The following is a 72,089-nucleotide window of genomic DNA, read 5'->3' as shown; positions in this document are numbered from 1 at the left end:
ATAATGCATGTATAAATTCACTATTCCATTCACACCAAACAAAAACTACCTAAATGGAGGAAAACGGGTTGAATGGAAGCCAGTGAAGAAGGGGAAACAACATGAATCTTCCTTCCTTGAGGAACAAATCATGAGACTCCAATGCATCGTAAGAGACCATGTTGAGAGCAACATTCAAACCGAGGCTCGAGTAGTCGAGTTGATTAACAAAGTCGACCTGCTTAGGTTCGAGAACTTCCATGTTGTGGATGGCCACCACAAAGATGTGACTTTCAAACTTAACTTTCTCAACCGAGAACTCGTCACGCTCAACAAAAAGCTTGAAGAACTTTTGGAAGCCAAACGAGCACCACCACACATCCAGGACTTGTTCGGGGGTTGTAGCCGTTGAAGTTCTGACTTTGTTTCGTGTTGAAGTTGTTTCCGCTAGTACTATGTGTTAGGATCTGAGAGTTGTTGTTGTACTTTTCATTTTATCTATCTTTAATTATGTCTTTAGTTTCATGTTTTTAATGAAATCTAGGATGTTTAATTACCATGTTAAAATAACCAGAAAAAACCAGTTAAAAGCAAACCAGCTCAACAAAATAAACGAAACAGTACTGTCTGCATTAAGCAGCACGGTACCGTGCTCCAAAAGCACGGGGCCGTGTTTTTGGTGTCAGGGCAGTTATGAGTTTTAACTTTGATAAAATAACTTTCTAACACATCCAACCCTAATTTCACTGCATTCTAAACCGAGAACCACCGACCTTCAACCATTTTGCAAATTTCTTCATCTAATCTTCAATCCTAAACCTAAGGTATGCTAATTTAACAATTGCATTACTCAGATTCGTCATTCTAGGTTTAGATTAACCCTAAAATTGTTCAAATCGACCAAATCGGGTCAAACCCCGAAAAGGGTATGGGTTATTATGCTTGATTATGATGAATAGATTGTTGAATGTTTGATGGTTAGGGATTAACTGAAAGAAACAATTCGGGTTTTGGGTGTTAGAATAAATACCCGACAAACCATTAAACCCAATTGATATGACCGGTTAGAAACGAGGGTTCGAGTCTAAGTAAGTTAGAAATCGTTATTAAAAACACGAGCAGTGCCCAAAACAACACGAGTCGTGGTCAACCAAAAGTCAAACTTCAAAGAAAACTGAACCAGAAGCAGCAGCACGGGGCCGTGCTCCTGAAAGCACGTCGCCGTGCTTTGCTCTCTATTTCAGAAAATTGGAAATTTTTCATGAGTATTGACTAATTTAAGTTTAAATTGCAGATGGCCGAGTATGGTGAAGAGTTTCATGCATTCCTAGTCTTCGGAAACCGGAAGACTAAGGACCGATCGGCAAACAAAAGATTAACCTATCTCAATAATAGATATCCTAAAGCTCACTTCCATGCATGCGAAGAAACCCTCAGACAAGTTAACCAATGGGAGCGCTATTAGAACATCGTCACGGGACCGTGGAGACGAGTTTTAACTAGACAGGGGATTCAGTAACCGAACTTACAAAGGAGTTCCTAGTCTCATTCAACATGAAAAAGAAAAGGTTTGACATGTGGGATACCAAGGCAATAGAGTTCCGATGTGGGGGTGTTTGGCATACAACCTCTGTCACTCAACTGAGAATTGATTTGGGTATTTACACAGCCGAGGAAACTGACACGGACATCTAGTACGAGGCTAAAACAACCTTTACAGATGAGGGTGACGATGATGAAGCTGAAGCAGGTGCCATAAGGGAAGAAGCTTGGGAACAGTTGAGTTATGGAACATCAAGGTATAGACCGAGCGTTTCAAAGAGCACAGCACTGTGTGACCCGCTAATGAGGTACGTCCACCGTTTGCTGAGTCATACGTCACAGCTAGAGGACAGAGCGAAGGGGTTGTCAACCTAAGGGATCTTTGGGAATTGTACTGCATGAAAAACGAAGTACCATGCAATATCACTATGCTATTTTGCAAGCTTCTCATGAAAATTCCACTGCCCGAGGAAATACCCCGATCTTTGGTGGTCCCTGGATCTACAACCTCTACAGGGCCTATGGTGCAGACACAGAAGGAACTTCAAGCCTAGACTCGATAGCTCTCAACCTTGATTACTGTGAGAGCATGCAGATGGTTCAGCAAATCAGCCCGGGTGTGTGGAGATTTTGTGACAAGTACAATCAGGTTTGGGATCCAGAAGACCCGTCAAAGATGATGATACAGGATGTGCATGAGAGACGACAATCACCGCCCAGACAGAACCGCCGCCGAACCTACCATCAGACAGGAGGCCCATCTTCATCAGGGGTCGGCCCCGGTTCATCACATGATAGCCGATACTCTTTGGAGGGTATATATGGACTGATCGATCAATTCTCAACTAACACTACTGCCTCATTTAACATGATCAACGAGCAAATGGCTGCCTCCGATGCACAGCGAGCAGCCGAGTATGAAGCAACGAGGCGAGAGATTGAACGATTGGGCTATAGCATGGATAGGCAGTGGGGACCGTTTGACCCGGACACGGGTAACTAATGACTGACGGCACAGGTAGGTTGGGCATGGGCACGGGCACGGGTTGGCGTTATTTTATGAACTTATTATTATGTGTGTTTTGAAAAAATTACTTTTCATCGTACTTGTTTGTTTGTGTTTGTGTTGGTTTGGATACTATTATGGCAATGAGTGCCAAAGACATTATGCTAGGTACTAATTTAGCCCGAAAAGGCAAGGGATGGATGATTCCATACCCAATTTTCAGTAGTTTAGCTTGGTTGTTTGTGGATGTTTGCAGTTTTATATTATATAGGTACAAAAACAGGAAAACGGACGAAAAACAGGGGACGCTCTGTCGGAATATCGTTAACCCGTAGGGAAGTAACTCTCCATTTTTACCCATAAATTAGAATATCTATATTTTCATGAATCTTGTCACATTGAGGACAATGTGAGATTCAAGTGTGGGGAGGGGAATATTTCCTTTTATATAAAAATAATGAATATGAATATACATGAATATTCAAAAAAGAAATATACATCAATATACAAAAAAAAAATACATCTTATAAAGTCATGCTCAATCCATGAAATTATATTATATGAGTCGGACAATAACCTGAAATAATAAAGTCGAATATTATTATTGATATTATGGAATATTTTTATGATAATTAATAACTGGAAAATTTTTAAGGTGTTACCGAAAAAACGAAAGAGTGAGAATCACCATCGTATCTAGGATTTTTTTTAGAACTGAAAGTGAAATTAGCTTGTATCATTCGGGACATTAACCTGAAATTATAAAGTAGAATATTAATATTGATATTATGGAACATTTGATATTTAATTTATAACCGGAAAATTTGAATATTTTACCGGAAATAACAAATAATGGCAATGAACCATGGTATCTTCGATTTGGATAGAAGGTAAAATGAAATATTCCTTAAATCAATCGGGTCAATAACCTGAAATAATAAAGTTTTGTTATAATATTAATATTATGGAAGATTATAATTATTATTTATAACCGGAAATTTTAAATTTGCCTTACCGGAAAAATGAAATAATCATACTCTCCATGGATGAAGAGGATTTTTATTTATAACCTAGAAGAACAACATATAAAACAAAAACACATGAAAAATATAAAACTTCAAATAAATATAAAACAACCATTGTTATAGATATAACACATAACCGGAAAAACTTACCGAAAAACGTAATAACGTCCACATATCAGCTTCATCGTCGTTTTTGATTTACAACCTAAACTGATTTTAATCAAATGAAATAAGAATGAAAATGAAGATCAAACGTTAGAGGAAACAATAACCGGAAAGAAATATAATGTTGCCGGAAAAGCATATATCAACAATCGGAAGTTTATTATAAAATATAACCTTACCGGAAAAAATTTAATAGAAATATAGATCTAGGTGAAAGGAATATACGAGAGGTTATTGACACAATCCAGTTTAGTAGAGAAAGATAGAAAATATGTTTAGGGTAAAAAAATGTTAATTGTTAAGGTTTAAATATAGGGTAGGTGATGATTTGGTAAGAGCAGGAAAGAAAATTGGTGAGTTGGCATTGAGGTGACAATGATGTGGAGGGCCTAGAATGTTGACAAGTGAAAATTGAGGTTTGCTTTAATAGTATGTATAGATGTAGATTTAATCCTAACTTAGTAATTAATACATTACCATGTTAATCATATCACAATTAAAAAAATAATCAACTTGTCAACTTAAGTCATTCCATATTCACCGACTTATGAATATGATCTGGAATTACCATCAGTTCCAAACCTACATTATGATGTGTTTTGGACTTCTACAATACATAGCTATGATTCTAAGATATATTGTTGGTCTAGACACAAGTAGGTTAGGGTATAGTTACCACATCACAAATTCCTAAACTATAAATATTGAGTAGAAAATTTGAGAAAGACATGCAATACAATATAGTATTAGTTTTTGATTTAAAATTGATTCAGTTTCAAACCCGCACATCCGACTTAAACTCCTGTTAGCGATTCAAACGCAATTTCTTGTATAAATGTCATTGTTTCATAAAGTGAAAAATAAAACTCTGCATATTCTAGTAACGGAATTGTATCGAATCAAACTAACTAAGAGAGAGCCAATTTTTACAATAATTAGAAATAAATGTTAAAATATGTCATGGTAGTTAAAGAGTTATACGCTCATACTCAACATCTATCTATTCTAATAAAGTAAATTAACTTGGGACACGTGTCATTTGGAGATTTGTTCTTAGCAAAAATTTATTGCTCAAACCATTTTTCTATTTTTAGTGAAAACTTATTTATGTCAGTATAATCAAAACATATGAATCCATCATTTAATCAAATAACTAATAACCTAAATTATAAGGATTAAAAATATGCGAGTATTTATGTCAGTATAATAAAAATATTTATATCATTTAATCAATTTTGTAAACACTTTTCAGTATAGAAGATGAATGTGGTAAAAATTAATGAACAATATTAATATGTCTAAGTAGATAAAAATAAGAAAAAAATATGAATGAATAACAACTTTATTCTAACGTATTCATTCAATCTCTCCATGGAGCCATGAAATTCTCACCCATTTCTTTCAAATATGTATCACAAAAGCCTGTTTTAGTAATGCTAATTTTATATATGATTTCTCTTTTTATGTCATTTATAATGAAACATCTTATCATCTTTTGTTACAATTCGTTATTTTATTAAAAAAATATAATTACAACTTATAAAATCACTAGGTTTGTCTTTTTAATGATTATGAATAAATTGCGTGAGAATGCACCACATAGTCGTATGAATATTCCACTTGAAAATGTAATTTGAACTTATTAAACAAGTTAATTTGATAAAATATATGTTTTTTTTAATTTATCATTTAACTTCTATAGTTTAATTGTATTTCTTTTGAACTTCCAGTGCATTACACGGGTTCTAAAGCTAGTAAACTGATAAAAGCCTAATAGCAAGGCTAACCTAAAGTTATTAAGTTTGGGAAGTGGTCCACTTTGCGGCTAAGAGGTTGCAATAACTGGTTTTCACATGCCTATGTCACTCTTTTGTATGCCAACAACTGGGGTTTAATTGCAACAATTTGACAAGCTAAATAAAAAATTATTTTTCAAATTTCAACCAGTCCACATCCTTATGGTCCCATGGGTCACTTCAACTTACACAGCTGCACATAGCAGACAAATTGTAGCAACATTCACCAACTCATGCTCGTCACCAGGGAACAACATTTTATGCATAGGGTGCACATATGATTGCGTAGAAAGTTGTCAATTAGATATTTAAAAAACGACATTTGACACACGCTTTTCTGTTTTGACGCACACACTTTTCTATTTGAAACACGAGTATTTGTTAAGGTTTGAATCGTCGTGTGAGATTGTCATACCGTACTTTGTACTTGACAACTACGTTTTGCACGAGTTTGAATGCATTAATCACATACATGCATTCTAGAGTTCTCATGTTTTATTAATATTGAGAAAGTGGAAATTACATGATGAAACTTTGCATACATTGAATTCCATGAACATCTGATGAAAAAGGATTCTAACTTCCAATGTTAAATAGATGTTAAAAAGGAGCGACTTGCATAGAATAGTAAGGAAGTTTCATTTTTACTTTCTACATAACTTGAAAACCGACCTGATAAACACCACAATTTCTCATACCAATTGACCACATGAATAATCATTACTCATTGGGTTCACAAGATTATCTCTTGGGATCAGCATATACATTTATGAATATAGACGCTTAAAAATCCCTCTAGTAACTTTTAATCTTAAAACTAACTTTCAAAGTTATCCTAACAACTAACATGAAATCTTTAAAAATTCAAGTACATTTATGTCAACTTTATAATTCTAATAATTACAAAGTTTAAATAAAACAAACTTATATGACAATTTTTGTACAAAGGGTGAAAATAATGTGAAGCATAGAAAACCACCAAAATGTGACAAATGTATTTCAGGCGATGGACATTAATGTCAATATATAATTATGTATCACATACCATAATCTATAAGCATAAAACACCCATATAAAATTAAGTACCAACATAATCGCGTACCCGCTTATATAATCACATGCTTAGTTACATAATCACATATCAATTAGATAATTACATACTTTTAAAAAAATCAAAAAAACTATAACACTGTACTTAAAATAGATAATAATTCTTTCTATTTCATAGTAATTTTAAAAAATTTAAAGAAAGTTTAGAAGGTTTTAAAAAGTTATTCGATTTAAAAAAATCGATTCAGTTAGATTTTAACCCCACAAAACGTCAACAATGGTATATATATATTTATATATATACTGAAAAATCTCAAAATGTCAATTTTAATGAGAGATGTTCCTTAAATGTCCTTTCTTCGGACAGAAGAAGATTATGGAAACACTTACTCGAAATCTCACTTATCAGATTCCATTTTGGAAGACATAATTTTTTCTACTTTTTCTTAAATTCCAGAAATGTTCCTTACAAACCCATCGCATACGACGACTTGGTATTTGCAACGACGGGTTCTTAAATTCGAATCAGAAATAGTCACATGTTTGTAACCCGTCTTCTTCGGCAAAATTTGAAGCAAACATGTCAATAAAGGCAACTTTTGGGATAATTCAAAAATCGTTGTATGCGACTGCCTTTGAAATGTTCTCGCCGACATCATAGGGTTTGACAATCCCGTGTACAACCTTATTTTCTCCATACTTGCCGACGAAGACGCATTTCTATTTAAATTTGCCGATGAAGACGGGTGTTATTTTAGTTGTCTTATTTAAAATTTTGTGTGGATATTTTTCAATCACTTGTTCAACGACACATCTTCATCATCAACAATGAGATGTGGTTCGTTTATTTTTTATTAAAAAAAGATGATTTGATTCGTTCATTTTTGTTAAAAAAAGTAGTTTGGTTCATTTATTTTTGTTATAAAAAGTAGTTTTGTTCGTTTATTTTGGTTAGAAAAAATTAATTTTAATTTAAAAACAATTTTTGATCACATAAGTAATCCACTTCACTCTTTTTGTCACACAATCGTACACGCCATCATCCACATCATAAAAAGATAATGAAAGCTAACCTAGTTAGTAAAAAACTTGTTGGCGATAAATAATTCATAACTTAAGACTGCTGTGGTATATCTTAAAATATAGATTAACACCAGTGAATGAAACAAAATATAAATTATTAAAATGAAGTATTCATTCTTTTTTAAACAAGGGGACTCCAAAGTACACAACGAAGTTTCACGAATTGACTTTCGTTTTAAAAACCAAAAGTGGTTACCACTTATCAAACCCTTCCCACACGTTCAATCTATTGTTTTTTCCCTTTTAAAAAAGAAAACAAATTTTTTTCTATTTAAATTCTATAACTCAAATTCAAAACCTAAAGATGTATGGAGATTATTTCTATTGATGAATCACCAACCCAACCATCAACCCGAAACTTTATATTTGATATTTTTCTTAACACGATACGAGAAAACACAAGGACCACACTTGCCAATTACAAAATTATTTAACAACCATGATCTAAAAAAACCATGATTTGATTAAAATTTAAAAATCAAAAATTGAAAAAAAAAAGATAATCTTTATCGATTATCAATTATCAATTATTAGTAAGAGTGTCCGCGTGTTGCGGCGGGAAAACAATTGTGATTCAATTAGTAGCGGGTTGTTCTGTTACCGACATTTACGATAGTAAAATTTGGATTTCGTATGGTTTACGATACCAAGAATTGAAGTGTTAGACTGTTAGACAACAATTAGCCAAAAATTCTTACTCCTTGGTTGCCTACTCTAACAAACTACACAAAACAGATTTAAAAAAATGAATACCGCATAAAGTATAATGCTCCCAAACGAGGAGATCATCACAAACAAGTTGTACTGCTCACAGATTTCTGCTGTCATCTTTGCATAATGCTCCAATCATCTTGATCAAAAGGTAAAGGTTTCTCTGCTGATAAAATGGGATAGTCTGTTAGTGTTTATTTTTCTTGCCACCACTCAGTTAACAAATTATCTTACTTATTGAAGTAGTATTCATTTTACAATTCATACAGTATATTCTTATAAACGTTGAGAAAAAATAATATGCCTGATTTCAACTTAGAGATTTTAGGGAATGCTTTAAGAAAATAAAAGTAAAATTAAATAACATATAATATTACACTTGATTCAACTGGATATTTAAATCAAACCCTTCATTAAGTCATTTAAATTCAATATTTAGGTAACACATTGAGGTAGGGATGAGCGTTTTGGGTATCGGTACCGATTGGTATTCGGTACCGAAGTTTTGAGTTTTGGTATTGCCGTACTGGTACGGGTATTTCCTAAATTTTGCACAAAATGCCGGTACCAAACCGAATATTTTGGTACCGGTACCAATTTCAAATTTTCGGGATCGGGATTTTAGGGATCCACCTGTTGTTACCGGTACCATCCTAACATCATCCCTACACTAAGGTGTGATGCTATCTTCTGCCCCATAGGCCGGTTAGCCTGTAACATCACCCACAATGTACAAAAATAAGAAAGAAACCCGTATTACATTTTAAATTTCTTCTTATTTAAAAATAAAATAGATAGTGATGAGAATATAGTTATTCTTGTTGGGTTCGTAGGTCTTGTTGGCCCGGTTTATTATATGAAGTCAAAAGAGGAGACGGGTGTGGGCGGTCGGGCCCAAGCCCGGCCCGGTTTAGATTTCTTGCATAATAATTTACTAACCCTAGTTCAGTCTCTATATAAACAACATTATATACTTGTAATATTGGTCACTCAATAAAGATATACCTAGTTGCCACCCGTGGACGTAGGTCAGTTTAGACCGAACCACGTTAAATCCTCGTGTTCGTTTATTGCTTTCGTGTGTGTGTTCAGTTTCGTGTGTGCGTTTAATCCTAACAAGTGGTATCTAGAGCTTAGGTTCGGATCACACGAAGAACACGTTGAACCAGCCGAGTCGCCGCCAAACCATCCAGCCGCCGCCACCCTACTGCGCTAGGGTTCCGCCGCCGCTACAGTACCGTCGCCGCCGCTACAGTACCGCGCCGCCGCTACAGTACCGCGCCGCCGCTACAGTACCGCCGCCGCTGCTACAGTCCGCCGCCGCTGATTAGGGTTCCGCAGCTGCTGGTTCGTTTTTTCTGATCAGTTTCGGTTTAGCAAATTACGAGCTAAGAACAGTTGAATCGATTCCTATTTTCATTGAAGAACAGTTGTCAAGTCAGAAGAAACGTTAAAGAAATCGAGAACCAGTGCCAACCGCGTTTGTCAGGTTTATCGTTTCAGTTTAAAGTTTCGGTTTCTGATTTTCAGTTCGATATTCCGCTGCGTATAAATAGGTTGATTTTTTAACAGAGTTCAGTAGAACAATCGTTAAGTTCAGGCTCGTGTTGCTGTATCTGTCTCTGTTTTTATCCAGTTTTTTGTTTTAGTCATTGTAATGGCAGAAGACGGAAAGGTTTCGATACAGAAGTTTGACGGACAGAAGTTCGGTTGGTGGAAGATGCAGATTGAGGCACTACTTTGTCAGAAAGACTTGGATGTAGTGTTCGAGGATGAAAAACCAGAAAAGTTGTCAGAAGCAGATTGGAAGAAGTTAGACAAGAAAGCTAGGGCTTGTATTACATTGTCGTTGTCGGAAGATGTGGCATTTAACATCATGAAAGAAACCACAGCACGTGGTATGATGGAGGCGCTATCCAACATGTATGAGAAGCCTTCGGCAGCGAATAAAGTCTATCTTATCCGAGAGCTAGTGACAACAAGAATGAAAGAGGGTGGGTCAGTTACAACTCATATCAATAATCTTAATTCGATCTTGTCCCGCTTAGTGTCAGTTGACATTAAGTTTGATGATGAAGTTCAAGGCCTCTTGTTATTATCCTCTTTGCCCGACAGTTGGTCGCAAACAGTGACTGCAGTTTGTAGTTCGTCTACAAATATTACTTTCGATGGGATTCGAGATCTGATTCTGGGAGAAGATTCAAGACGCAGAAGTTCAGGTGAATCATCAGGCAATATGCTAGTCATAGAAGGTAGAGGTAGGGGAAAACAGCGAGGCAGTGGGAGCAGGAAGAGGAGTCAGTCTAAGACTCGTAAGGATATTGAATGTTGGGGTTGTAAAGAGAAAGGACACTTCAGGAATCAGTGTCCGAATGGTAAGAAAGAGGTGAACGTTACAGAAGACGACACAGATGACGGGGTCAGTAGTGATGAGGCTTTGGTTTGTAGTGTTGAGAGTAGCGTTGATGCTTGGGTGATGGATTCTGGTGCATCGTTTCATGCCACTCACTGTAGTGAAACGATGAAGAATCTTAAATTTGGGGATTTTGGAAAGGTTCGACTAGCGAATGATGATATTTTAGAGGTTACGGGTATGGGAGACGTTGATTTGATAACTTCAGCCGGTACTTCTTGGACTTTGAAAGACGTGAGGGTTATTCCAAGTTTGAAGAAACGTTTGATATCAGTTGGGCAGTTGGATGACCAAGGGCACGATGTTAAGTTCGGGAATGGGCAGTGGAAGGTAGTCAAAGGGAATCTCGTGGTTGCTCGTGGCAAGAAAATGGGTTCGCTGTATATGGTCGATATGTCACCGAAAGGAGTGGATCCAGTTTTGGTGAAAGACAAAATCCGGTTCACAGAATCTCGTGGGCAGAAGAAGGTTCGTTTTGCAAGTAACAAACCCAGAGCCAAAGTGAAGATTCAGGATGAACGAGCTAGGAAGGTTAAATCAGTTGGGGGACATCGTGACAGTGGGAGCACAGGTCGTGTTTCAGTTACAGTTCCAAGTCGACAGTGGATTAAGAAAACTAGTATTCCAGCTGTAAAAGTCTCTCCAATGAATTACTTGCTGAATATGGAGAGTGTTTGTTCTCAGGTTATCTCAGGATCCGGTAGTTCGTTACAGTGGGAGCCGGTAGGGACAGAGAATGGGTCAGGGGCAGTTTCAGCCGTGACTGACGTGTTGGAGCTCTGGGGAGCTTCAACGGGCCTTCAGGTTAATTGATGAGAAGGCGGTGGCAACTAGAAGAAGTTTAATGTTCAGATTACAGAAGTACAATCAGGAGTGCAGACGAGAGTACTCAAGGCCTCCGAGTGGGAGATTGTTGGGTTCGTAGGCCTTGTTGGCCCGGTTTATTATATGAAGTCAAAAGAGGAGACGGGTGTGGGAGGTCGGGCCCAAGCCCGGCCCGGTTTAGATTTCTTGCATAATAATTTACTAACCCTAGTTCAGTCTCTATATAAACAACATTATGTACTTGTAATATTGGTCACTCAATAAAGATATACCTAGTTGCCACCCGTGGACGTAGGTCAGTTTAGACCGAACCACGTTAAATCCTCGTGTTCGTTTATTGCTTTCGTGTGTGTGTTCAGTTTCGTGTGTGCGTTTAATCCTAACAATTCTAAGCATGAGTTAAGGCATTAGTTATTTAAGAAACTTAGGCCCTGATCTTAAGTCATCCTAAGTCAGTCAAAATCATATCCGTACACAACTTCAGTATTATTCATCAAATTCATAGGTTCTATTATTGTTCATCAAATTTTTGCATATCATATAAAATAAGATAAACCAAAGTTATAACTTATATTGACAGAAACAAGTACAAACCTGGTCCAGTATAAGATCCAAATACTGTAGTTCATGATTAACCCGTGGGTCAGACAACATCTAAACCATTCGGACAATGAATCTTATTGCTTATAGAGTATTAACATGAACGGTTAACACAATTAATGAAATCTAATACCTGTTATAAACAACCGAGATCTAATATGTACCTGGTTGGATCCCATGACATGTATCTCTTTCCGGGTTGCTTGAAATCATTATGTTTTCGGATCACAATTGCATTCACAAAGAAACATAATCATTTAATTACTTGAGTGTTAACAAAGACAAAATGTCTAAAAACTAACTATTGCAGCTATAACTAACATCATTCAAGTGTTTTTCCTAGCATGCACTAATACGCATTTGAGTTATATTATCGAAGTAAACTAAGACACAAATTTTTGTTGATGTAATTTAAATATGAACTCAACATGCATGTAGATATATGTTTAGGTATTAATGGTAAAGTGATGGTTTTTACTGTTTTGGTTAAATCAAATTGTGACTTGGAGCAATTAACAACTATTATTCTGTCAATACTGGGTTCATATCATAATCACAAGCACAAATTTAATTTGGGATTATGTTTAGAGTTGAGTTCACAAACATGTAACAAGTACTGCTATTTGTTTATTAATCATCATATCAATATCCAACATGTAATTAATATGTACGGCTATTTGTTTATTAAGTAGATCACTAATATGCAAGCATAACTCTTCATGTAACAAACAAATGTAATTTCAATACAAAAGCTACAACTATAAAATATATAATCCAATAAAAACTTTTAATCAAACATAAGAAATTTTGAAACCTACTCAAGACAACAAAAAGAACATAAATGTCAAATATCATAATGCACCTTTTCCTGAAGCAATAAAGCTCTAGCTTAGATGATTCCAATCTTGTTAGCAACATCCAACGCAACATAATCCGAAGTCAACCGCACAAAAGCTTTTTTAGTTCCATCACATCTACATTACATTCAAACAAAACATAAGCTAGTTGCCCCTTGAAACATAATAACCAATACAATATTACTCGTCACAAGAATTACCCGAAATCACTTTGTCACGATACCCCAAAATAGCCATGATGGCACTTTGAGCCTAGAATGATAGAAATATGAAACTCAATCAACTCTTATCTTGAGCTTCGGCCCGTTTACTTGTGAACAATTTTGTTCTACTGTGTAATCCAAAACATGTTTGATATTTCCAAAACTACCCCTGGTATAATACAAATTAGATAAGGTAGAGTCCAATTTTGACTATTTAACTAACAGTTAGTCAAACTTTGTGTCAAACTGAAATTTTAACTAAACCATTTGCAACAGTTAGTCAAACTTGAATATCAAATGCCCATATTGCCCTTGCAAATAATCCCCATAAAAATGCTAAATTCCCTTTGCACTAATATGCATGATCTCAAATCATATTGTGCTACTGATCAAGTTGACCACCAAAATGAGTCCACATGTTTTTCAATACAGTGACAGCAATTTTAAAATTATATATTTATTCATATTCGGGATGTTCATGGTTCGGTTTAAAACCATGAAAGAGTGCAGAGCAAGCAACATCTTATTTTATACTACTTTGATAGTTTATTTTTTCATAACTTGTTTTATGCTTTGACAACCCTTTCTATTTATTATTTTATACAATTTATATAATGTCTCAATAAAACCCAAACCATGGCCCGCACACAACCCGTTTACCTAAATGGGCATGGAGTTCTACGTAAACTAACCCGAAAGATTGCATATTTAGACTAATGGAATTCGAAAAAAGGCTCGCATGCATTTAGGAGATGATACCTTTTGTGATCGTTTCTTTTTATGATTGTTACCTTGTATGATCATATGAGCCATATTGTGATTGTTCCCTGCATTCGCCTCTGGGGCTTGAAAATTGTGAGGCCCACACGATCACAGATTCTTGTTTTCTAAGTTCCATCAACTACTTGAGATCCCTTTATCAGGTATAAATTGTAACGCACTGGCTATATGCAACCAACACCATAATTAATATAATTATTATAATCGAACTTAAGGACTTTAAGTAATAAAACTAAATAGATTAGTGGCATAAAACATACTAACCTGATGCATTGCCAACGTGTAAAGTACACTCGATCTATAATTCCGCCTTCAGATTTTAAGACATGCTTTGCCACATCCATCAGACCGCTATATTTTATTTTTGTGGTGGCTACACCGGCTTCCGCCTCGGTAGCTGCACCTAAACTTGGGCCTGCAATCTGTACCCAAAAGTTAGATTTTGGTATTGGGATTGCTGCCAATGCTTTCGCAAGTTTGCATTACACGGGTGATGAAAAATTACCATTTTGCCCCTGCAATCATTTAATATCCCTTTGGTCAAAATAAAGAAATAGTAGTTTCTGATCAAAAAATTTCACCAATTGTGTTGTAACACCAATATGCTTATTTAATAACCCATAAACAAATATAATTTTTTCAAGATTGACACATACAATTAGGAGTGACCAATAGACCAAGTGACCCGTTAATAAAGAACTTGTTAACATGTACAATTTGAAATGGTTATCAGGTTATTTTGACCCGTTAACTAATATAGACCTTCTTAACTCTTGTTACCCGGGTTAGTTATCCTTTTTTAAAAGAGCAACGATTTATTGGGTTAATTAGGCCCATTATTTAAAAACTTCCAATTTTTAACAGCTGGTTTAAACTATACCAGAGAATCCCGCACTTCCGGTCCAATTTTGAAGCTACATGTATTCGCTTTAGTGAAATCAACAAAAATTAGGAGATATCATAACATATTCATAAAAATGGTTTCTCATATAAGTACCTTTTTTTAGGTTTCTCAGTCGATTTTCCAATGAAATCCTAAACAACAAGCAAAGTCTCCGACAACCTTCATCTGCGGCGCAACAACCGGGTTTAATATGCGACGGTTGAGAAGCCACAGTTACCACGTGAACATTTTGTTGAGATGCCTTGTTCTTATTCTTGAATACGTCGTGCCACTTATCAATTCTCTTTATAGTTCCAACCAAATGATTGTCACCAACATCCCTAAAATACAAATTTTCTCATGCAAACAATCAGAAAGATTCAGATTTCAAAAACGTTTTTGGTGCAGATGAAGGTATTGAAGCTCACTCGGTATTCTCCCCTTTGAAGCCATTAAAACTCAAGTATGTGTAGCTATATGCCCATACGAATTAAGTAATTTAGTTGGATTTTATCATGAAAAATAGTTCAGTTTAGCCCAAAAAATACTCACAGGCGAGTGTATTTATTTCGCCAATTTCTATTAATTAAGATTGTGAAAACAATAATTGAAAATATAACATTATAGCATGAGAATGATGAGTTACCATTCCTTCAATTTGGTCTTCCCCACCTACCATTTCAGCCCCTGCAGCTCTAACCTAGTCAACAGCCACTCCTTCAGCAAATACAGCAACCCAAAGAGCCTGCAAAACACAAACCGTAATGAGTAATTAAAAATTGTTCATAATCATAAACTCAATGAACCATCTAAATACCATTTGCAGCTGTGAGTATTTTGTGTCAAAACTCATTTCATATTCAATTAAAAACCATTGAAACCGTCATTGGTTACTGAAAGATCTATGATCAATAACTAAAAGCCAGAAACTGTAAACCTATAATAATCAGCCCCAAAATCATAAGATTACACATTTCATCATCAACGAAAACCCACACGAATAGGAAACGACGAACCAGTCGAATTTACATTACATTACATTACACACTCGACTTCATCATCGTCAACACTTTGATCATTGCTTTCGAGTGAACACAAACATCATAAAGTTTCAATCTTTTTCAAGTGCTTGCCTTGTGGGTTACTCTTCTCAGAAGGTTCCTATCTGACTATTTCCTACAATTTTATATTCATAATAATATTCTTCCCACGATCAACAATCATCACTCACTTTCGTTTTTTTTTTTTTAATTATTTTATTCGGTTTTTATTTAAGGTACCGTGTTTCGTGATTAACTTGATTTTCGTTCTGTTCTCTTCTGTTCTGTTTTTGTCCCCTGTTTGCTTACGTCATCAGTCTGATTTTTGTAGGATCCGGGTATTAATGTTTGGTGAGAATTAGGGTTTTGTTTACATTAAATTTGGGGATTTTGTTAAGATTTGAATTCATCTATGTGCAGATTTCAGTGATGATGATATTCAATTGGGTGAGGGTATAATGGTCTTTTACCACCTTTTTCATCTGTAACATTGAGAAAGATTTCATTTTTTTTTTCTGGAGAATCTTGATCCGGGCGAAGAAGATGAGTTAGAGTGGTGTGGCGGAAGGTGCTATACAAAAGGGAAAACTTTTGGTTCATGTTGCCGAAAACGGGCATTCGTTTGAGCTCAATTGTGATGAGTATACCCTTGTTGAATCCATCCAAAGGTATATCGAATCACTTTCGGGGATTCAAATAAGCGATCAGCTTCTGTTATATCTAGACATGAAGTTAGAACCACGACAACCACTTTCTGCATACAAACTCCCATCAGATGATAAAGAAGTGTTCTTATATAACAAATCAAGAATGAGAACTAATTCAAGCCCGCCCCCACTATCAGAAACCGAACCACCCGAAAGATTCAATCCTGACCCTCCATTACCATCATCATCAAACGACCCTCATCCGTTGGATGAAGCATCCGACCCCGCTTTAAAGGAGTTACCTTCATATGAAAGACAGTTTAAGTACCATCACCAGCTCGGAGACGCAATTTGCCAACGTATCCTTGTGAAATACGAGATGTGTGAACGGCTTTCGTGCGAGCAGAGGGTTCAAGAAAAGGGTTTAGAGATTGCCAGGGGTAATTTGGACCATATCTATAAAATGATCCTTCATAACTATTCGGATTTCGTTAAACGTTACTCGCATCAGCAAAGATCGCACTCTAAAACTTTTGGAGGGATTTGGAGAAATTAAGGTCGGTTAAACTTATACCCGCGTTACAGTCTAGTAATCGCACGTGCTTATCGGATTTTGTTAAGGAAGATACTTTGAGGAAAATGGTGGAAGATTGCAGTAATTCGCAGACAGTTTGAGTGTAAAGTTGAGGATTTTAAGGAAGAGTTTAAGGATCTTAAAGAAAGTACAGAGCATTTGTTTTCTAGTGAAGCTTCGATTAATAATAAGGTTTTCGAGAGAACAATTAAGGAACACCGACAATATATTAATGACCAAAAGAGTATTATGCAGGCTTTGAGGTTAGCTAACTTTGTTATCTCATCATATTCTTGATTTCTTTGTTGTGATAATGAATTTGATTATTGATAGTTAACACCCGTGTGTAAGCGTTTAATTCTTTATGATTTTGGTGTTTGCTATTGTTCTGTAAATAAGGAAATATTATATGTTAACCGAAATAAGTTTGCTATTGTTCTAGTAGAAGCTGTTTTTTTTTGTAGTGTTTGATTTTATGGTGTAACTAAAGTTTTTGTATATTAGTGAAATGACTTGAATAGATGTGTTTATGAACCAAAATTAATATGCAAATATATAAATAGAGTATGAAAATTTGCCAAAAAGAATAATTGGTACTCAGTCTTGTACACCAGCAGCAATAGTAAAACTAAAATATCCAAAATCAATATTTTTCTGTTTTGGTTATGTTTTATTAATGTGTGCTCTTTTAGTAAATACTCTCTCTAATTAATGATTTTTAATGCATCCATCTTTTTCTGTGCACATGTTTCTATTTCTTGTTTTTTTTCTTCAATTTCGGCAAAGTAAATTTTTTTTCTGAAATTAGGTTGAAGCAAATTAGTACAATTTTAATTTTGACACCATTTTTATATGAAATTTGCTGTCTCTTTATCATAAAGACTATTATTCCGATAACATTCATCTATTTATGTAAATTATTACAGCAAAGATGTCAGCATGGTAAAGAAACTCGTGGACGATTGTTTGACCGGTGAACCCTCTAATTCCCTACGTCCTCACGATGCTGTGTCAGCATTGGGCCCGATGTATGAGGTGCACGAGAAAAACCATCTTCCCAAAATGCAAGCATGCGAAGTCGCAATTTCAAACCTTTTAACGTTTTGCAAAGACAAAAAGTCGGAAATGATAACTTTCGTTCACGGGTACGTGCAAAAGATTGCATACATTCAGTACACGATACGAGACGTTCGATACAAATTCTCTGTTTTTAATGAGGCAATAAATCGGCAAAACGAGCAATTCGAGCACTTGAAAGTGGTTCGTGGGATCGGGCCCGCTTATCGGGCCTGTTTTGCTGAGATAGTGAGACGAAAAGCTTCAATGAAACTTTATATGGGTTTGGCGGGCCAGCTGGCAGAAAAGTTTGCATCTAAACGGGAATCGGAAGTTAGAAAACGCGAAGAATTTATTAAATTTCATAGTTTATATATACCTCAAGATATATTATCATTAATGGGATTACTTGATACACCAAGTGTATGCGATGTTAATGTGGCTCCTTTTGATAATAATCTACTCGATCTTGATATACCAGATTTGGACCGTTTTGCCCCTGATAACAAGAGTGAGGATATTATTGAATTAGGGGAAATTGTTGGGACTAATAAGATGGAAGTTGAGAATGCAAAGTTAAAATCCGAGCTTGCTTCGGTTTTTGCGCGCCTTTCTTTTGCTCTTTTGGAGTTTGATTGTATCGATGAGGGTAGAATGGACATTCTACTGAAAGAGGGTGCTGAAAAGACGAATGAGGCCTTGCGTTTGAAAGATGAATATGTGAAACAGTTGGAATCTGTTTTGAAAGATAAACAAACGCAATGCGAGTCGTATGAGAAACGTTTAACAGAGCTTGAACAAAGGTTATCTGATAAAGAACTCCAGGGGCATAATGGTCAATTAACCGAGCCTATGGATGATGGTTCATATGTTGATAAAAGTATAAAGATTTTGGATGATAACATGAGTGATTCATCTGGAATAGTGAACCCGAACCCTAATTTGGACTCGTCAATGTGTGAACCAAACCGAGACGTGATTGAAATGGTGCCAGATGTCGGGATGCGATTGGTTACAAGTTTGACAGTTGATAACATGTTACAAGTTTCAAAAACATGTGATGATGATGTTGACCATGGGAAGACTAGTGGTGATGACGTGGCGGAATTGCAGAACATTCTAGGAGAAAAAGCTAACCAACTTACTGACTTAGAGGCTAAACTTGAAGCTGCTAAAGCCGAGGTCGGGAAGCTTGAAAGGGATTTGCTAATTAGCCGGAATCTTCTAGACGAGTCTCAGGTAATGTTTGACCCGTTTGAGATGTTTTATTTTGAATTGATATACGTGTTTGACCAATTACAGCTAAAACATAACTTCATCAATCTTTTACAGATGAATTGTGTTCATTTAAAGAATTGTCTTCGCGAAGCCCGAGAAGAGGCCCAAACCCATCTTTGTGCAGCCAATAACTGAGCGTCCGATTACAACAAACTACGCGGGTCCGCTTTAAAAATCCGCACACTTTTCGAGCGCCTTAAATCCTCGGTTTCCTCTGCTGACGTGTTGTCTTTTGCCGACTCACTTCAATCTTTAGCTCAATCTCTCACCAAGTAAAACCCATAATTTTCAACCTTTTAATCCTTTTGATGTTTTTATAAAACTACTAATTTTGATTATTTTATTTTATAAATTTCAGTTCTGCTAATGATAATGTAGACGACGGTACTACTACTGAGTTTCGTGAATGTGTTCACGTACTTGCTAAACGAGTTGGGATTTTGGTGAGGCACCGGGCCGAGTTAATTGATCGGTACACAAAGGCCGAGGCGGCCCAACAACAGCTTACAAAGGAGTTGGACCAAAGTAAAGAGTTGGTCAACACTCTTTACATAAAACATCAAACCGAGAAACAGGTTTGTCTTTTTAAAACTTTTAAATGTAATTGTATATTAAATAAATAATAATCGTTATTTTGTAACGCAATTGATAATAAATTAATGCTCGCGTAGGCAAACAAGGAGAAAATATCGTATGGTCGGTTAGAGCTTCATGAAATTGCTGCATTTGTACTCAACGCATCCGGATATTAACAGAAACTGTAGTCATTATTATCTATCACCAGAATCGGCTGCACTTTATGCTGATGACGTCCTGCACAGTCCGGTTTACATTGCTGGTCAGGTTGTGCACATCGAGAGGCAAATCGTGAAACCGTCATCAGTGGTTCGAGCTGAGTGCAAGAGTGAGTCGAGGCAGTCAGGGTTGGTTTCGGGTCCGACTGAGGCTAACCCATATGGTTTAGCGGTTGGGTGTGAGTTTTTTGTGGTGACTGTAGCTATGTTGCCGGATACTGTGGTTCACCCGCCACCTGGCACTGCTTCCTGATCTAGAATGTTTGGTAAGAGATGATGGAAGAGACAAAAAAGCCGCGGGAGTGAATTACTTGACAGTTGACATCGTTTTGTTTGATCACTTTACTCTTTTGCTGATTTTCGCTTTTGTGTATATTGGTCATATGAAAAACTTTGTATATAACTCTTGATATGTTTTTGTTCCAAAAGTAATATTGTTGGGAGTATATGAGTATCGAACTTTGGTTACATGGTATTAGTCGAATACAGATAGTTATAGGGAGAGAGATAGAATAGATGAAGTGGTTACATGATTGTTTTATCCATTTTAGTCAAAACAATACTGGTATAAACTTAGATTTTACCAATATATAACAAAAAAATTATATTATATGGTTATCATATTACTCTTCTTATGAGTTATAATTTATTGATGGGTTTGTTAATCATACATAATCTCGATTTTCTTGTATCATTAATCATTTTAGTAAATTAAAATTGAAACTTAGGCTGCCGATTTTCCGATAAGAAGGATTAGGACAAATGTTTAGGTTATGTGGTTATAGTACTTGATTTTCCAAATAACTTATTTTTATAATAATATTATTATTTTGCATTTATAAGTGGAATACTTAGGTAAATAGTCATTGGGCCCGTTTATAAATGAAATCGGGCTGGGCCTACAGAATGCAAAACTATAAATTGCATTAAAGCCCTAAATAAAACCCCTTTCTTTGTCGCAGAGTCTTGAACTCTCCCCAAATTCTTCTGCAAAAGCAAAATCCCTCATCAATTCGATCCATTAATTCATCTGGTGAGTCAGTGGTTTTACATCCATCTTCACATCTCTTGATGTCAATTTACGATTCATAAATTAGGGTTAGGGCTTGTTTATAAATACTATCTAGTGTTTGCATAAAATATGATTATAAATTTTTCTTCCTGTTATTAGAACAAACAAGTATAAATTAGGGCTCACCCGACTATAAAGATTATTATAATTTATTCTTCCTGTTATTAGAACAAGTATAAATTATAGGCGTATATTTGATATTCAGGCTACAAATAGGTTCATCTTGCAGTGTGCTTTTCAGTACTTCTGCTGATATGGAGAAATCTAAAAAGAGATCTCCAGTGGCTTCTTCTAAGCTTGGACCCGTAGAAGTTACTAACCGTGACAAAGACAAACTAGTAGGCAAGTGTCAAAAATATATTGCCGAATTACGCATGACGTATAGTTCATAATTGCAGCTGGAGTTTAGTTAGACTTTTGATATATTAGATGAATTCTTGCAGGCTCGCCTGACCGATTAGATAAATCTCAGCAGAGTAACCGTACACAAGTGAGCAAACTTCATCCAACACCCGTCATGAAAAGGAAATTTCAGAAAACCACAGGCCCAAGCCTGGGCCCAGGTCCAAAAGTGTCTTCAGTTTATAATTTAAGGAGTAAAGTTCAGATAACCAACGGTTCTCCAACTTATAATCTGAGGAGTAAAGCGCAGAAAACTGAAAATCAAACCGCCTCAACAAACTCTCAAAAGAGGAAAGCCCTAAAAAATGACGGATTTAAAGACTCTTCAGTCACTATACAGAAAAGGGGAGTTTTGAAAGATTCTGCAAAAGCTGAGAAAAAGATTGAAACCACAAAACCTTTAAATGTATTCATGGCTGATATTGACAAGAAGAACCACCCTTTGACTAGTGAGCTCGAACCGTTCGTATGTGAACCATTTTTTCATATCAGATGGGAAGGTATGTGTTTTCTCAAAATTTAAACACCTTTTACATTTAAGGTACTAACAGATTGTGTAATAAGAAATGTTGCCAATTATGTAAACCGCTAATACTTATATAAAAGCATTAATCTTTAAAATGAATTTGTAGGTAATGATGCGAAAAGCGGGTCACTAGGGCAGAAATGTATAATATGCAATAAGGATCTTTCGGGTGCAACAGATGACGACGATGATTCTGAATACAATGATGAGTTTCAATATGAGGATGATGATTATTATGAAGATGATGATGATGAGTATTATGATGATATTAATCCTCCTCTTCTTCCTGCTGTTGATATTCTTTCGTGTGGACATGCATATCATACTGAATGCTTGCAAAAAGATACGCCAGAAGAACGGTTAAGCGATCTTCAATGTGTTTTGTGTTCAAAAACAAGTTGAATGGTGATTTGGTGACTCAATTTTGATTAAGGTGAAACCATTTTTAATACCTGATGAAAATTTCATCTTAGGCGAGTACAGAAACTGAAACTGTTGTTCATGTGATTGGGATTTTTATGCCATTTTTTTCTATATAGAAACGTGTGTAGATTGCTTAATTTAATGGTGGTTTTGAATCTTGGTTTCAAGGAAAGGTAATCAGGTTCGATCTCATGCTTTGAACTTTTCTAGTAATACTCGAGTAGAAAGATTTGCTCGGGTTATAAAAGTACATGTTATTATATTAGGTTTCGATTATAACTCTTTATGTTTTAAGAATAATTTGTTTCTAAAAACTATTTTAGTACTTACAAAGTTTCCTTAAAAGTTAAATTTTGACATTCAAGTATGCTTGAAAAAGTTCTGGGTTCTTATTAGATTATCAATTATTAGATGGTCCCGCAGGTAACGACAATGAAGACGCACAGATCACAATTGAAGGGCAGGTGGTCCCGCAGGTAACGAAGTTCAAGTATTTAGGATCATTTGTACAGGGCGATGGGGAATTAGACAGTGATGTGACCCACCGAGTTCAGGTAGGATGGTGTAGATGGAAAGCAGCCACAGGTATATTGTGCGACAAGAGTTTCCCGACTAAACTAAAGGGAAAATTCTATAGGGTGGCAGTTAGACCTGCAATGCTATATGGAACAGAATGTTGGGCCATCAAGAAGGCACAAGTGCGGAAGTTGGAGGTAGCAGAAATGAGAATGCTACGTTGGATGTGTGGGCACACAAGGCTAGACCGAATAAGAAACGTTGTGTTTCGCGAGAGATTAGGGGTGGCGAACATAGCAGACAAGATAAGAGAGTGGAGATTGAGATGGTTTGGACATGTAAAGAGAAGACAGACGACGAATCCTGTTAGATCCGTAGAAAACATTACTATAGAGGGGATGAGGGGTAGATGACGACCGAAATTGACTTGGGATGAGAGGATTAGGCATGATTTGATAGACCTAAACCTCTCCGAGGACATGGTTGAGGATAGGAATTCGTGGAGAAGTAGAATTAAAGTTAAGGATTTTTAGAGAGAATTGAATACCTTCGGGCTTAGACTTAACTTATTTAGGTCACATACCATAATGGTATTTCTCTTACATATATTATTATTATTATTATAATTATTATTAGCTTTTATATAGCTGCTAAACTGTGATCTTATTATTAATATTATTATAATTAGTAGTAGTTTTTATATAACGGTTAAACTTTGATTTCCTTTATTTCATTTATTATTAGCTTTTATTTTGCTTCATACACATGTACTTAGAGCCGAGGGTCTCTCTGGAAGCCACCTCTTTATTCCTTTGGATAGAGGTACGGTGTGCCTACATCCCACCCTTCCCAGACCCTACTTATAGCTTTGCTTTCGGTGGGATTTTACTGGGCATGATTGATTGATTGAATTATTAGATGAGATTTACGACAAACTTGTTCGCATCTTTTGAGCTGGAGGGCACGGTTTTATCCATTCAAGCATGCTTGAAAAAGTTACTGGGTTGTTATTAGATTATTAGTTAGTAGATGAGGTTTTACGAAAAAATTGCTCTGTGTGTTTGGCAGGCATATCGGCCCATATATATGAACGGTTTCAGGTCATATTATGTTAGTTATGTAATTCTGTAAATATGAACAGCTCCTTTTAACAATTCTGCACGATTTATTTTTGGTTTTACAGGGGCTCGATCCCTGTTAAGCACAAAAATGCGCCTCAATGGAGTTTTCCCAAGGAACGCAACCACGTGGGCTCGGTTAAGACAACATACTGGCCAGAGTTGGTTGGGGCTACATCATTGCGGTGAGTCACATACGCTATTCTACAATTGCCGTTCTAAAAGTTGACAATAACTATATTGATTTAGGAATAAATCCCGTGATCCCATGTACAAACATGGCAAATTTTAAAAGGGAGAAATACAAGTGTTATTTATAGGTTTACTTTATTATCTTGGATATGGTTCTAATTGACAATCCACAAACATGATGCTAATATTACAACGCTTGAATACCCATGTAGTTGTAACAGGCCAAAGACGAAGTGCATTATTCTTTCCAAAAAATAAGTGGTGTTAATGGTGGAGTGATTTTTTCAACAAACACCCGTGTAAAAATGCTATTTCCGGGATTATAGCTATGGATGAACTTGCATTTAGATTTGTTGAAAAGCTGGGCTTCCTAACTATTTTTGTTTGGTAATATAAATTTGGACTTTCGAGTAGGATAACAATTCATGTCCTTTATGAAGGAAAAAAAAAGAAAAATAAAAGTTGCGGTTGAGAGGATTAATCCTATGTTTGAGATATGCTATATCCTCAACTTTTATCCAAAATAAAAACTTAAGCAATGTGTTGAGCATAAAAATCTAGAGGCTTTTTTTAGAACGTTCATTTTATAATCCGTTTTGACCATGTTAGCCCTGGTTGAACAAATATGTATAAAACGTGTAATATTGTTAGTTTCTAGGTCGTAAACATGATTTCTTTTGTTTTGTGAGTCGGGTATGACTTTGGACCTTAATGAACATTCGTGGATGAGTATTAGGATGTATCCGTTAAACCATTGTTGTAGTGTTGCGAAAGGACTGTAGGTAATGAGAGCTTAATCGAGAATTGTGAAGCTATTATGATGAAGGCCTAGATGGCCTACGGAAAAATGGGCCTAAGGCGTAGCCTACGTCGAGGATGGCGTAGTTCTACGCCAACTCACTTGTTTGATCAGAAGATTTTGGGAATACAAGAGTGCTACACCCCGTGAAGAAAAATAAAAAGGGTGAAGTGCTACACTATAATGATTTAGGCTATGCCGGGTTTTGAAGTGGTCAGGTTCGTTGTTTTTTTTTTTCAGCTGCCTATTCAAAGGGAATAATCCTAATTTTGAAGACTTTCTCTCTGCAATCTCTTTTTATGTTTCCAAGATCAAAATCAACCACTTAAGCATTTGCCATTAAGATATAAAGCTAAATCAAATATAAGATCACCACCGAGTGTAGGGCTTATGTGAGTAATCATTTGATTTTTTGTTGTTATTAAAGCCGTTTTGGGTTCGATTGTCTGCTCGAGTAATTAAACAATTTTGTTTAGTTTAACTTTCATTCACTTTATCGTTTCACGATTTCTTTTCATTAGGAATAATTTGATATTGAATTGGCTAATTAACTTAAGTGGGTTGAACAACTTATACAAAGTCACATATTTGCGAGATTTCCTATCTAGGTTATCTTGGTTTGAACGGTTATTTGCTAAACCATAAAGTTAAAGTAAAGGTTAACATTGCTGCAGAAATTTAATGGAACACTTATCTGTTGCGTGAATTACATGCTTTGCCACTTGATCAACCAACACTTTTATGTGACAATAAGAGTGCTCTATTTATATGTCTCATAATCCGGTGTCACATAAACAGGCTAAACACATTGATCTACATTACAATTTTATTTGGGAACTAGTTGCTTTAGGGAAGTGGTACACAAAATTTGTTCCAATCAATCTTTAATTGGCACACTTTCACACAGTCTTTGGCGTGCATAGCATAAGTACTCCATGGGATAGTTTTGTATAGGTCCACCACCATTTTGATTTGGGAGGTGGGGTATTAGAGCAAAATATTCTTTAGTGTATAAACAATAATTGTTAATATCTTTTGTATTTTATTTGCATCGTCAGGTTATTCTACAAATAGTAGATTATAAAGAAAAAAAAACTCTTAAAAAATTAATATAAAAATCATAGCTCAAAACTTAATAAAAAACAAAAAATAGTAAAAGCACAAAAATGTTTCCACTGTATTTCTTGTTTAAAAAACAAGAAGACGACGTTAGAAAAAAGATTATAGTGTTTTTTGTTTATTTTCGTCATGAATTGTGTTTTTTTTCTTGATATTGTGTTATATCTTTCTATTTTTTTAGGATTTTTTTCTTGTCACAAATCATTCACACATTTCTTATTTTTGTCACCATTTTATATTGAGAATTCTGCAATTTGCCTCCCTGGGTTATATCGTCGGGAGATGGAATAACCACTGAAGGCGGGTTTTTCTGACTCCTGCCGTCAGTTGACCCGTCGTTGACTCGTTATAATTAAGCGAAATTACCATGTTACCCTTCTATCCTTTTATAACATAACATTTACCCTGTTTCCCCCTCTTTCCCTGTGTTATTCCATCTCAGGTGACCGATTCCCCTCTTCCCCGTATTATTCCATCTTCCGGCGACCGATTGACTGATGTCTCAATCCAAGTCAAGTCAATACTCCTCGGGGTCACCTTCCAAGCCTTCTCGTGCGGATGACCTTTGTGTGAGATGCCCATGTAGTGCCGCGACATGTTACCGGATATCCAGGACCGATGCAAACCCGGGTCGTCGATTCTTGTGCTGTGTAAGTGTTTAATTACTCACGAATTAGTGTTCTAGTCTGTTAATCGATGATGATTCCTATAATTTGGCTTAGGTCAATCTTCATCTTACTCTTCTTGCTAGTTGCCAATTTCTTCTTCTCACCTAGTTCCTTCTTCCTGCTCTTCTTCGGTCTGCCAATCTGAGTATGATGTTTAGGTGGAGTTAATATTGTTGGGCATTTTGAGGGTGTCCACATAGCAGGGCCTGGTATGGGCCTGATTTGATGGTTATACACCTTCTTCTAAGTGTCTAACCAGTAAGCTTCATCAACCAACTTCTCCAATGAACGTACCGACATGCATGTTGTTTTCTATCATGTCATAAAGGGCTGCCACCGCATGTTTGCATGGCATACTTGTCAAGTCCCATCTCCTGCATGTGCAAGTTCTATCCTCCACATTCACCACACATTGGCTTCTCAGACTTTTAACCTATGAACATAATTGCATATTAACAAATGTTTGGTTGTAATATCATAATCAGGCAAATAATGATACCTGGTAAGTCACTTCATCAACCATCATAACCGTCAATTTGCTTGCTTCTGTTTGGATTTCATCCCATGCTTTTGTTGCTTGCGGTATTAATGGGCCCCTTGCAGTGGCTTGCATCTTCTTCACATTCACAATCCTCATAGTCATATACTCTCTAATATACTCCAAACATGTAATGATCGGCTTGTCTCTTGCTCCAACAAGTTGCTTGTTGAATGATTCACAAAGGTTGTTCAGCAACATATCACTTTTTGCCCTGCCTGAAAAATGTGATCTTGACAATCTTGCTGCCGGGATGTCACTAAGCCAGAGAAACATATCAAGATTTGTTTTCTTAATCTCCTCCATTGCCATATTGAAGTATGGGACATAAGTGGTCGATGCTGCCCTATAAAACAAGCCTTTATATAAATCTCCCCTCCAAGTTTGCCTCAAGTTCTCATGGATGTGTCTACAACAAAACCGATGCTCAGCCCTATGGAAAACACTCTCAACTTCTTGAATAAGTCCCTATAACAGTCAAATCAACATAATTTGCTTATTACAAATATATGCTAAGTGTACATACCTTTTGTGGGTCACTTATGGAAGTGAAATTGGCATCATGAGGCAAGTCAAGATCATCTCCAAGGAGATTTAAGAACCATTTTCATGAGTCTGTGCATTCGGCTTCCACTATTGCAAAGGCAACAGGATACAAGCAATTGTTACCATCCGTCCCGACAGCAGTCAAAATCTGTCCGGGGTATTTCCCTTTCATAAAACAACCATCCAACCCAAGAAGTTTGATGTGTTGTAAAACACACTTATTTTTCCGTACCATTTTATCATCTTTTCATTTTTTATATAATAAATAATGTTTTTAACTCGTTTTAACTTGATCTTACAAAGTTTATTATTTTGTGTAGGTGACGAGTTTTAAAAGAGAAAATGATCGGGTTTTTGAAGACTTAAAAGGCCTTTATGATCAATGTTTGAAGAATCACGTTAAAGCCCGACCCAAAAGCCCATTTATGTGAAGCCTTTCATACATATTATATAATAACAAACAAAAAAAATGAAAAAAACCCTAAGCCTTGGAAGAGAGGAGCATACGGCAGCAACTTATAGAACAAAAAAAAAGAGGTTTGCTAAGTTATTTTGGTTGGCTAGGAGGGAACAAGAAAAAGGTTGTTGGTTGGTTGTTTTGTTTAAGGAGAAGAAATCATTTAGCATTTGGTTTTGTGGTGAGAATTAGTCACGGCCAAGAAAAGCAAAAAAAAAAAAAAAAAACAAAAAAAAACAAAGCAACACTCATATCTCTTGCGATCGGAGCATTCCAAGGTGTAAGAGTTGTTTCAGCCAAGGTCTATATTATTAATTTTTTTATTATGAACTCACCTATTGAACCAGATTATTTTGTTTTGTTTATGAGTATGAGTAGCTAAACTATTTGCACTACCTTGGTTGAGATGATTATTGACGTTTTTTGATGGTTTATTTGGTTATAATTGATCACATGACGTATTACTATTGAAAAGTTTTATCTATTTTGATCTTTGATGTGTTAGTTATTGTTTTTATATAACTTTTGCATGTGATTCTCCTTATTACTTTGATTGATTGATTGATTGTGTGTCGTTCGGTTAAGGGTTATTCGGTTAGGTCTTAGACTTGGTGTTTTTGATCTGTTTGAGGTTAGCGCGGCCATAAGAATCTTGAGTGCAATTAATTATTAAAATTCAGTTTGTTCACCTTCCTTGCGACCGAGAGGTAATAGGGAGTCGGTTTGTCTCACGTCTTTATTCTGTTAGGTTAGAATTGCGCGAGGGCAAGTTTTGGTCTTGTCCGGTTTAGTTTTGCGTGCAAATATGTGTCTTAGACCGAGTTAGATATTCTTACCCCTTTATCCCTATAACTGCTAGTACCAATTTTAAGCGGGTTTTGTTTCGTTGAGTCCGAGAGGAGATGCGTAATTAGGGTACCTTAGTAATCTTTTTCCCGGTGCATTTATTCAATCTTCTTAGATTTGTGAGGGTTATTTGGTGAGACCGAGAGGTGATCTAGCTAACTTTAATGAGCCTTAGTTGATATTTTAAGATCCCGGTGTCGTGTGATTAGTTAATTCCATTAACCGTTGAACTGTCAATAGGATTCTTGCCTAGGTAGTCGTTTCTCCATAATCGTTAAAAGCTCCGTAAGTCCTGTTAAGTTTTCTTGTTATTTTTGTTAAGTTAAGTTAAGTTAGTTAAGTTAATTAGTTTAAAGTAATTAATATAAAATCAATTAAATATTAAGGTAGGAATTGGATTAGGGTATAATCTAAGCCTTTCTCACGTGTCTTCGAGTTCGATATCCAGACTTTCCTTTTCTTTGCTATACGCGACCGGTACACTTGCCGTTTGTGTGAACTAGGATATATTGTTTGGTTTTTAAAGCTTAGTTGCGATTCGCGTTTTAATTATATATATTTTCGCACATCAAGTTTTTGGCGCCATTGCCGGGGACACGGTTTGAGGCGATTAGAGAACGACCCGAGTTTGGGGACTTACTAGTTTTCTTTTTTACTTGCTTATTTGCTTTTATTTGTTTTTCGTTTAATTTTAGCTTAGTTAATTTTAGTTTTACTTTAGAGTCGTATGCGTCATACCCGCTCACAAGGACCGCCGAAAATTGAAATGTCTGACGATACCGAGAAAGTCCAGCCCGAGAGAGAGCGTTCTGTTTCACCGACAGGTTTTGATTCTTCTTCTTCTTTTGTTTCTTCCGCATCTTCTAGGGATAGAAACATGGGTGACCAACCACCTAGGAGAGTAGTAGCTGACTATGGTAGGCCGACTCCGAACCCTCATTCAAGCATTACCTTACCGAACGGTGCCGCCGCTGGCAACTGGTCCATTCCTGCCCACGTCATGCAACTCATCAAGACCGCACTCCATTTCGAAGGGCTAGAGAGTGAAGATCCTTCAAACCACATCGACATGTTTGTTCAAATCTGCGAAACTTTCAATTTCGGAAACATGAACAATGAAGCCATCTATCTCCGTCTTTTCCCCTTCTCACACGCTGGCAAAGCCTATAAATGGATGAAGTCACTACTTGCTGGATCCATCACCACTTGGGCGGGCCTTCAAGAGAAATTTATGACCAAATTCTTTCCGCCATCTAAATCCTCTCGACTCCGTGAGGAGATTTGTTCCTTCCGCATGAGGCCCGACGAGTCTTTCGGGGAAGTTTGAGAAAGATTCAAGGACCTCCTTCTTAGTTATCCTCACCATGGTTTAGATAAGTGGATGCTCGTAGAGAAATTCTACAATGGAGCCACTCAACACGTGAGAGAGATGTTGAACCAAACTGCTAACGGGAACCTCCTTAAGAACAAAGATCCCGATGAGTGCGTCGTCCTTTTTGATGATCTAGCAGTGAGCTACGATGGGCACGGGGGCAGAAATTCTTCCATGTCATCTAGAGGAGTACTTCAGGTCGATTTGAGCACTAGAATGCAGGCGCAGATTGATGTTTTAAACAAACTCGTTAGAGATCTTACCGTTAAGAGCGTCTCGAAGTGTGAGGTTTGCCGAGGGGGTCACGAAACCATTGATTGTCCTGTTAACCCGGGTAGCAATCAGGAGGAGGTTGACTTCGTCAACAACTCCTTGAGATATTAAAACCCCGCCTTCGGCGGGAACATTGGCAGGAGAAATCAGAATAACCATCAAGGGGGACAAGCCAGTGGCTACCAAGCCCAATAACAAAACCAGTGTCGAGAGAATCTATTTGGGCAGGGGAGTTCAGGTCAAGAGAGTTCGGAACAAGTGGGGAGAGAGGAGCAGAAAGCCTCACTGGAGGAGATGATGGCTGAGCTGCTGAAGCGAGATGAGAGAATCCGAGTGACAAATGAGGCGAAATTTGCAGAACACGATGCTATGCTGAAGAACCAAGCCACGTCTCCAGCTAATCTTAAGCGTCACGTCGGAGAGATTGCCAACTAGTTATCCGAGAGAGCACCAGGTTCACTACCAAGTAATACTAATACTGAGAAAAATCCGAGAGGGTTCGCCTAAGCGGTGACTACTAGGAGCGGTGCTAGAAAAGAAAAAGAGGTTGGTCCTTTGAGAGTTGTCACACCTGCGGTTGATGAAGAGGAGCAGGTGAACGAGGAGATCCAGATGGAGCCTCCTCCGACCAAGGCCCACCAGCAGACTATTCCAGCGAGTATGAAGCCGACCGATAAACCTTCATCATCATCTAACCCACCTCTCAGAGTCTACAAACCCAAATTGCCTTATCTTGGGAGACTCCGAGCGGATAGAGACGATGAGCAAAACTCCAAGTTCCTCGAACTTCTCAAGTAGCTTCACCTGAACATTCCTTTCCGTGAGGCGCTTACTCAAATGCTCAAATATGAAAAATTCCTCAAGGACATTCTTTCCAATAAGGAGAAGCTTGCTGAGGTCTCGTCTATTCCGTTGAGTGCTCGGTGCTCTGTAGTGTTGCAAAGCAAGTTGCCTGAAAAGATGGCCGATCCTGGGAGTTTTACAATTCCCTGCGTCTTAGGCGATGATACGGTTCGACATGCGTTGGCCGATCTTGGGGCCAGCATCAATCTCATGCCGTATTCTGTGTTCAGTAAGTTGGGTCTTGGTGAACCGAGGCCAACCTGAATGAGTATCCAACTTGCTGATCGTTTTGTGAAATACCCGCGAGGGGTGGTCGAGAACATGCTTGTTCGTATCGACAAGTTCATCTTCCCGGTGGACTTTTTCATGAATGAGGATGATAGTACCTATCTCATTTTAGGCCGACCATTCCTTGCAACCGCACAAAATTTGATCGACGTCCGTGAGGGCAAACTGATTCTGAGAGTTGGGGATGATAACGTCACCTTTGACGTAAGACTGCCACTCAAGCACCCCAAGTCGGCGGACGACTCCCTGCATTTCGTTGACACCATCGTATCGCATGTGCGGGAGTTTTTCACTGACATATGTGGATGACCTACCTTGGACCCACAGATTCTCAATAGGGAGATTTCAGAGGTTGAGATGGTTGCCATGACCGCTCCACCATTGATGGATGACACCGTGTTACCACCCCTAGATTCAGAGTCATCTGTTGAGATCGTGCGAGACGATCCGAGAGACCTACCTTCCGTCGCTCTCTCATTAGAACTTAAGGATCTACCCGATCATTTGGAGTATGCATTTCTGGACGAAGAGAGGAAGCTACCCGTCATCATCGTGTCTGCCTTGACGGAGGCCGAGAAGGTGAAGTTGTTGAAGGTGCTGAAAGCGTACAAGGAGGCGATAGCATGGAAGAGTATCGACATCAAAGGGATTAATCCTTCGTTCTGCACTCCTAAAATCCTCATGAAGGATAATTTTAAATCTGTCGTTCAGCCTCAACGGAGGCTTAATCCGAAAATGCTAGAGGTCGTTAAGAAAGAAATCATCTAACTCCTTGATGCAGAAATCATTTTTCCCATCTCTGATAGCGCCTAGGTGAGTCCGGTCCAAGTGGTTCCGAAGAAGGGTGGCATGACTGTCGTCACCAATGAATGGAACGAGCTTATTCCCACTAGGACCATGACCAGTTGGAGAGTCTGCATCGACTATCGCAGACTGAATGATGCCACTAGGAAAGATCAATTTCCTCTACCCTTCATTGATCAGATGCTTGAGCGTTTGGCGGGTCAGCAGTACTACTGTTTTCTGGATGGTTTCTCCAGGTATTTCCAAATCCCGATCTCTCCCGATGATTAGGAGAAAACCACATTCACCTGCCCCTATGGCACGTTTGCCTATAAACGTATGCCCTTTGGACTCTGTAACGCTCCAGCTACTTTCCAGCGATGTATGGTGGCGATCTTTCACGACATGATCGTGGATTCCATGGAGGTCTTCATGGACGATTTTTCTGTCTTCGGGAATTCTTTCGATCATTGTCTCTCCAACCTTGATAGGATGATGGCTCGTTACTTCGATACCAACCTAGTCCTCAACTAGGAGAAGTGTCACTTCATGGTACGCGAGGGCATTGTTCTAGGATATAGGATCTCGAGTGCAAGGATCGAGGTCGATCGAGCTAAAATTGAAACCATTTCTAATCTTCCCCCGCCCACTTCTGTGAGATCCATCCATATCTTCTTAGGTCATGCAGGTTTCTATCGTCGTTTCATTAAAGATTTCTCGAAAATTGCGAGACCGATGACCAAGCTACTAGAGAAAGACGCTCCATTTGTCTTCTTTGAACAGTGTATTGAGGTGTTTGATCTTCTAAAAGACAAACTCGTTAATGCCCCGATCATGATTGCTCCCGACTGGTCTATGCCATTCGAATTGATGTGCGACGCGAGCGACTATGTCGTTGGAGCAGTGCTTGGACAGCGGAAGGAGAAGCACTTTCACCCGATCTACTATGCTAGTCGAACCCTAAATAGTGCTCAGGAGAATTACACCACCACCGAGAAAGCGTTGTTAGCTGTGGTGTTTGAATTTGATAAGTTTAGGTCATATCTTGTTCTGTCCAAAACAGTCGTCTACACGGATCATGCTGCCATCCGTTATCTTTTTAGCAAGCAGGATGCTAAACCTCGTCTCATCCGATGGATTCTGCTGCTTAAAAAGTTTGATATCGAAATCCCTGATTAAAAGAGGTCCGAGAATGTAGAAGCCGATCACTTGTCACGTCTTGAGAGAGCCGAGATTGGAGATGTTGGGGTCATCATCAATGACCATTTCCCGATAGAGAATCTTATGTTTGTCAAAGCCCAAGATGACGGCTACCCGTGGTTCGCCGATATAGCGAACTTCCTCTTCGATGGTTCCCTCCCTAGGAGGATGTCTCACCAGCAAAAGAATAATTTCTTTGCTGATGTAAAGTTCTACATCTGGGACGACTCGTTTCTTTTTCGTATAGGTGCTGATCAGCTGGTGAGGAGATGTGTGGATGTCGAAGTGGGGTGGCGGATTTTGAGCCACTGTCATGAGGGACCGACAGTAGGTCACCATGGTGCAGTTCTTACCGCTAAGAAGGTTTTCGATACATGATACTATTAGCCTTGGATTTTCAAAGATGCTCATGCGATCGTAAAAAGTTGTGACTGATTTCTTCGTGTCGGTAACATCTCATCCCGAAATGAGATGCTCCTAAATGCCATTCAGGTTTGCGAGGTTTTTGACATTTGGGGTATCGATTTTATGGGCCCGTTCCCGTCGTCTAGAGGGAACAAGTACATACTTGTGGCAGTTGATTACGTCTCCACTTGGGTCGAGGCCAGAGCCTTGCCCACTAACGACGCCCAAGTCGTAGTGAGATTTCTGAAAAATATTTGGTGTGCCGAAAGCCTTGATCAGCGATCGAGGTACTCACTTCTGCAACGTGCAGATGGAGAAGGCATTGCAACACTATGGGGTCACCCATCGGCTCGCGACTGCCTACCACCCACGGACTAGTGGACAGGTAGATGTGAGTAACCGGGGCATTAAACACATTCTTGAGAAGACTGTTGAGCTAAACCGAAAGGATTGGTCTGACAAATTAGATGATGCTTTGTGGGCTTTCCGTACAACGTACAAAACTCCGACTTGTTCCACACCATTTCGGATGATTTATGGGAAAGCCTACCATCTACCTGTTGAGTTGGAGGACCATGCTTCATGGGCGCTTCAAACAGTTAACCTCGATCTTCATCCGTGGGTGAGAACCGTTTCCATTAGATACATGAGTTAGAGCAACTTCGCGATCATGCATATGCACACTCGTACAATTATAAGCTGAAGACCAAAGAGCTGCATGATAGGAAGTTGAGAGGTGATAAACAGTTCAAGTGTGGGGATAGGGTTTTGCTATATAATTCCCGATTATGATTATTTCCGGGAAAGCTGAATTCCCGATGGTCAGGCACGTTCACCATTACCGAGATATTCCCGTATTGCACAATTGAGATTGAAGACGAAAGCGGGAAGTTTAAGGTGAACGGTCACAGGTTGAAGCATTACATAGGCGAACCGATAGCTGATCAGACAATCGAGGTGTTCTACCTTAACTCATTCACCCAGGCATAGACGTGTTGGATGCATCACTCGGGAGACTGCCCGAATTTTAGAGTGTGTATTATGATTTTCTTTATTATCTGTTTTATTTACTTTAATTTTGTTAGTTAATAAAATAAAAAAATAATAAAAAATTAAAAAAATTTTAAATTACAAAAAAGTAGTAAAAAAAAATACAAAAAAAATAAAAAATACAAAAACACAAAAATATGTTTATTTCTTATGTTTTGTTTTTTGTTTTGTACGCCGCTACATGCGATCGAGTTTGAGTTATTACAGGTATTATTATGCGCATGGTAGTTCTGATGACGTTTTGAACTGGTTCTCCCGAGGTTGCGGTCGCGAATGAAATGCTATAGGGTCATTCGAATGATTCACAGCTGATGAAGATTCCGCATATATACCAGGGAGTAATCCGTTCTCTGTTTTACTTTTGCTTTAAGTTTTATTTTTTTTAATTTTATTTCTTTTCCTTGTTCTCATCGAGGACGATTTCGTTCTAAGTGTGGGGATGAGAATTTATTTTACCTAGTTGTAGGAAAAAAAAATATAAAAAAATAAAAAAAATAAATAAAAAAATAAAAAAATTTGTTTTGTTCTTTCGCTGAAAATTATGTCGGCTACTTAAGTTCGAGGGACATATACTTGTATATGTTTGGTCCTGTTATCTACCTGTAGACATACGGAATAGCCATTTACCCGAAAACTGAAAGTGGCTGGGGCGACTGAATATGAAAATTAAACAAAAAAAAAATTTAAAGAAAAATGTCCCTTGAAAATTGTTTTTGTTCTACTTTAAGAGGGAAATGATATTATTACCATTGTGCTAACGAACTCTCAGAACTTTTGAAATATATTATATAACAATAAAAGAAGATATGGTTTGCATATCTGATTTGGGATGTTTCGGTAGGCCCAACTAGCTTTGATAGTCCTCTTTAGCTATATATATATATATATATATATATATAATAATTTGAAAAACGGTGAAACCGAATTTCGATGCTTAGGGAGGATTACCATAATCTAAAAACTTTGAGATGGTAAGACTTAGATGCACTAAAACCAGCACACCACCATATGTCCATCTTTTTACGAGCTTAGAAATAGTTATATACTTTAGGGTGATATAAAAAAAAAAGAAAAAAAAAGAGAAAGAAAAAGTATGTTATGAAATTTATGTGTACTATGAAAAGTTGTTCCAAAAAGCAAATGATTGTGAGAAAGTTATGTATTGTAAAATGCCAAAGAAGCATTCTCAATGTTAGTAAAAGAGGCCAAAGATGCACATACTAGACGGGACTTAGAGTTTACGTGTTACCAAGGGGATAATGACTCTGAGGATACACTATTGGGGCTCGAAGGTTCTTAGTCAAGAAATATCAAATTTGGAATTTATAGGACAAAGTCCAATAATACTTAGGAATAGCTCGTACGACCTTCACAGGACCATTCATCCATCAAAATTTCACCGAGTGCATCTAATTAGTATCATCAACGAGTCCTTGGCTTATGGTTATTTGTCGAACTAGTTTGCTTCGACTCTAGTTTTTCTAGCTCTCTTTGTCTGAGATGAGATAGGTGTAACCTTGAATTTTGGACTTAAAACACTTAATGCAATTGGGGGCTTGATTGGCTGGTGGTTGGGTTTAAGTGGACAACAATATCGGAAATTACGGTCAATATGTCGAGCTGTTTCTTGTGCTTTAGTAATGTTAAATAATTTGGGAGTTTGTTGTTTTCACTTGGTTATGATCTCGTGTAGATTTTTTTTTTTAGGGACGAAAAAGTTAAGTGTGGGATGTTTGATGTGTTGTGTAGGTCCCCCCGGGGGCGTCGCCGATCGATACGAGATCCGCACGAGGTCTAGGAGTGCGGAATCCTCCTAGACTCGTTAATGGTGTACAAGATGAAGAACACAAACACGTACACGAACAAATACACGAACAAATACAAGAACGGGATAAACAAATCTGCAGATTCTTTATAATAATAATTAAACAAACACGTTACATACCGTAACATAAACAGAAACACGTCCGACCCGAGGTGAGCTCTACCTCGGGTCGTCCCTAACGACACTCTCTCTCTGTTTGTTCTCTCTCGACACTCAAACTGTAACACACAACTCTCTGAATTACTGGATAACTAAAACTAAACAAGACACACGTATATATATAAAACATTCTCGGGCCTGGGCTTCAGTAGGCGAAGTTGTTCATAACTTCGCCTATGGCGAAGTTGTGATAACTTCGCCTAAGGTGAAGTTGTCCTAACTTCGCCGTTGGCGAAGTTGTTCTAACTTCGCCTAAGGCGAAGTTGTGCTAACTTCGCCTGTGGCGTTCCGCTGATCAGAATTGCATAGCGACGGTCACAAAATGCACCAACAGTCTCCCCTTTGACCGTTGCTCTCAATTCTAACAAACACAAAAGATCATCTGTTACAAAACATGCACCAACATGTTGTAAAACACACTTATTTTTCCATACCATTTTATCATCCTTTTATTTTTTTTATATAATAAATAATGTTTTTAACTCGTTTTAACTTGATCTTACAAAGTTTATTATTTTGTGTAGTTACGAGTTTTAAAAGAGAAAATGATCGGGTTTTTGAAGACTTAAAAGGCCTTTATGATCAATGTTTGAAGAATCAAGTTAAAGCCCGACCCAAAAGCCCATTTGTGTGAAGCCTTTCATACATCTTATAAAATAACAAACAAAAAAAATAAAAAAACCCTAAGCCTTGGAAGAGAGGAGCATACTGCAACAACTTATAGAACAAAAAAAATAGGTTTGCTAAGTTATTTTGGCTGGCTAGGAGGGAACAAGAAAAAGGTTGTTGGCTGGTTGTTTTGTTTAAGGAGACAAGAAAGCATTTAGCATTTGGTTTTGTGGTGAGAATTAGTCACGGCCAAGAAAAGCAAAAAAACAAAGCAACACTCATATCTCTTGCGATCAGAGCATTCCAAGGTGTAAGAGTTGTTTCAGCCATTGTCTATATTATTAATTATTTATTATGAACTCACCTATTGAACCATATTATTTTGTTTTGTTTCTGAGTATGAGTAGCTAAACTATTTGCACTACCTAGGTTGAGATGATTATTTGACGTTGTTGGATGGTTTATTTGGTTTTAATTGATCACATGACGTATTACTATTGAAAAGTTTTATCTATTTTGATCTTTGATGTGTTAGTTATTGTTTTTATATAATTTTGCATGTGATTCTCTTTATTACTTTGATTGATTGATTATGTGTCGTTCGGTTAAGGGTTATGCGGTTAGGTCTTAGAATTGGTGTTTTTGATCTGTTTGTGGTTAGCGCGGTCACCAGCAACCAACTTCGGATTGGTCCCCAAAAAAATCACCCTATACCTTAAAGGATCATTCTTCTTGATATACAAATCTCTTTTACCATGAAGAGCATAACTCATAACCATCTCATTCAATGTTTCCTTTGATTGTATTAACTGGCCAACAAAAAATGGACACTCATCATCATTATTCCTTTCCTTCCCCTTGAACTTTCTTAGCATACTATTGAAGACACTCAAGCCCTCATCATCAGAGCTCTCATAGGTACCATGCAAGGATTTAAACCATTATCATCACTAATATGATCACCTACTACCTCATCCACATCAAAATCTACAATAGCTTATACAACCTCATGTCAACTTCTACATCCTCCAAGGGTGTTTGAAAGGTAGCCGTATACTCGGGATCACTTTCATCTGATCGATCACTATCATAACTGTCATCATCTTCCTTTTCTCACTACCTACACCCTCACTAGAACTATTTTCACCACTCACTTCATGGACACTTTCACCACTCACTTCATGAACACTTTCAAAACAAGGTACAAATCCAGAACAAACATCTTGAAAATGATAATATTCAATCAATGGCTTTAAACCCAAATCTAAACTAACACGTGGATGTTTGTAATGAAAACAACAAGATGTACCGCAACCATACTGTGACTTACAAAGTATTCCAACCAACAAATTTTTACAAAATTCAGAAACTTGAACTTCATCGACGTAAGTTATCTTCCCCCTTTCGTATCTTCGCTGCCCCTCGGTAGCGAAATACCCTCAATGGAAAAGTTTTATGGTGAACGCATGTGAATAGTTTTCACCTATAACAATCGTTCAACTGTTGGTATATAAATGTCAGTAGTTCATAGTCTAGCGTTTGTAATCGAGTCTGTAATGTAATTATGTTTAAGTTTATGTTTATGTATGTAAGCGAAGTTGTCAACAAGTTCGCTTAGGCGAACTTGTTGAACAAGCGAAGTTGTCGACAAGTTCGCCTAGGCGAACTTGTTCAACGAGCGAAGTTACTGACAACTTCGCCTGAGGCGAAGTTGTCATGTATTTATATAGCCTACGGGTTTACGGTTAAAAAAGATAGTTTTTAGGTTATTCACGTGTAATTCAGTAGTTCAGTGAACGTGTCGAGAGTCTGTAATAGACGTGTTTCAAGTTATAATATATAACGTGTTCGTTTGTATCGCGTGTGATTGTTTTACGTATTCTACGCTCGTAACTACCTACGCAGGGATTCCGCACCTACGTAGATAGCGATATCCCGTGTAAGATCCGTCCGGGAACCTACAATTGGTATCAGCTCTTATGCTATGGTTTGAGATCTGCGTTTTGGTGTTTCTGGCACGTTTCTGTGCGTTTCTGGCCGAACAGCGCCGCAGGCGAAGTTATTGTTCATCAGGCGAAGTTGCCGTCACTGTTCGTAGGGTTTCAGCGAAGATATAAGGTCTGGCGAAGTTATGGACAGGCGAAGTTATAGCCAGGCGAAGTTATGAACAGGCGAAGTTGACTTTAGGCGAAGTTGACTTCTCGGCGAAGTAAAAAAAAAAAAAAAAAAAAATTTTTGGAATTTTCGTCTGTATGGCCAGGTGTACACGATTATTGTGAGACCGAAGACGTTGTTCCGTCAACGAGTGAAACTTGTTATCTCTTGGTTTTACGTGTGAACAAATACGTGTCAACTCTGGATATGGAGTTGAGTTTGAGAATGGGATATTGATTGAAACTGGATATTGACACATATTTGGGTGTTTGTGGGCAATGAAATTGTTGTTGTTCGAGGTTGACCAACTGAAGAAAGTCAAATTGAACTGAAGGTTTTTGTCATTACTGGATTGCGGTCAGAGCATATTATTTATGTTATTTTTAAGGCGTTCGATAATTGGATCCTGAAACGTGATGCTTATTTATTAGAGTGAAAATTCTGGAACAAGTTGGATTTAATCGGGAACTAAAGTGTTTATGTTCTTGATCGTTATCCCTGGTGATTGAAGATGCTTCGGATTAATTAATGGTCATGTGTTAGATTCTGTCAAGGTGGTTTTGTGATGAAATTAATCACTTGATGTTGAGTAGTTGAAGATTAAACCTTATCGTATGCCGACGAGTTGGTGAAGTTGTGGAGGAAGCCCAACTTCACGTGTTGGTGAAGTCAGATGGACTCACGTGATTGGTTGAGATGATCTATTGGCACGAGGATGCATGCATTTCAAAGACCTCAATCGTTATAGTCGGAGAAGCTTACACTGAAGGGGAGATCTGATATGGAAGACGCTGGGTGATTGGTAGATTTGTGAAGCTACAAGACAGTTTCAGACACGGCTGGTTGAAGAGCAAACAGAAGATCATCAGTTAAGAGGGAGTCTGTTGGTGCATGTTTTGTAACAGATGATCTTTCGTGTTTGTTAGAATTGAGAGCAACGGTCAAAGGGGAGACTGTTGGTGCATTTTGTGACCGTCGCTATGCAATTCAGACCAGCGGAGACGCCATAGGTGAAGTTAGAACAACTTCGCCAACGGCGAAGTTAGGACAACTTCACCTTAGGCGAAGTTATCACAACTTCGCCATAGGCGAAGTTATAAACAACTTCGCCTACTGACGCCTACTGAAGTTTATATATATATATACGTTTGTCTTGTTTAGGTGAAGAATCCAGAAATTAGTGTGTGTTTTGAGCAGTTTGTTTGTTTAGAGAGAGTAAGAGACAAGGAGAGTCGTGTGAGACGACCCGAGGTAGAGCTCACCTCGGGTCAGTCGTGTTTTCTGTTTGGTTACGGTATGTAACGTGTTTTGATTATTATATAAGAATCTGCAGATTTGATTATCCCGTTCTTGTATTTGTTCGTGTATTTGTTCGTGTACGTGTTTGTGTTCTTCATCTTTACACCAATAAACGAGTCTAGGAGGATTCCGCACTCCTAGACCTCGTGCACCGTAAACGGTCAAGTTGTTCAGTTTTCTTCTAAACAAATACGGGTGGCGTTGCGGTTTGGTGAAGAGACGAGGGATGACCCAACGGAGTTTGTTGCGCCATTCCGTGATGGGGCGTTCCTCAGGATGGGGTATTCTGGTCCCTTAGGGGACACTCAACGGAGGAAGGGATTCCTTTTAGATCAGTGGTGCTTCCTTATGCACGTCATGATCGTATGTATGTCAGGACGGAAGGCAGGCACTGATGGTATGGGTGCGACAATGCAGTCTGCTATGACTGCGTTGACTTATAATAAAAGATATTCTTTCAGCCAGATGATCTTTTACGAGATCGATAGGCAACGAAGGGCTGTGGCGCGTGAGCGGTTTACAATGTATCCACGATTCCTACAAATGATTTTCAATCATGTGGCTCCGACGCTGCCTCAACGACGCCCTATTCGATACGTGGAAAGTGTGACAAAACGTATCTTTGCACAATGTCGCACTTCCAGCGCACGAAGCAAGCCTGAGCTGCGTCCCAGGCATACTCCGCTCTTTGGGTACCTTATAAACCCGGAGTATGTGCCTGCGGCAGGGGACGAGTTCAGAGACCCAAGACCACAACAGGCAGCAGCAACCCAGGCTGTATCAGCTGCGCCTGCTGTATCTGCTGCTGTGTCAGCTGCAGAGATTGACCTTGACGCCATGTTCGGCGGGCAAGGATTGTTTGATATGGACCGAGTTGATCCACAAGAGAATATTCAAGTCTCGGGTCCACAAGCTGATTTTGATGATGTGATGGAAGAGGCTAGAAGGATGATGGTAACGCATGAGAGAACGGTTGGTAAACAAAAGAGAACTGTTGACGACGACGACGAGGAAGATGATGAAGAAGAAGCTGTACAGCTGGTGAGAAAGCGTTCACGAAGGGAAAGGACAGGTATGGGTGTAGGAGCTGGAGAGACTTCACGGTTGGTACGTTTTGCTCCACCTGCCCTATCTGGTATGTCCATTGTTCCTACCTCTGTGCAGGTATCGAGTACAAGCGCTACGGTTGTTCCCGTAGTGGCTACATCATCGGCTGACATTCCATCGATCACGGCCGTCCAGACGTCGACTCCAGCAATTGTGTCTCTACCACCTCAAACGCTTACTCCATCGGTGGTAGTAGCACGATTTGTCGAGTCTACGGTCACCACTACTGCAGGGTTATCGGGTACGGTACCACCTGCGGTCACGCCCACTTCAGACTCGGAACGAATAGCTTCACTAGAGCGGATTGTAGCTGAGCAGTCCATGACTATTCAAAGCCTAGTGGAAGCAAATCAACTGCAGGCATCCCTCCTGGTTGAGCACGGGAAAGTTATAGATGCCTTGAAGGTGTTCTTGGCATCTCAGGGGGAGATGAGCTGTAGAGGAGATGAGCTGAGGACCAAAAGAAGAGAAGACCGAGACGATGATCCCAATGCATCGAAAGATGCAGGTGGTGAGTTGCCAAGAACTACTATAGCTCTTGGGGCTTCCACAGCTGAGGGGGAGTCTGCAGCTGGTGATGATGTGGTTGCTGTTGGTGATGATGTGGATGTGGTTGAAGATGTTGAGATTGTTGATGATATGATTGATGCGCTGAAAGAGATAGACGATATGTTAGAGGATGATGAGTTGATAAATGAAGATGATGTTCTGCCAATCGATGAGATTGAAAAGATTGGTGCAGAAATTGTGGTTGAGAATGTGATAGAAGAAGGAGAGATTGTTGAAGAAAATGTAGAGCATGAGATCCCTGTGGTTGAACAGTCGACTATATGTGAAGATGCTGTGGTTGACAACACTGAGTGGGAAGATCAGCCAAACTGGAAGGAAGGCTGCGCTCAGTGGTTTGTAAAGACGAAGAAGCCAGCAGTACCGACGATGTTCAAAAAGTCGTATAATATAAAGGGATATGCAGAATCAAAGAAGGGAATCATATGCTGGTTGTACGATGAAGAGTTGAAACTATTTGTGATCAAACGTTACGACGGCATTCAGTACTTCAAGAAGATGTTAAGATCCCTGAATACCTTACCGGAGTGTGAGGTGAAAGACTTAGCAAGACTGGGGCTGATAAACAGAAGTAATGATAACATGGCGAGAGTAATTGGGAAAATTGTTTGGAAGGAGGCCATTAAAGATAAAAAGTTTGAACTTCTGAAGCCTCAGAAAGGGAAATTAGTAGAAGACAAAGATAGAGGGATGAGGGCAGACGGCAAACCATGGATGGTTATGAAGTATAAACCAGTCCGTCATTTAAAAGAAGTGCCGATGAAGGTGATGCCCAAGAACGTCTTGAAAGACTTGAAGTGGTGGTACGTGGATTGTGAAACTGCTGAAGCGGTCATGGAGGATGAAGATGAGCAAGAGATCATTAGAGTGTATGATCCTATGCACTTAGTCAATCTGTCTCAAGCTGACTTGCAGGTACTACATGCTAAGAAGATTTTCTACATTCCTGCTTGGAAAGAGGAAGCTAAGAAGTACCAGAAGTTGGTTTCTGTATGTGTTAGACAGGGAGTGCATGCTTGAAGTTATGAAGAGAGAAGACGAGAGATTACAAGCCACAAGCTTTGAAGATCAAGACATGAAGCTACTGCCAAAGGGGAGTCTGTTGGTACATAAATGTCAGTAGTTCATAGTCTAGCGTTTGTAATCGAGTCTGTAATGTAATTATGTTTAAGTTTATGTTTATGTATGTAAGCGAAGTTGTCAACAAGTTCGCTTAGGCGAACTTGTTGAACAAGCAAAGTTGTCGACAAGTTCGCCTAGGCGAACTTGTTCAACGAGCGAAGTTACTAACAACTTCGCCTGAGGCGAAGTTGTCGTGTATTTATATAGCCTACGGGTTTACGGTTAAAAAAGATAGTTTTTAGGTTATTCACGTGTAATTCAGTAGTTCAGTGAACGTGTCGAGAGTCTGTAATAGACGTGTTTCAAGTTATAATATATAACGTGTTCGTTTGTATCGCGTGTGATTGTTTTACGTATTCTACGCTCGTAACTACCTACGCAGGGATTCCGCACCTACGTAGATAGCGATATCCCGTGTAAGATCCGTCCGGGAACCTACATCAACCCGTTAACAACATACAAGGAAAAAAAAACTTTAAGCAAACAGTAAAACGTTACCATATAGGTCTTCCAGGTCACAATACTCATTGTCCGGCCTAATAGAATACGAGCTCGGCATTGCGATGTCTGAAGATGTGAAGTACGATCGGAAAAAAATGGGGTTCAATGATCGAACGTTGGTCGTGAATTCAATTTATGATGAAAATTGCCCTAATTCGGGGGTTTTAATGGACCAGTGGAGAAAAAAGAGTGCAATGACGAAATTACCCTTCACCATTAATAGTCAACGCCGGGTCAACTGACGGCAGGAGTCAGAAATACCCGCCGAAGAAACATAGTGGCGCAACCTTCGCAAAATCTTTTCAGTGGTTATTCCATCCAGCAACGATATAACCCAGGGAGGCAAATTGCAGAATTCTCTTTTATATTTTAACTTTTCCCTTGGTTTGTAACCTTCACAAAATCTTTTATATTTCTCAAACAATGCTTCTACGTTCGCTTAGTCCAGTCAAGGGATGTCGAATTGTCGATCTAGGACAGCCTTCAGTGACTATAAATTTTCACGTTTCCAAATCAACCAATGTACATGAATGTATTATTACATGAATGGATTATTATTTATTTTTTAAATGACGACAATGCTCAGTGATGGATTTACAAAATTTTTTCACAGGGGTCGAATTTTTTTTTTGGGTCAGTACTCACTTGACTATCGATATATAAAAGCTCGGTTTGGTTTGACTGTTCAAGTCGGGTCATATCTGTATATAATCTAAAAAGTCGTATGCTTTGGAAGAAGTATAAATTATTCTTCAGGGTTCCATTCGGTCATCCCGATCGAATCAAATCGAATAGGGTCATATAAAAAAATTAATCAAACAAAATATCATATAACCAAAAAAAGTATATGAAACATTATTTAAAATACACAATTAAAATATAATATATTTGAAATCGAGCTCTACAGTTTAACAAAATTTAAATCAAATCGTCATTCTTCATCAACAAAGTTCTTTTTCGAAAGGCCAATATAAAAAAGTAACGAAAACGAAGAACAAGAGGCTCAAAAAGAAATTACAAACTAAAATCCAAACGTTATAAACAAACTAAAATTAAGCATTAATAAAATTAAAATATCATACTAAAATGTAAAATGTAAAATGGAACATCTATATCTATCTATAACATATATAAACGAAAACATAAAAATCCTACGTGTCGCGATCTGGTCGCTTCCCCATTTTTTGGAGTCACCAGATTTGCTTGATTTTTAAATGGAGGCTTCTCATGCATTTGGCCCGAATTCACGGGTATGAGTCTTATCTAATCCAGATATTTCTTAAATGAGTTATAAAATCTTATTAAATTAAAAACTAATCTCACCAAATATTTGATATAAAAATCCTATAAAGTAGGGATATGCTAAAAATTAATATCTGATTTATTTAAATATATATTATTTATAATTAAAAAACCAATTTTATAGTAAAAAAATAAATGGGTTTGGGTCTCATCAAACCCATATAGCTTTTAAACCGGGTTATATCTCATTTATTTGTGAAACAATTTATCATCAAACCATAAGTATATTATTAACTTTCATGCAATAAAAAGAATAAAAGTTCAAAAAATAAATAAATATCAGAAATAAATAATATAAAACAACCCCCGTAATACGGGGGATAAAAACTAATATTACATAATAAAAATCAAAATATAAAAAAGTAAAACTGAGCATTATTAGAGGCGTGTTAAGCTATATAAACTTTTTTTTGACAACCAACGAATTCTCCAAATAACTTATTGGCTAAATTTATCACATCGAATACATTAGTCTTTCGATCTGAAAAACACCCTTACCTAAGGCTAACGCCCGTAAACACTCGCTTGAAGACATAACAATGCGGATAGATAAAACTCGTTCAGTTCAAGGATATAACTAGCGAACTCCACCTACTCGCCTATTCTCCTATCATAATCTGGTGTCGTTGAAAACTAAAAGATAGGGGCTGGAATCAGAGGTGGATCCAGAAAATTTTGCTACGGAGGCACAAAATAGATCGTGTAAAAATAGGCCGGGTTAAAGAGAACCGAACCAACCAACCGTCTAGAGGCCCAAAGTATAATTAACTTTCGGTACACAAGAAAAAACTTGTCCTTTTACACACCACCCTTTAAAAATCAAAATACATATTATTATATTATAGAAAGTTAATAACAATATAGATAAGTTTTGTAGTAATTAAATAAACTTATAAAGAAAAATAAATAAAAATAAAATGTCAACAAACCATTTTTTCCCTAAAAGTTGTTCATGTAATGTTTAGAACTCGTGTCCCACCTCTTTAACCATGCATTTTTTTAGTTAAAAAGCTGGTAAGAAAATATACTTACTAAAATACTCAAAACTCAATTATAATTATTAGTTTTGACAAGAAAACTTATGGAGTCTTCTGGTTAATCTTATGGGTGAGTTCGACGGCCTTTGGATTTTTCTTGGAGATTTTAATGATGTTAGGCACCCTGATGAACGGTTTAACTCGGTTTTTGATCCAAACAGTGTGTTGACGTTTAATAATTTCATTAGTTGTGTGGGCCTTGAAGAGTATTCTATGGGGGAGAGAAGGTTTACGTATATCTCAGATGATGGTAATAAGCTACGCAAACTCGATAGGTTCCTTGTCAACGAGGCCGTAATGAATCTGTGGCCGGACGCATCTCTTAAAGTGTTCCCAAGAATGCTTTCGGATCATTGCCCTCTTGTCATGGTCACGTCGGGTTATCATTTCGGGCCTGCCCCTTTTCGATTCTATAACTCGTAGCTCGGTGAAATTTCTTTAGATGTTATTGTAGCCTCGGTCTTCTCTGAAGGTGTGGGAGATCTAAAACCTGAATTTGCCTAAAAACTGAAAGTGACTGGGGCGACTGAATTTGAAAAAATAAAAATAAAAAAGTTTTAAAGAAAAATGTCCCTTGAAATTTGTTTTTCTTCTACGTTAAGCAGGAAATGATATTATTACCGTTGTGTTAACAAGCTCTCAGAACTTTTGAAAATAATATAATAATAATAAAAGAAGAGATGGTTTGCATATCTGATTTGGGATGTATCCGTAGGTCCAACTTGTTTTGATAGTCATCTTTAGCAAATTTTATATATCTAATAATTTAAAAAACGGTGAAACCGAATTTCGATGCTTAGGGAGGATTACCATAATATAAAAACTTTGAGATGGTAAGACTTAGATGCACTCAAACCAGCACACCACCACATGTCCATCTTTTTATGAGCTTAGAAAATAGTTATATAATTTAGGGTGATATAAAAAAAGAAAAAAAGAAAAAGAAAAAAAAAGAACAAAAAAAGAAATATGTTTAGAAAGTGTATTATGAGAAATCATTCTGAAAAGAAAATGATTGTGAGAAAGTTATGTAATGTAAAATGCCAAAGAAGCATTCTCAAAAATAGTGAAAGAGGCCAAAGATGTATATACTAGACGGGACTGAGAGTTTTCGCGTTGCTAAGGGGATAGTGACTCTGAGGTTATTGCTATTGGGGCTCAAGGTTCTTAGTCAATAAATATCAAATTAGGAATTTATAGGACAAAGTCCAATAATATTTAGGAATAGCTCGTACGGACTCCACATGACAATTCATCCATCAAATTTCACCGAGTGCATCTACTTAGTACCATTAACGAGTCCTTGGCTTATGGTGATTTGTCGAACCAGTCTGCTTCGACTCTAGTTTTTCTAGCTCTCTTTGTCTGAGATGGGGTAGGTGCAACCTTGATTTTTAGACTTAAAACGCTTAATGCAACATGGGGGCTTGATTGGTTGGTGGCTGGGTTTAAAGTGGACAAATATACCGGAAATCGCGGTCAATATGTCGAGCTGTGTCTTGTGTTTTAGTAATGTTAAATAATCTGGGAGTTTGTTGTTTTCACTTGGTTATGATCCCGTGTAGATTACTTTTTCAGGGACGAAAAAGGTTCAAGTGTGGGGATATTTTAATGTGTTGCAAAACATATAACGTTTTATCCCGTTTTTGTGTTGTGTTGGGCGTAAACCGTTAACGAATATAACTTGTTCTTGAATGAAATTAAATATTTGTGTATATAATAGGTCCCATGTTGAAGAGAGAAAAAAAACGAGTTTAATGAAGAATGAATTAGCTCAAACGGGATTCGGATGAAGCTGGTATGTGCGTTTGAAGATAAACGAGTCAGAAAATGAAGAAATGAGCACCAAGGACCTAGCCGCGCTACGCGATCAGGTGAGGCATCCTTGCACGTGCTATGAGATGTCCCACATGTCCCAAAGGCTGCCAAGAATGTTTAGGAATCAGCTACCCCTTCTATTTTGTCTTCTAGTGGTCCTTGTGAGCTTGATTTAACCTATTTTATGTTATGAAGGAGGTGTTTAAACATATATATAAAGGGCTAATACCCTATGAACGAATTAACATAATATTTCCAGCCACCACACCTGCTTTAGAGGAGAAAGCAAAGAGGACAAGCTTACGGTTCTATCTTTTATCCTTCGGTTATCGGTTTTGACTATTTTAACGTTTGTGAGTTCGTTTTTGGTTTTTAATCATTCAAACCTTTTGTAATAATATTTATATGAAGATGTTTATCATTTATATCTCTTTTATCTACTGTTAATTGATTATGATTGGCTAAACCTCTTTGTTCTACCTAGGTTAGATGATTATTGTTCGGTTTTGATGAACCGAATGGATTATTTGATTAATATGACTTGAATTGCTATTGAAAGTTTGGTTTGATGATAAATTAGGTTTTTTGGTGGATGTGATTTTATTGGTTTTATCTCATAATATCATACTTCGATTAATTGAATTGGTTTTGATTGATAGTTGTATGTTCAATTCTTTACTTTGTGTTTAGAGTTTGATTGCGATAGTATCAACCGTAGGGTTTTATTGAGATTGTTGATTGATATAATTCAGTGGGTTAAGAACCTTCTTAGAGACCGAGAGGTGATAGGAAGTAAAGTCGTCTCATAGCTTTTTACTTGTTAGGATTAGGATTGCGCGAGAGCGGGTTCGGTTCTTGTCGGGTTTGGGTTTGTGAGCAATTAGTTGATCTAGTTTATGTTTAACCAAATTGTTCCTTTATCCTTGGTTGTGTAGTATTCGTTTCCATTACGGTCGTGTGTCGGTGAGTCCGAGAAGAGAGTCGGCATTAGAACACCTTAGCATTCGTTTCCCGGTTTGTTCTTAAAATCAATTAAGTGTAATTTAGGGTTTGTTAGTGAGACCTAGAGGTGATCTAGCTTTCTTGAGCGAACCTTAGTTGTGTAATCCTTAGATACCGGTGTCGTGATATCATTCAATCCATTAGCTTGTTAGACCTTCAATATGATTCTTACCTAGGTAGACGTTTTCTCCATTGTCTGTCACAAACGTTAAGTTTCGTTAAGTGTTTCATTAAGTTTCGTTAAGTTAATTAATTTAGTCAAAGTAATTTAGTTTAATAGTTTATCAAATTACAAATCTAATTAAATATTTTTCTTAAGCGAGTCTTAGTTAGGGTTTAGTATTAAGATCGTTCTCACGTGTCCTTGTGTTCGATACTCGGACTTCTTAGGTCTATACTATTTTTGACCGGTACACTTTCTGGTTGTGTGTGGCGTTATTAGGAGATTCCGTTTTATAAATTTAAAGCTTTGTTGTGAGTCCCATAGAAAAAGCACTCATTAGATACACATCACGCGCAATGGTAAATACGACACTCTGGCAGTCTGACAATGTCACACCCGGCCCTGAGCGGCGGAAACAGCCGGGCGCGCGCGAGTGGGGATTGATAATTAAGCACGGGCCATTGCAAACATTCAAAGATTTTCATTGCGCATGAAATGTTTAATACAAATACATTACATTGTTTAAAAATTACATAAAAACATCCAAGTATAAAAACTGTTGAAGATTTCCACGCCATATCCCCTTGCGCGGCGGGAACAACCACGCGCATCGAAGGGATAGAACTAAAATCTTCCAAAAAGCTAGTTTTAGATGTTCAGCGTGAGGTGCTCTAAGTGTGACTCCATGCGCTACTTAGTTATCTCCTGAAAGACACGTAAAACATTTGAATCAGTATAAATTGAGTGAGTTCACAAGTTTTAGTAACTTGATAAATCGTATTGCATCATAATCTTGATAAAAATCATTCTGAAACATAATTCTGATAGCATCATTAAAACACATGCTTGGTAAAACATAGTTCTATCAACATATTCTGATAAAATCGTTCCGCGGGTTACGCGCGAACATTTCTGGGAACTGTGCTCGTCTGTGTAAGTGGCGCTGCCACTACGAGCGAAACAAGTAATACTGTCCCGCGGGTTACGCGCGGACACTTCTGAAAAATCGTGCTCGTCTGTGTAAGTGGCGCTGCCACTACGAGCGAATAATACCGTCCCGCGGGTTACGCGCTGACGTTGTGCCGGAAAACAAGGCGCTCGTCTGCGTAAGAGGAGCGACCTCTACGAGCGGGCTCAAACCCATAGTACTGCCCCATGACCATACTAGGCACTCGTCTGTGTAAGAGGTGCGACCCCTACGAGTGGGCGGATCAAACCAGCAGTCCCTACCCTTAGAGTTCCAATGGTAAAGTGATCACTTACTCGAGTTCTAGCGCACATACATCGAAAACCTTAGATAACCGTTCGCATTGCTCATCATGAAATATAATTTAAACACATAATCTCTTGCATAGCTTGTAAGTATACCATGATAAAACATTATTTAAGTACGTGTCCCTCGCCCCGAAAACAGTTTAAAAACAGTGAAAACAGTGAAAATAGGGGCTGTGAGACTCACCTGAGGTTCTTGTTAAGGGATTAATCGAGATTCGGGTTTTCTTGGTGTTGGCCTTTGAATTGAAGGTCTAGTAACTGGAACGGAATTGAAAATAACGGATGCTTGGGAGATGTTTAGTGCAAGGTTGCAGTTCTTAAGAGAGAAGTTTGAAGTGTGCTTGGGTGATAATTTAGGTTACATATTTATAGGCAAACTCAAGGGAACACAATCCCTTGCTTTAGGGGATTGTAATCTTTTCATATCTAGGTGTAATGATGATAAAGTATGGAAATTATTATTATTTATTTAAAAGTGGAGTAGTGGATAAAAGATTTTGATTTGACTTGGTCAGGACATGCAGGTCTGGGGTTGGTGAGAATAGGGTGGCTGACAGTTGACTTTTCATGTTACAGTGTGCTTTTTCAGGTACTTTTGTCAGTGTACAGTAAAAAGTGGAAAATCTCTGAAACACGCTACTGTTTCCTTTTGGGCGGGAGTAATCTCCTTACGTCTGGAGAATAGACTAAGTGTTCTGTGCGTATCACTTTGTGCGCATAGCTTTCTGCGTGAAGGACATTTCTTTGCTGCGGGTAGGTGCGTAACCTTCTCGCTGTTAGGGACATTGAGTTTCATTTGTAGATTCTCCAGGTGGCCTTGGTATTTCAACATAGTGATCAGTTATGTTGAAGTCAATTCCATCTTGGAGCTTCAGACAAACTAGCTCTCAATGTTCCCGCCATGCGGGGAGGTTAGTTCCCTTCCGCACGCGCACAAACGATTTAGGATGCACCCGCCTTAGCATCATGCGGGATGGTCAACTCATTAGACAACATAACGTTACGGTACATGAAAACATAAAGCCAAAACATTCGCGTATGGCGCATATAACATATGCCCACGCTGGTTCTTAACATGGCGTGCTCGCGCAGGGCGCACATAACAAATGCACGCGCTGATTAACATGGCGCGCTCGCGCAGGGCGCACATAACAAATGCACGCGCTGATTAACATGGCGCGCTCGCGCAGGGCGCACATAACAAATGCACGCGCATAACATAATTACCTAATATTTAGGTTGATTACTTGGTTTAAGGGATTGGGAATTTACCGGGTGTCACATTCTCCCCCTGTTAAGAGAATTTCGTCCCGAAATTTAGGAGACGTTGCTGGCAGAAGCCATGCTCTGAAAGAGGTGTGGGTATTTCATGCGCATCTGGTCTTCTCTTTCCCAAGTGAATTCAGGCCCACGCCTCGAGTTCCATTGAACCTTTACTAACTTGATTCTGCTTCTGCGTAACTTTTGTTCTTTCCAATCGGTTACTGCTATAGGTTCTTCTACGAAGTGCAGCTGTTTGTCGATGTGAATCTCTTCCAACGGCAAAATCAACGTTTCGTCAGATAAGCACTTTTTGAGGTTGGACACATGAAACGTATCATGAACTCCACTGAGTTCGGCGGGTAAACGGAGTTTATAAGCAACCGGACCGATCCTTTCCAGGATCTCAAATGGTCCGATGAAGCGCGGATTCAACTTTCCTCGCTTGCCGAAACGGGGGACTCCTTTCCATGGAGAGACTTTCAAAAGTACTTTATCCCCTACTTGAAATTCCAATGGTTTCCTTCGCACATCTGCGTAGCTCTTCTGTCTATCGCGCGCTGTCTTAAGGCGATCCCTTATCTGAAAAATCTTGTCTGTTGTTTCTTGGATCAGTTCTGGACCAGTCATTTGCTTGTCACCCACTTCAGCCCAGCACAGTGGGGATCTACACTTGCGCCCATACAAAGCTTCGAACGGCGCAGCCTTGATGCTTGTGTGATAACTGTTGTTGTAAGAAAATTCAACCAATGGGAGATGAGTATCCCAGCTACCACCGAAATCGATTGCGCACGCGCGCAGCATATCTTTCAATGTCTGGATTGTTCGCTCGCTTTACCCATCTGTTTGGGGATGATATGCCGTACTCATGTCAAGACGAGTACCTAAAGCCCCTTGTAACGATCTCCAAAATCTTGAGGTGAACCGACTATCTCTATCAGAAATGATGGACACTGGGACTCCATGTTTTGAAACTACTTCTCGAATATACAATCGGGCTAACTTTTCCATCTTATCGGTTTCCTTGATTGGCAGGAAGTGCGCTGACTTAGTTAGCCGATCTACAATAACCCAGATCGTGTCATAACCCCCAGGTGTCCTTGGCAGTTTGGTGATGAAGTCCATAGAGATTTGTTCCCACTTCCACATGGGAATTTCTGGCTGCTGAAGTAACCCCGACGGCTTCTGATATTCAGCCTTTACTTTTGAACACGTCAGGCACTTACTGACATACGTCGCGATGGCGCCTTTAAGATTGGGCCACCAATACAGCGCTTTAACATCTTGGTACATCTTGTCGGCGCCAGGATGTACGGAATACCGCGTCTTGTGAGCCTCGATTAATACTCGCTCACGCAATCCTCCCTTGAGAGGGACCCATATGCGGTTAGCGAAATATAGATTGCCGTTCTCTTTAAGTTCCAAACTCTTAATCATACCCCCAAGGGATTCGTTTTTAGCAAACTCTGGTTTCAAGGCTTCTTGCTGAGCGTCTCGGATGCGGGTAGAGAGATCTGCGTGAATGGTCAACCTTAGAGCCTTGACTCGCAGCGTTTTTATTCGCTCCTTCCTACTTAGCGCGTCTGCCACCACATTCGCCTTTCCAGGGTGGTACTTAATTTCACAATCATAATCATTCAACAACTCCACCCATCTTCGTTGCCTCATGTTTAAATCCTTTTGATCAAATATATGTTGAAGGCTCTTGTGATCCGTAAAAATTATACACTTTGTACCATAGAGGTAATGGCGCCAAATCTTTAGCGCGAAGAAAACCGCTCCAAGTTCCAGATCATGCGTTGTGTAGTTCTTTTCATTGGTCTTGAGTTGGCGCGAGGCATACGCTATGACTTTGTCTCGCTGCATAAGGACACATCCAAGTCCCTGATGTGAAGCGTCGCAGTAAACGACGATGTCATCCGTCCCCTCGGGCAGAGACAAAATTGGCGCACTACATAACTTCTGTTTCAACATTTGAAACGCTACTTCCTGATTTTCGCCCCAAACAAACTTCCTGTCTTTCTGAGTTAGCGCGGTCAGAGGTAGAGCTATCTTGGAGAAGTTCTCAATGAAGCGTCGATAGTAGCCAGCTAGTCCTAGGAATTGCCTCACCTCAGTTGGGGTTTTTGGCGCTTCCCAGTTTTCGATGGCCTTGACTTTGGAAGGATCAACGTGTATTCCTTTCTCGTTTACAACGTGACCGAGAAAGTGAACTTCTCTAAGCCAAAACTCGCACTTGGAAAACTTGCATACAACTTTTCTTTCCTTAACAATTCCAAAATCAATCTCAGGTGTTGCTCATGCTCGGCCTTGGTCCGAGAATAAATTAGAATATCATCTATAAATACAATCACAAACTTGTCCAAGTATGGTTTGCACACGCGGTTCATCAGATCCATGAATACAGCCGGCGCATTAGTTAGCCCGAAAGGCATCACTAAGAACTCATAATGGCCGTATCTAGTTCGGAAGGCTGTTTTCGGCACATCTTCCTCATGGACCCTAAGTTGGTGGTATCCGGACCGTAGATCTATCTTCGAATAATAACTGGATCCTTGCAACTGGTCAAATAAGTCGTCAATCCTCGGTAAGGGGTACCGATTTTTGACTGTCAGCTTATTCAGCTCTCTATAGTCAATACACATCCGGAACGAACCATCCTTCTTCTTAACAAACAGTACTGGAGCTCCCCAAGGTGAAAAGCTTGGGCGTATGAAACCCTTATCCAATAGTTCCTGTAACTGATTGGATAGCTCTTGCATCTCAGATGGAGCTAATCGATAAGGCGCTCGAGCTACTGGCGCAGCTCCTGGGACTAAATCAATACGAAATTCTACTTGTCGCGGCTGCGGCAATCCGGGCAAATCTTCAGGAAAAACTTCTGGAAATTCGCGCACTACTGGTAAGTCTTCAATTCTTCGCTCATCTCCTTTCTTCTCTACGACATGCGCCAGGAAGGCGTAGCACCCTTTCCTTAGGCACTTACGCGCCTTTAGGCACGAAATTAGTTTCGTCGCAACTCCCCTTCTTTCCCCTTGAATCACCAAGGTTTCTCCGTTCAACAGTGGGACCCGAACCTGCTTCTCATGGCAAATAACTTCCGCGTGGTTCTCGACTAACCAATCCATACCTATCACAATGTCAAAACTTCCCAAGTCTATTGGCAACAAGTTAATATTGAACCCGTGACCTCCCATGACTATTACACATTGTTCAGTTCTTTCGTTCGCGCATAACTGCCTACCATTGGCTAGTTCTATAGTATAAGGCGTGTCTAGCCTACTGGTTGCTAGGCCTAGGGAGTTTTTAAACTCAGCAGATATAAAACTTAGGTCAGCGCCAGTATCAAATAAGACAGATGCAAAATGGCCGTTAAGCAAAAACGTACCGGTTACCACATTCGGCTCTTCTTTAGCTTCACCCGCGCCGATCACAAAAGCTCTCCCGCGAGCTTGGTTTCCCCTTTGCGGGCAATCCCGACTGAAATGCCCTGGCTTTCCGCATGCGTAGCAGTTGTCACTGGCTCCAGCTTCTTTAGCACGGCAATTCACCGTCTTGTGCCCTGGCCTGTTACATTTGGCGCACGTGACGCTCGCGCATTCACCCTCGTGGTGAAACATGCATTTGTTGCACCATGGGTAAGGCCCGCTGTATCCTTTCCTTGATGGCTCCGCGGCTTGGATCGCGTAAACCCTTGCGCTTTCCTGCTTCTTGAACGGTGGCTGCTTGGAGTCGGACCCTCGGTGGTGAGAGTTCCATTTCCTCTTGGAGTCAGAGGTTCGCTGCTCGTTTCCGCGCGTAGTCAACATACCCGCACGGACCGTATCCCTTGTAAGGGTGATGGCCCGCGCTACCGCCTCATCAAAGGTTGGAGGCGCTGCGGCGTTGAGCGGAACCCTAACAACAGGAGGTAACCCAAAGATATACCTCTCGATCTTCTTTTCCTCCGTGTTTGCCAGGTCTGGCACCAACTGGCAAAGCTCGTTGAACCGGTTGTTGTAGGCGTCGATATCCGTTCCTACCATTGTGTGGTTCCAGAATTCCTGCTGCAGACTCTGGATTTCTGCGCGAGAGCAGAACTTTCTCATCATCATTTCCTTCAGTTCTTCCTAGGTCTTGTGAAGAGCAACTTCTCGCCCCAAAGTCTTCACTTGAAGTTTCCACCAAGACGAAGCTGCTTCTTGGAACATGCATGTCGCGTAAAGAACCTTCTGGTTCTCACTACATCTGCTAATGGAGAGAACTGTCTCCATCTTGTCAATCCAGTTGTAGAGCCCAATGGCCCCTTCGGTACCCTTGAATGGCCAAGGCCTACAGGCCATAAATGTCTTATAGGAGCACCCTTTGTCCAAGGCTCCTGAATCGGGTTCTGGGGTCTCGTTCTGACGACCCTGACTTGATTCGGCCTTGCTGGCCTCATGTGTTGCGATTGCTTGCGCGATTATTTCCGCGAGTTCCTCGGGTGTCATGGTAATTCCCTTGGCTTTAGTTGGAGGCATTCTCGCTTTAAAAGAGAATGAAAATATATCAAACTTAGCGCATGTACTCTGAGCACATAATGTTTTTCTTTATTTACTACACTGTGGGACCCGTGTTCCTAAGTGTGTGCATAGTTTCTTTTGAAAATATTTTCTTCGAAAAATATTTCATGCGATTCCCCAACGGTTATAGTCTAGGTTAAAACTTCTTTTCCTAGTTCGCTATAACCAGTGCTCTGATACCAATCTGTCACACCCGGCCCTGAGCGGCGGAAACAGCCGGGCGCGCGCGAGTGGGGATTGATAATTAAGCACGGGCCATTGCAAACATTCAAAGATTTTCATTGCGCATGAAATGTTTAATACAAATACATTACATTGTTTAAAAATTACATAAAAACATCCAAGTATAAAAACTGTTGAAGATTTCCACGCCATATCCCCTTGCGCGGCGGGAACAACCACGCGCATCGAAGGGATAGAAATAAAATCTTCCAAAAAGCTAGTTTTAGATGTTCAGCGTGAGGTGCTCTAAGTGTGACTCCATGCGCTACTTAGTTATCTCCTGAAAGACACGTAAAACATTTGAATCAGTATAAACTGAGTGAGTTCACAAGTTTTAGTAACTTGATAAATCGTATTGCATCATAATCTTGATAAAAATCATTCTGAAACATAATTCTGATAGCATCATTAAAACACATGCTTGGTAAAACATAGTTCTATCAACATATTCTGATAAAATCGTTCCGCGGGTTACGCGCGAACATTTCTGGGAACTGTGCTCGTCTGTGTAAGTGGCGCTGCCACTACGAGCGAAACAAGTAATACTGTCCCGCGGGTTACGCGCGGACACTTCTGAAAAATCGTGCTCGTCTGTGTAAGTGGCGCTGCCACTACGAGCGAATAATACCGTCCCGCGGGTTACGCGCTGACGTTGTGCCGGAAAACAAGGCGCTCGTCTGCGTAAGAGGAGCGACCTCTACGAGCGGGCTCAAACCCATAGTACTGCCCCATGACCATACTAGGCACTCGTCTGTGTAAGAGGTGCGACCCCTACGAGTGGGCGGATCAAACCAGCAGTCCCTACCCTTAGAGTTCCAATGGTAAAGTGATCACTTACTCGAGTTCTAGCGCACATACATCGAAAACCTTAGATAACCGTTCGCATTGCTCATCATGAAATATAATTTAAACACATAATCTCTTGCATAGCTTGTAAGTATACCATGATAAAACATTATTTAAGTACGTGTCCCTCGCCCCGAAAACAGTTTAAAAACAGTGAAAACAGTGAAAATAGGGGCTGTGAGACTCACCTGAGGTTCTTGTTAAGGGATTAATCGAGATTCGGGTTTTCTTGGTGTTGGCCTTTGAATTGAAGGTCTAGTAACTGGAACGGAATTGAAAATAACGGATGCTTGGGAGATGTTTAGTGCAAGGTTGCAGTTCTTAAGAGAGAAGTTTGAAGTGTGCTTGGGTGATAATTTAGGTTACATATTTATAGGCAAACTCAAGGGAACACAATCCCTTGCTTTAGGGGATTGTAATCTTTTCATATCTAGGTGTAATGATGATAAAGTATGGAAATTATTATTATTTATTTAAAAGTGGAGTAGTGGATAAAAGATTTTGATTTGACTTGGTCAGGACATGCAGGTCTGGGGTTGGTGAGAATAGGGTGGCTGACAGTTGACTTTTCATGTTACAGTGTGCTTTTTCAGGTACTTTTGTCAGTGTACAGTAAAAAGTGGAAAATCTCTGAAACACGCTACTGTTTCCTTTTGGGCGGGAGTAATCTCCTTACGTCTGGAGAATAGACTAAGTGTTCTGTGCGTATCACTTTGTGCGCATAGCTTTCTGCGTGAAGGACATTTCTTTGCTGCGGGTAGGTGCGTAACCTTCTCGCTGTTAGGGACATTGAGTTTCATTTGTAGATTCTCCAGGTGGCCTTGGTATTTCAACATAGTGATCAGTTATGTTGAAGTCAATTCCATCTTGGAGCTTCAGACAAACTAGCTCTCAATGTTCCCGCCATGCGGGGAGGTTAGTTCCCTTCCGCACGCGCACAAACGATTTAGGATGCACCCGCCTTAGCATCATGTGGGATGGTCAACTCATTAGACAACATAACGTTACGGTACATGAAAACATAAAGCCAAAACATTCGCGTATGGCGCATATAACATATGCCCACGCTGGTTCTTAACATGGCGTGCTCGCGCAGGGCGCACATAACAAATGCACGCGCTGATTAACATGGCGCGCTCGCGCAGGGCGCACATAACAAATGCACGCGCTGATTAACATGGCGCGCTCGCGCAGGGCGCACATAACAAATGCACGCGCTGATTAACATGGCGCGCTCGCGCAGGGCGCACATAACAAATGCACGCGCATAACATAATTACCTAATATTTAGGTTGATTACTTGGTTTAAGGGATTGGGAATTTACCGGGTGTCACAGACAATGGGCGCCGGCCCACCCTTGCCAAGCCCTAAATCCATCCCTAACAGGAATTGAACCTAGATCACGTGAAATACATAGTCTCTTCCTAACCATCCCACTACCTTCATTTACTCTAAGTAAAATAAACTAAGAGTGTGTTTAGGATTGCTTTTTTAGGTGAAAAATGACTTTTGGTTAAAAGGACTTATAAACTTATGAAATTTTGAAAAGAAATTTTTAAAAAAATGTTTGGATTAACTTATATGTTGGGGAAAACCCGAATAACCAAAAGGGACACTCTTTTTTAAAATGAGTGTAATGGGGTTTAAGTGTTAAAAGGGTGTAATATGTAAATCAAACTCATTAAGTTAATGAGTTACATATTTCTAACTTTTCAAAACCCCTTTATTTTGCCTTCACCATAAGTTAAAATTCATAAGGCCTTATGGTTTGCCAAACATCTTATACACCTTATTAACTTTTCAAATAGTTTATAAGTTATAAGTTGTTGAAAAATAAGGAATCCCAAACACCCCCTAAAGGTTATCCAAGCCCACTAATATATATATATATATATATATATATATACAGAAAACAAAAGAATAAAGAGTTTCCTAGGAATAGTAAGAACCAACAAAATTTTGACATTTGACATTACAAATTATGGTGAAAGAATAATTCTAGAAAACTAAGTCGGTTATAATGATGAAAGGGTAATTCTAAGAAACTATGACGGTTATTACTAATTTTAAATCTCAACCATTGATTAACATGATCCAATGGCTATGATTTATTCTTAATCTTCCTAGGAAACTACTTATTTTTAGGACAACCCTCCCATATATATATATATATACATATATATATATATATGTTAGAGTTAATGTAAAAAACAATAGTTTTTTGAGAAGCACCATTGGATCTAGGATCTAGTGGTTGAGATTGGTAGTTTCTAAATTTGTGTAGTTTCCTATTTACATGGTATAATGTCATATTTAGGTGGTGTACTTTATTTTGAAGCTTTCTCACACTTCTCATAAAACATTTGTTTTTTTATTTGAAGCCTCATATATATATATATATATATATATATATATATATATATATATATATATATATATATAGAAAAGGGTTCAAATAAAAAGAAGTTATTTCTTAAGAATGGTAAGAACCAATAGAATTTTGACATTTGACATTACAACCTATGGTGAAAGAACAATTCTAAGAAATAATGTCGGTTATAATGGTGAAAGAGTAATTGTAGGAAACTATGACGGTTTTTGGTAATTTTAAATCTCAACCATTGATTGATATGATCCAATGACTATGATTTATTCCTAGTCTTCCTAGGAAACTACTTATTTTTAGGATGACCCTCCCCTATATATATATATATATATAGGGTTTGGATCAAATACAAATGAAATTAATGTGCTAAATGTGAGAATCAAGTAGAGTAATTATATATATAAGTAGAATAATTATGTAATTACATCATAGAGTAATTGCATAATTACTCTACTTGATTCTCACGTTTAGCTTGTTAATTTCATTTGTACGTTAACCTTCCCCATAACCCGGTTTGGATCAAATACAGATGAAATTAACGTGCTAAACGTGAGAATCAAGTAGAGTAATTATATATACAAGTAGAGTAATTATCATAGAGTAACTACATAATTACTCTATGATAATTAATCTACTTGTATATATAATTACTCTACTTGATTCTCACGTTTAGCACGTTAATTTCATTTATACGTTAACCTTCCCCTATATATATATATATATATATATATATATATATGATTGATTTCTTTTAAGAACCGATTTGAGCTTTAAGAACTCGAAAGAACTCAACGTAACAATTTTTTTTTGAATTTTTTTTACACATGTGTAATACGTAAGTGTAAGTAATGTACAAAAAAATACAATATTTTTTTACACACCGAATCGACTTATTACACATGTGTAACTAACATTTAAACTTGTGTAATCATCAAAAATACTTATTTTCTCTCCTGATTCATTTTTAATCAAATTTAATCTCATCCACATATTTCATACCATTTAATTAAATTTGTGGTTCAAAATTGAGTTCTCAAAGTTTATACAACTCATCAAGTTCTCAAAATATCCCTCCCATATATATATATATATATATATATATATATATATATATATATATATAGGATCAGGATAATAAGAGAATCTTTTTTAAATTGAGAACTACGAGAACCATTTTGGACCATTAAAAACCTAAAAATAAAAAAAATCATAAAATAAAAAAAAAACACAAAAATCAAAAAAGTAAAAAACCAAAATTCTTATTTTATCATCCTGGTTTCATAAAAAAAAACTCGGTTGAGCTAAATTATATACACATATGTATAATATATACATATATGTACATTTACATGTTTTTTTTGTACACATGTGTATAATTTAAGATAAATGATACTGTACATATGTGTATATTACGTAACTAAAGATTAAATAAAATTATACATATGTGTATAATACGACGTTTTTTTTGTTTTTTTATTATTTTTTATTTTTTTAATAAAACCGGAATGAAATATAATAATTTTGGTTTTTTTACTTTTTAAAAATTTTTAATATTTTTTGTTTTATGATTTTTTTAAATACTTTTTTAAAGGTGTTTTTAGTGGTCCAAAATGGTTCTCAAAGTTCTCAATTTGCAAAGGGTTCTCTTAGGATGCTTACCCTATATATATATATATATATATAAGGGATTGTTCAGGAGAGAAATAAAATTATTACGAGAAATGCGAGAAGTGAATAATAACCGTTGATTGTATGTGATCTATGGCCTACATTCAAGATGACAATATTGTAATATTAATGATCCATTTTAATATATTTAATGTTAAAAGGGTATATTAGTATTTAATTATTTAGAAGCTTAAGGAAACGTCCATATATTAATACCATTCTAAAATTATGTTATGCCACATTTCAAGTATATGTTCAATTTTGATAAGGTTACTTGCTTTATTTTTGTTTAATATAAAATAAACTATTATATTTTACATTATAAATATACTATGTTACGAAATACAAAATTTCTTTTTATTTTGTTTGTTATTAATTATTGTTACTTCAAGTGTACAATTATTTTGACGTTGTGTATGAATAACTTTTATCGTTTAACCTATTGTAAGTATATATGATGTGTTTGTGTAGGTTTTAAATTATAAAGAACTCAAATGGATATTTAAACCTATACATTTTAACAAAAGTCTACACATTTAAAATATTTATATGTAGGGTTATTATTATATGTGTAGGAATAATAAAAAATGTGTAGGATGGTACATGAATAATATTAAAAATTTTTTGTTGGTAAGTTGAACAAAGCCTACACATAAATACGACTCAAATTATACATATGTAGGATGTTACCTGAATACTAATGAAAAAATTATGTTGGTCTAGTGAACAAATCCTACACATGAATACGAATCGAATATTAAATGTATAAGATGTTACATGAATACTATAAAAAAGGATTACGTTGGTCTGGTGAACAGATCCTACATATGAATACGACTTAAAATAATATGTAGGGTTATTAATACATATGTAGGATAAAGAACTAGATAAATAAATCTAAGGAATCAAGCTACACGAATAGACATAAGCCTACGTATATAATTTATACAAACAATTTTTGATGATAAATAAGAATATAAGGAAATTAAAAAGAAAAAAAACCAAAAGCTTAAATTGAAAACTTCAACAACATACTAGTCACGAAAATATATTATTTTGACTAATATAATATATATTTATATAAAAAAACCTATTTTTTGAAACTTTTAATGTATTTATTAGTTATAAAAAAAAACAAAAGATTGAAGTTTTACTAACATGCCCTTCTATTATAATTAATTATAAAATAACAAGAAATTATATGATTGGTTGGAAGCATTTCTCGCAATAAATTGACTTCTCTCTAGAACTTAATCATATATATATATATATTGTTAGGGCCCAAATTTTATAGTCGGATCTATGCTCAGGATCCCGAATATGTTCAGGATTCTCGAATAAGCTTAATATCCTGAGTATTAATAATAATAAATAGATATTTCTCCCTTGGTGTTGATTTATAATTGCAGATATTAATTATTGATTTAGTCCATGCAAAATACACGGTTAGTGGTTGAAGAAAACGCGTCAAATGTGTTATAACCGTTAGGAGTAAAGGCCAATTAATGGTTAACAGTCAAATATTGACTGTATGCTGAAATCTTGCACTTATAGTTAATATTAGCACGTGGAAGAACTCTATTATTGTCAGGAATCATTTCTATATTTAAGGATCCCGGATTTACTAACAGGTTTTCAATATTTGGTATCCCCGATAATTGCTAACTGTTGTATTATCCTCGAATATTTGAAGTTATTTCGCAGATGGGACTATGTTTGACAAGTGACTCCTTAAAGAATCAGTCAAAGACGTGAGGAGTAATGGCTAAGAGACATAACCTCGCATTTAAAGCCATTAAACCGCGAGATCAAAGCAAGAAACGTTTTTATTAAAGACAAGGGCGAAATTCCTGGGATTTCAGTTGTAACTCTTTTCTTATATAAATGAGCTGATAATATCATTAGAACACACACATTCACTTACCTAGCTACGAGCGTACTCTGTAACACTTAGCATTCGATCACTTATCAGCTCCACCACTTGTAATCACCAATTTTCGTTATTAATAAAGTCGACGGTGATATTTTTCACCGTCCGGGGGTTTTTTGTGCCGGAGATTACCATAATCATATACGAATCCGACCAAAATTACGTTCTTAATATTTGACCGAAATAATTTGACCAAAGATTACGTTGTTAATTCTTGACCGACGTAAGATTATTGTGATCAAGAGTTTTTTTCCCTCGTAATCATATCATTGTGTTCGATCTTATTATCAACAAGCACTTCACCTCACGCACTAATTTGATCAAAAGTTGCTTTCCCAATTTTTGACCGAAACAATTTGGCGCTGCAAACGGTGCTTTGATCATTATTCACTCTCAAACGAAACCCTACTCTCAATATCCACAACATGTCTTCCCAACCAAAGATTGTTTCTTCCTCTGCCGCAACCTCATATTCCTCAGCGAGGCCGCCTATGCCTCTCCCTCCTGCTGGTGGTAACGTTCAGAAGCAACCTGCTACTCCTGTATTCTCAGGTTCGAGGCCATCTCCACAGGATCCCGTTATGGTGTCCAACAACGACCTTCTGTCTTTGTACAGACGGCTACACGAACAGATGGATAGCCAGAACAAGACCAACCAGATGCTTGTGAGGGAACTGGAAGATTTCAAAAAAGCCAAGAAGCCGGCAGAAGAATTCACACTACTAGTCCCGAGATCTCTGGATTTCACTCCTCCAGGATCTTCAGGATTGGTGCATCCAGAGCCGACCACGGCGTACAACTCTGGACCCCCCATCTTTCCAGCATTTGGGGTCTTCGGAATTGCACTTATCTAGGTCTCAAGGATACCCGTATGCATCATCTGCTGGGCCTTTTCAACATGCAGGATCCTCAGGATTGTCACAGCCGGTAGGACCCTCCGGATTGTTCCAACAGTCTGGATCCTCAGGATTTTTCCAGCAGTCCGGATCCTCAGGATTGTTCCATCAGGCTGGTCCTTATCAGCATGCGGTATCTTCAGGATTAGCTCAAGCTCAACAGCCCTCAGGATCCTCTGATGTGCATTAGGGAGACTTTATCCTGATGCAGGCCAATGCTCCAACTGCTCCGCTTACCAACCCTTGAAATACTATGTTTGGGAATACGAGCTACAACGCCCAGACCGCTCCTCAGAATGTTAATCAGGGTAACTCTTTCAATACGATTCCATTTAATACTAATCAAAGATTTTTGCAGGATGCAGGCATAAGTTCGAGTCTAGCCCGAGAATTACAAAAACTTAAGGACATGATATCGAATGTCCCCGGCGTAATCCGTCCCATAGCTGAAGTTCCTACTGATAGTCACAGAATATCCCGGTTTGTGCCATCAATTAGCGACGTACAGATCCCAAAACGGTTTCAAACCCCAAATATGAAACTATATGATGGCTCAACGGATCCTGAGGAACACGTCGCACAATATTGAGAACGTATGGAGATCAATCCAATCCCTATGCAAATTAAAGAAGCATGTATTTGCAAAGGGTTCGGGTTTACCTTGACCGGAGCAGCCAAGAAATGGCTGCTGAGTATTCCTCCTAACACTATCAATTCTTTTTCTCATTTAGTTAACATGTTTAATAACCAGTTTTTTTGCAGTAGAACTTTTGAGAAAATGACAGGTGATCTTTATAGGGTTACCCAGAATCCTGGGGAATCCTTGAGAGATTTTATTACCAGGTTCAGTAAGGAGTCGCTGGAAATTCCGAATCTAAACCCAGCTTCAGCAGTGGAAGCTCTCAAGTTGGAGTTAGAAAAAGGGCCCTCTTTCTATGATGATCTCGTTATGACTCCGTGTAGGTCATTAGACGAAGCAAGAAGCAGAGCCCTGAGGTTTATCAGGCTAGAAGACGATAAGAAAAACTCTAAGGTCGATATCCCGAAGTACGATCAGACGAACAGGAAATCCGAATCCCCGGGAAAATCATATCGAGCAAAACCTTACTACAAGCCTGATAACCCCAGGATTACTGCAGTAGATGAGGAAAATGATGAAGAATATCCTAAGATCTCTGAATATTGTTTTTCTGTTGATATTGGTGGATTAATGTGTGCCATGCAGGATTTAGGTGAGAAGCCAGATGGCCAAGGAAAATGGAGAGACTAGGAGCCTGGAAAGACAAATCAAAATGGTGTGCCTTCCACGAAGACTTTGGGCACTTGACAGATGATTGAATTGCACTCAGAAGGGAGATCGGCTATCTTCTCAGCAAGGGCCACTTAAAAGAGCTACTTGGTAAGAAGAAGGGAAGAGAGCAGGATCCAGAGAAAATTCCTGAAAAGCCAACTCTACCACCAACGGATGCAAGAACAATCATGTTCATATCCGGAGGATCCGACATATGTGGAACCTCCTATTCTGCTGCAAAGAGAAATGCTGACCAAAGAAAGTTAGAAGTGGCTGACAGGCCAACAAAGACATCTGTTCTCACTCAAGAGAGGATTATATCCTTCGATGAAAGTGATAAAGTCGATGTTCAGGATCCTCATCATGATAGTTTGGTAATAACTTTATATGTGGCTAACCATTATGTTCGCAGGATCCTCATAGATGGCGGAAGCTCTGTCAACATTATTCAATTAGACGTGCTGAAAAAGATGTATATTCCTGAGGATGAGATCATCCCCAGTTCCTCAGTATTGGTTGGATTCAGTGGAGAAACGAAGAACACTATTGGGGAGATTAAGCTCCCAATATAAGTCGAAGGGGTAAATAAAATGAAAAAAATTTTGTGTTATTGACTGTTTATCTTGTTGCAACATTATATTTGGCAGGCCCTGGATACACGACATGAAAGCGGTACCTTAGACTTATCACCAATGCGTGAAACTCCCAAGTCCGTGGGGAGTTATCAAAATTATCAGTGACCAACAAGACGCGAAGAATTGCTACACCTCTTCCATGAAGGGTACTGCTAAACCCCAGCAGGCGTAGCAATTGCAGAAGCCAGCACGAGACGTAATGAAGGCCAGGGAAAAAGAAATTAAAGAAGTACCTCTTTATCCCAAGGATCTTGAAGTCAAAATGCTGATAGGAACGAGTATTCCTGAGGATGTTGAATCAAATCTGCTCGATTTCCTCAAGACAAGGCTGTCAACATTTGCATGGAAACAAGAAGATATGACAGGCCAATCCATAAAAAGAGAAGAAAGTTTGCACCTGAAAGAAACATAATTATTCAAGAAGAAGTAGAAAGACTTCTGAAGGCAAAAATGATTAGGGAAGTTCAATATCCCCGATGGTTAGCAAATGTGGTGGTTGTACATAAAAAGAATGGAAAATGGAGAGCTTGTGTAGATTTCACAGACTTGAATAAGGCTTGTCCTAAAGATCCATTCCCTCTACCACACATTGATTCAATGGTAGACGCTACAGCCGGCCACGAGATGCTGACATTTATGGACGCATCCTCAGGATTTCAGCAAATCCATATGGAGCCCTCAGATCAAGAAGATACGGCCTTCATGACTCCCACAGGTATTTATTGTTATATTGCTATGCTCTTTGGACTTACAAATGAAGGTGCGACCTATCAGAGGTTAGTTAACATGATGTTCAAAGAGCAACTGGGGGACACGATGGAGGTCTATATTGATGATATGGTGGTGAAGTCCAAGAAATCTGAGGATCACCTCCAAGATCTCAAGAGGGCATTTGATATCCTTGACAAATACAACATGAAACTGAATCCTTCAAAGTGCCATTTCAGAGTGAAGTCTGGAAAATTCTTGGGTTACATGGTCACCAAAAGGGGGATAGAGGCAAGTCCGAAGCAGATACAAGCTATCCTGAATATGAAATCCCCAGCGTCAGTCAAGGATGTTCAAAGGCTAACCAGCAGGATAGCGGCACTCAATAGATTCATATCCAAATCCTCAGAAAAGTGTAAAGAATTTTATGATATCCTGAGGAAGAACAAAAGGTTCGAGTGGACCAGTAAGCATGAGAAAGCTTTAGCATCTTTAAAAGCTTATCTTTCTTCCGCTCCTCTACTGGTTAAACCCGAGGAAGGTGAATCCCTATCTCTATATCTAGCGGTATCAAATAATACTATAAGTGCAGTTTTGGCTAAGGATCTCGAAGGTCAACAACATCCCATATATTATGTAAGTAAAAGTCTTTTGGATGCTGAAACCAGGTATTCTTATCTTGAAAAATTAATTTTAGCACTTATTATGACATCTACTAAACTTAGACACTATTTTGAAACTCACCCTATATGTGTTAAAACTAATTATCCTATTAAGTCTGTTTTGAGAAAACCAGAAATGTCAGGTAGAATGGCAAAATGGGCTGTGAAGCTAAGTGCATATGATATAACATATGAACCTAGGACTGCCATCAAATTCCAGGCATTAGCAGACTTTGTGGCAGATTTCACCAGTGAACTTAAAGAAAAGGCAGACTTGGAAGTTCAAAAACTTGAAGAAACCAAAGATAAGTGGACTCTATATACTGATGGTGCTTCAAATGTTAGAGGAACAGGTCTCGGATTCTGCTGAAATTGCCACAGGGGGACATTATACCTCAATCCATATCCTGCGGATTTCAAGCCACAAATAATGAGGCAGAATATGAAGCTTTGATAGCAGGATTACAACTAGCAATCGATAGGAAAATCAGGTGGATTCAAGTATATGTTGATTCGTTATTATTAACTAATCATTTTAATGGTTCATATACTGTCAGAGGAGAAAGACTAATGAAATATCTAGAGCTAGTCAAAAATCTGGCAAAGTGTTTCGAAATGTTTGATATTTCACAGGTCCCTAGAGAAGAAAATGTTGAAGCAGATGCCCTAGCATAGTTAGCTTCATCCTTCAGGATACCAGAAGGTGTCAAGATCCCTATCATACATATCCTGAGGCCAACAATAGAAGAACAAGGTGTCAATAAAATATCAGAAAATGGTAGAGATCTGGGAGTCACGAATCCTGAGGATAATGAAAGTTCTTGGATTATCCCAATCAAGGAGTATCTTCAGGATGGAGTCATCCCCAAGGATCAAAACCAAAGAGCTTTTCGCACAAAGGTAATCCCATATACTATAATGAATAATATATTATACAGAAAATCTCATGCAAGACCATATCTTAGGTGCTTGGAGAAGGCAGAAGCTCAAAAAGTTCTTCAGGATATCCATGATGGAGATTGTGGGAATCACACTGGGAGCAGAGCACTATTCTACAAGATCCTCAGGATGGGATATTTCTGGCAACGATGAAGAGGGATGCTATGAATTATTCTCAGAAATGTGATGCATGCCAGATACATAGCAACATTTTGCATCAGCCAGCAGAACCATTATATCCTATTATATCCCCTTGGCCTTTCATGAAGTGGGGAATGTATATCGTGTGGAAATTACCAAGAGCCCCAGGAGGAAAAGTCTTTATGTTGGCTATGACGGATTATTTCTCAAAGTGGATCGAAGCGGAAGCCTTTGTTCAAGTCAGAGAGAAAGAAGTTATCTCATTCATCAAGCGCAATATCTTGACAAGATTTGGGATTCCGGCAGAGATAGTGTGTGACAATGGCTCGCAATTCATCGTCAAGAGAACAACTAACTTCTGTGCCAGTTGGGGAATCAAGATGATCACGTCAACACCTGTCCACCCTCAGGCTAATGGACAGGCTGAATCAATCAACAAAATTATTATCAATAACCTGAAGAAAAAGTTGGGGTCTAAGAAAGGAAAGTGGGCCGAGAAACTACCCTTTGTTCTTTGGGCATATAGAACCACTTCGAAGAATGCTACCCTTTGTTCAGACTCCTTTCTCATTAGTATTTGGAGCTGAAGCAGTTATCCCTACAGAGATGGTTATCCCGACAGCCAGAATCAGTCATCAACATCCCGAAGATAATACTCGAAGTCTACTTGAAGATCTAGATGCGATAGAAGAACTCCGGGATTTGACAAAGATCAGAATGGCATCCTATCAACAGAAGATAGCAAAGTCTTACAACAAGAATATCAGAGTTCGAAGATTTCAAGAAGGAGATTTGGTTCTCCGAAAAGCTTTTCAGAATACAACAAATCCTGCAGATGGAAAGCTCGCACCAAAATGGGAAGATCCTTACTTGATTGAGTCAGAAGTAGGAAAGGGGGCATACAGATTGTCTACTTTGGATGGTGACTTATTACCAAGGTCTTGGAATGCTATCCACCTCAAAAAATATTTTATGTAAGACTTCTATCCCAAGGACAATTTAACAGTAATGTTAAACAACTAAGGTATGTATTCAAATTTCTATTTTTAATCATTTTCAATATTATTATTCTTCAAAAAAGGTATTGACTTAAGCATCGGAGGGGTGTTAGCAAGGCTAACACCCACCCCTCACGTAGAGTTGACTGTTTTGTAGATATGAGGGATTCTCATATGGAATGAAGTTAACTTGGGCCTTCGTCGCCAGTTTCTAAAGGGCTTCGTAGCCAGCTTATTCCTAAGGTATAAGGGGTTTTCATCTCTTCTAAGGTTTAAGGGATTTTCATCTCTTCTTAAGATCGCCTGTGGCGCACGTTTATTCAGCCTTAGTTCAAGAGGCGGGGCCAGCACATGAAATATAGTGACTTGTTACCTCGTTATCCTTGGCTATTGGTTTGAATCTCGAGGTTTAAGGGGTTTTCGCCTCTTCTTAAAGTCGCCTGTAGCGCATGTTTATTCGGCCTTAGTTCGAGAGGCGGGGCCAACACATGAAATATAGTGACTTATTACTTCGTTATCCTCAGCTATTGGTTTGAATCTCAAGTTTATGGTAGACGTACCATATCTAAGGTTTAAGAGATTTTCATCTCTTCTAAAGGGCCTTGTCGCCAGTTTATTCCTAAGGTTTAAGGGGTTTTCACATCTTCTAAGGGCCTTGTCGCCAGTTTGTTTAGGCCTTGTCGCCAGAATTTCTGAAATTATTTTCAGGATAATGCTGATTTCATCGCTATATCCCCAGAATTAGAGGAGCATCTTAAATAATGGTCTTATTGCAAAAATAAGATGGTCTAGACATTATCCAGGTTAATTGATATACGGTTCTGGTATGGTTTATTATTTGTGAATATTCTATATATCGTATTACTTATCTTATTTACAAGATGAAGTTTATGACTTGGTATTGGTTTATTGACTAAAAATTAAGCTATTACTAAGAAAATTTTCATTTTTAACAAACTTAAAATTTTTTCTTTAATAAACAGGGATTTCGAAGGACTGATCTATTCTCGTAATAATGTCAACTTTAGTCGGTGCAAAAACATAAAATTTTGGTGCTACATGGATAACAGTTTATCATTAGAAAATTTAACAGCTGAAATTGATAAAAACAGCTGTCAAATTTTGGGGACAATTGTTAGGGCCCAAATTTTATAGTCGGATCTATGCTCAGGATCCCGAATATGTTCAGGATTCTCGAATAAGCTTAGTATCCTGAGTATTAATACTAATAAATAGATATTTCTCTCTTGGTGTTGATTTATAATTGCAGATATTAATTGTT

General features: G+C 38.2%; 4 protein-coding genes and 1 pseudogene across 5 annotated transcripts; 4 read left to right on the top strand and 1 right to left on the bottom strand.

Moving 5' to 3' along the window:
• Positions 1–16,501: 16,501 nt before the first annotated feature.
• Positions 16,502–20,609, top strand: LOC143584061 (autophagy-related protein 11-like; annotated as a pseudogene). The gene is made up of 5 exons (XR_013144285.1): positions 16,502–17,442; positions 18,106–19,474; positions 19,568–19,785; positions 19,872–20,088; positions 20,185–20,609. The product of XR_013144285.1 is annotated as an autophagy-related protein 11-like (transcript).
• Positions 20,610–21,753: 1,144 nt separating this feature from the next.
• On the top strand, positions 21,754–22,919 carry LOC143584060 (uncharacterized). Its single transcript, XM_077066214.1, has 2 exons — positions 21,754–22,281; positions 22,414–22,919. Exons 1-2 carry the CDS (start codon positions 21,897–21,899, stop codon positions 22,707–22,709), a joined length of 681 nt encoding a protein of 226 aa, XP_076922329.1. The 5' UTR covers positions 21,754–21,896; the 3' UTR covers positions 22,710–22,919.
• Positions 22,920–27,410: 4,491 nt separating this feature from the next.
• Positions 27,411–27,992, bottom strand: LOC143584059 (uncharacterized). Its single transcript, XM_077066213.1, has 2 exons — positions 27,642–27,992; positions 27,411–27,575 (listed from the first exon to the last, which is right to left on the bottom strand). Exons 1-2 carry the CDS (start codon positions 27,990–27,992, stop codon positions 27,411–27,413), a joined length of 516 nt encoding a protein of 171 aa, XP_076922328.1.
• Positions 27,993–32,011: 4,019 nt separating this feature from the next.
• Positions 32,012–34,666, top strand: LOC143584058 (uncharacterized). The gene is made up of 4 exons (XM_077066212.1): positions 32,012–32,246; positions 32,418–32,509; positions 32,633–33,049; positions 34,271–34,666. Exons 1-4 carry the CDS (start codon positions 32,012–32,014, stop codon positions 34,664–34,666), a joined length of 1,140 nt encoding a protein of 379 aa, XP_076922327.1.
• Positions 34,667–47,491: 12,825 nt separating this feature from the next.
• LOC143584056 (uncharacterized) lies at positions 47,492–47,848 on the top strand. Its single transcript, XM_077066211.1, has one exon. The coding sequence runs from the start codon at positions 47,492–47,494 to the stop codon at positions 47,846–47,848; it is 357 nt and encodes a 118-aa protein (XP_076922326.1).
• Positions 47,849–72,089: the final 24,241 nt, after the last annotated feature.

The sequence above is a fragment of the Bidens hawaiensis genome, unplaced genomic scaffold, assembly GCF_021521415.1.
Source record: "Bidens hawaiensis isolate Kalapana, Puna unplaced genomic scaffold, B.hawaiensis_p1.1 tig00032782_1, whole genome shotgun sequence".
Taxonomy (NCBI): domain Eukaryota; kingdom Viridiplantae; phylum Streptophyta; class Magnoliopsida; order Asterales; family Asteraceae; genus Bidens; species Bidens hawaiensis.
This window is presented reverse-complemented; position numbering and strand designations above follow the sequence as displayed.

Coding starts and splice junctions, on each gene's coding strand:
- LOC143584060 (XM_077066214.1), top strand. CDS start 21,897: ATGAAAAGGAAATTTCAGAAAACCACAGGCCCAAGCCTGGGCCCAGGT. Junction 22,282..22,413: donor TTTTCATATCAGATGGGAAG/GTATGTGTTTTC, acceptor ATGAATTTGTAG/GTAATGATGCGAAAAGCGGG.
- LOC143584059 (XM_077066213.1), bottom strand. CDS start 27,992: ATGGCAATGGAGGAGATTAAGAAAACAAATCTTGATATGTTTCTCTGG. Junction 27,576..27,641: donor TTGATGAAGTGACTTACCAG/GTATCATTATTT, acceptor TTATGTTCATAG/GTTAAAAGTCTGAGAAGCCA.
- LOC143584058 (XM_077066212.1), top strand. CDS start 32,012: ATGCTCAAATATGAAAAATTCCTCAAGGACATTCTTTCCAATAAGGAG. Junction 32,247..32,417: donor CATGCCGTATTCTGTGTTCA/GTAAGTTGGGTC, acceptor ATCTCATTTTAG/GCCGACCATTCCTTGCAACC. Junction 33,050..34,270: donor TTAATCCGAAAATGCTAGAG/GTCGTTAAGAAA, acceptor CCTGATTAAAAG/AGGTCCGAGAATGTAGAAGC.
- LOC143584056 (XM_077066211.1), top strand. CDS start 47,492: ATGGGTGAGTTCGACGGCCTTTGGATTTTTCTTGGAGATTTTAATGAT.